This window comes from Mustela lutreola, chromosome X (assembly GCF_030435805.1).
Source record: "Mustela lutreola isolate mMusLut2 chromosome X, mMusLut2.pri, whole genome shotgun sequence".
NCBI lineage: Eukaryota > Metazoa > Chordata > Mammalia > Carnivora > Mustelidae > Mustela > Mustela lutreola.
In genome coordinates, this window is record NC_081308.1 from 114,259,113 (window position 1) to 114,331,201 (window position 72,089).

General features: G+C 43.0%; 1 protein-coding gene across 4 annotated transcripts; it reads right to left on the reverse strand.

Annotated features, from left to right (window-relative positions):
- Positions 1–18,646: 18,646 nt before the first annotated feature.
- Positions 18,647–34,347, reverse strand: RAP2C (RAP2C, member of RAS oncogene family). Of its 4 annotated transcripts, none has more exons than XM_059157321.1 (5): positions 34,232–34,347; positions 32,129–32,623; positions 31,847–32,007; positions 29,082–29,394; positions 18,647–21,138 (listed from the first exon to the last, which is right to left on the reverse strand). In XM_059157321.1, exons 3-4 carry the CDS (start codon positions 31,919–31,921, stop codon positions 29,116–29,118), a joined length of 354 nt encoding a protein of 117 aa, XP_059013304.1. In that variant the 5' UTR covers positions 31,922–32,007; positions 32,129–32,623; positions 34,232–34,347; the 3' UTR covers positions 18,647–21,138; positions 29,082–29,115. The 4 variants fall into 4 exon arrangements, with proteins under 4 accessions (XP_059013304.1, XP_059013303.1, XP_059013301.1 ...); XM_059157320.1 differs by adding an exon at positions 33,753–33,842 and having other exon boundaries at positions 31,847–32,623; positions 34,232–34,346; XM_059157318.1 differs by having other exon boundaries at positions 31,847–32,623.
- Between the last annotated feature and the right edge of the window lie 37,742 nt (positions 34,348–72,089).

A 72,089-nucleotide genomic window follows, 5' to 3' on the forward strand; every position in this document is an offset into this window, starting at 1 on the left:
CCCTACGATACTTTCATTCATTCATAAAAAGCATTTACTGAGCCCTAACCCTGGTGCCAGGCACTGTACCGGACGCTGAAAATACAGGGACAGGTGAGACTGCCCCTTCATGGAGCTTTCGTCCTGCGTAGTTAGGGAAACAAGCAAGTGAACAGGGGCTAAGCGTTGAGTGCTCTGATGACAGACTTGCAGTCAGGAGAGCATGACGGGAGGCGGGAAAGGAGGAGAAAGAGTTAGGTGAGGGCCTTTCCAGCTACTCATCCAACATACACTGATGTAGCAATTCCTATGCGCAGCCACGGTCCCAAACACTGGGACTACAGCTATAAGCTACGCAGAACTCGGCCCTCACGTAGTTTACCTTCTGGTGGGGGAGAAACTCAGTAAGCGAAATGTCTAGGACATCATTTGGTTTTAAGCACTATGGAGAAAAATAAAGCAGGGGAGGGGAGAGAGAGCCCGAGCGAGGGGCCAGGGGCATTAGCAGGTGGGGGGGGGGTGGTCACAATTTAAGTAGGGTGAGCAGAAGAGGCCTCACTGATAAGATGGCAATTTGTTTCCCTTATTGCAGTAAGTGCAGGAATAAGCCACGCCCGTGTGGGATGCCACCTTTCAACCCGGGGGAAGGGTGAGCATCAAAGCCATGAGGCAGGAGTGAGACAGAACAAGGCTACCATGCCAGAAAAGAGAAAGGAGGGGCAGCGGGGAATTAGGGCAGAAGCTCAGAGGGAGCCAGCACACTGAAGGATGTGTAGGCCCACATAAAGGCTCTATATTTTATTCTATTTTGACGAGACGAGAAAGCCATTGGAGAGTTTGGAGAAGAGTGGCAAGGTCTGCTTATGTTTGAGAAGAACCAGAAGAGCAGCTGTGTGGAAGATCGGCCGGAGACATGGAGGGCAAGTGCGGAGGCACGGAGAGTGGTTCGAAGTCCACTGCAGGAATCCAGGTGAGAGGCAATGGTAGACTTCTGCTCCGGTCAGAGTGGCTCGGAAAAAGAGCCAGGAGGAGTACTGATAGATCGTAGGGGCTTGGGAGAGGGTCAGGTGCTGGATAGGGAGTGAGAGGATTCAGGGACTTTGAATCTAAGTGACTTTGAAATTTAAACAGGAAAGTGATACGCGCTCTGCATTCTAAACCGATCACTCTAGCCATTGGGCACAGGAAGGGATCAGGGAAGGTCAACGTTGAATGCACGCAGGTAATTGCGGGCCCTTCCAGAAGTCTGTCCAAATGAGCCTGTTCTGGACTAGAAAGATAGCAGCGGACATGAAGAGAAACAGAAGGGTGTAGAACACATGACAGATGGGCAATTGATGGCATTAGTGGATGGAATGGATGTGACAGGGGAAGAAAAGAATCAAGAATGATTGCCTTCAGCAACTAGTTGGTGCCAATAACTGAGCCAGGAAAGATGAGACGAGACGCAGGTTGGGGTGGAAGCAAATGGAGACTTGTGCTCTAGCAAGGAAACATGTGGAGTTCTGTTAGCTACCCACGTGGAGACATTAAGTAGGCAACCGGACGTACCTCTTGGGAGCTCAGACGAGAGAGCTCCAGCTCTGAAATTTCTTATGGGGAGACTCCCCCCACCCCACTACCTAATCACACTCTCCCATTCCTTTACCTGTATCAGAATCAACTTGTTTTTCAATTTTATCAAGATCTCCATTTTCATCCCCCACCTTCATCCCCCAAGTCTGGCAGCCACCTGCTAACTTCCTGATTTTTTCTCTGGTGCAAACTTAATGATCTGCTTTGTCAAACAGCCCAGTCGAAATTCGCTCTACTTTGTAATTGCTGTCATATCTGTCTTGCTAATGCTCAGTCTTGGACAAACACGGTCATGTTTTCTTTTTCTGTTCCTATTCCTTTTATGGGTTCATAACCTGGGGTCCAGAGATGGACTTCAAGAATCCTTTGACCTGTATCAAAATTTTCCATATATGTATGTATGTGCATTTATTTGGGCAGACAGCCCATTGTGTTTACATTTTCAAAAGGATTCGGGACTTTAAAAAAGTTTGGGAATTACTGCATTAAATGATACTGGCAAATATTAAAAACAAACAACAGTAACTAACCTAATAATAATAATAATTCATGTTATGGGAGCTTGGTTGGCCCCTTAATGTCACTTGGTGATGCTTTTTACTCTTCACTCATGTTAGAAGTTCAGGGGTAGGATAAGTTTGAGGGTAGAAATACTCCCAAAATTATATTGGGAGTTGATTCCTTCACTTATAGACACTTCTCAAGGCATATTGGGTATTCATCGAAGCAGGGTAGAACAGAAGGACCCTGGAGTCAGGAGGCCCAAGGGCTAGGTCCCTCTCTGCCTAAAAACGAGTAGTGTGGGGGCACCTGGGTGGCTCAGTGGGCTAAGCCTCTGCCTTCAGTTTGCGTCATGGTTCCGGGGTCCTGGGATGGAGCCCTACACGGGCTCTCTGCTCAGCAGGGAGCCTGCTTCCCCCCCTCTCCCCCTGCCTGCCTCTCTGTCTACTCGTGATCTCTCTCTCTGTCAAATAAATAAAATCTTCAAAAAAAAAACCAAATAAATGAGTAGTGTGTCTTTTGGTAAATCACCTAACCATCTCTAGGCCTCAGTTTCTTCATCTATAAATAGAGTTCATAATATCTCTCCACATTTTAAGGGTTAAAATGGTAATCAACATATGTAAATGCATTTTGTACACATCTAAACTCCAAACCACATGCTGAAAATGAGAAATGGCTGAATTTTCCAAAGTATGGCATCTCCTCCTTTGAAACAAATTGAGAAGAAGGGTCACCAGGGCAATATGAAGTGGACAGAGAATTCATAATTAGCCATTGATTCAGTGTTTTGCAGTAAACATACTCCTGGAAATATTTTGAAAATCTTCAGCTGTAAATCTCCAGGCACTGAGCTGAGCCAAACAGGGAGGGGTTCTCCTTGGGTGGAATGATGAAATCCAGGATGTGTTTTTTTGGACCCCATTCCCCATCTCCACCACCGCCCCCCCCCCTCCAACACACACACCATCCCCACCCCCTGTCCCCTGCTGGCGGTCAGCGAGTACCTCACTCAGCAGAAATCTGGGAATGTGGAACAGCCCAAGGACAGAAAGGGGCTGAGAAAAGACCAGACAAGCAATCATTCCTGCCAATTTCCCCTCCCCTTGCTTCTTGCCAGAAAGAAGTCTCGTCTCCACCTGGCTCTCTCCCTCCTTGTCGACTTCCTTTCTACCAGGGAGCTTTCCAGTTACTTAAGAATTCTTGAAGAGTTTTCCCAGACCCCGGTGAAGGAATTTTTTTGTGGTGTCATTCCAGGCACCCCAACAAGCAGTGGAAGCAATCTTGTCTCGGCACATGGGAAAGCCAGCCCCAGATTTGCCTCCCCGTCTTCCTGCTCTGAAGTTCAGCCTGGGTGACAGAAAAGAGAGCTGCAAGTATTCAAAGTTCTAGTCAAATCTTTTCTCAGAAATCCTGAGTCACTGGGGTGACTGGCTTAGCTAAAGACTGAAAGTCGAAGCGTTGGCTTCTTGTTGAACCACAAGGGTGGTTAATAATTCTTCAAAAACAGGTAATCCTAAGTAGTCCATATATCAACCATCACTGAGATCGTGGTGTCAGATAGTGGTGCTCGATGCAGGGTACACGCTGGAAGCTGCTGAGGGAGTTGAGTGTTGGAATCAACTAGGACCCAACCTTAGACAGTATGATCCACGTGGTGAGAGGGTGAAGAATGGGTGAGGTGGAGGGCATTAATGTATTTTTGAAAACTCCCCAGAGAAAACAGTCTAAGCAGTTCCTTAAATGATCACCATAGGCCCCAGCAATTCCACTCTGAGACGCACACCGCAGAGAAGTGAAAACATTTACCCACACAAACGCTTGTACATAAATGGTTTAGAGCGGCATTATTCATAATAGCCAAACGGTGGAAACAACCACATGTTTATCAGTGAACACAGACATAAGCAAACTGTAGTGTAGTCATACAATGAAATATGATTTGGCCATAAAAAATGAAATGAAGGACAGACACATGCTACAGTTTGGATAAACCTTGAAAACATTAGGTTAAATGAAAAGAGCCTGTCACAAAAGGCCAAATATTATATGATTCCTTTCATAGGGAAGACTGGAATAGGAAAATCTATAGAGAGAACAGGTAGATTAGTGGTTGCCTAGGGCTGGAGGTGGAGGATGGGGGGCGATCACAGGGTGGCAGCTCATGGGTACGGGACTTCTTTAAAATTTTTTTATTATTGAAGTGTAATTGACATAGAATTTTATATTAGTTTCAGGTGTACAACTTAGGATCGACAATTCTATACACTGCTCCTCTCACCATGGTCAGGGTAGTCACTGTCAGTCACCATATTGTAACGATGTTTACAATATTATTGACAATATTCCCTTTGTTGTACTTTTCATCTCTGTGACTTATTTATTTTATAACTGGAAGTTTGTGCCTCTTAATCCCCTTCATCTATGTCACCCATCCTCCTAACCACCTCCCCTCTGGCAGCCACCAGTACGCTCTCTGTGTTCAAGAATCTGTTTGGTTTTTTGTATATTTGTACACTTGTTTTATTTTTTAGATGCCACATATAAGTGAAACCATATAGTACTGGTCTTTACCTGATTTATTTCATTTAGCATAATGCCCTCTAGGTCCATCCGTGTTGCTGCAAAAAGCAAGAGCTCCTTCTTTTTCGGTGCTGGGTAATATTCATCTGTGTGTGTGTGTGTGTGTGCGCGCCACAACTTTTTATACACTCATGTATTGATGGACACCTGGGCTGCTTCCGTATCTTGGCTCTTGTAAATAATGCTGCTTATAAACATAGGGGTGCACGTATCTTTTTAAATTAGTGTTTTTGCTTTCTTTGGGTAAATACCCAATAGCGGAATTACTGCATCATGTGGAATTTCTATTTTTAATTTTTTAAGGAACTTCCATACTGTTCTCCATAGTTGGTTGCACCAGTTCACATTCTCCGCAACAGTGCATGAAAGTTCCCTTTTCTTCACCTCCTCGCCAACCCTTGCTATTCCTTGTATGTTGGATACTAGCCAGGCTGACTGGTGTGAGGTGATACCTCATAGTTTTGATTTGATTTTCCCCAATGACGAGTGATGTTGAGCATCTTTTCACGAGTCCGTTGCCATCTGGGAAAATGTCTATTCAGGTCCTTGCCCCATTTTTTTAAAATCAATTTTTTTTTTCATGTTCTTCATATGTTTTGGATTTTAACCTTTATTACATATATCGTCTGCAAATATCTTTTCCCATTCACTTGATTGTGTTTTTGTTTTGTTAGCAGTTTCCTTTGCTGTGCATAAGCTTTTTCTTTTGATTTGATCCTAATACTTTCGTTTCCCTTTCCTTGAGGAGGCATGTCCATAAATGGGTTGCTAAGGCCAATGACCCAGGGAGATGACTGCTTATGTTTTCTTTCACGAGTTTTATGGCTTTAGGTATCACTTGAGGTCCTTCATCCATTTGAGTTTGTTGTGTGTGTGGTGTAAAACAGTGGTCCGGTTTCGTTCTTCTGCATGCTGCTGTCCAGTTTTCCCAGCACCGTTTATTGAAGAGACTGTGGTTTCTCCATTGTGTGTTCTTTCTTCCTTTGTCATAGGCTAATTGACCGCACAGGTGTGAGCTTATTTCTGGGTATGGGATTTATTTTTGAGGTGATAAAAATGTTCTAAAATTGACCGCGGTGATGGTCACAGGTATCTGTGGATAGATTAAAGTCAGTGCAATGGGTGAATTGTATGTGTGAGTCACGTCTCAGTGAAGCTGTTTATTTTTTAAAAGATATTATTGATTCATTTTAGAGAGAGGGGCAGATGGCGAGGGAGAGGGAATCCTAAGCAAATCCTATGCCCCTCTGAGCATGGAGCCTGACACGGGACTCGAACTCACGACCCTGACATCATGCCCTGAGCCGACACCAGGAGCAAGACCCTCAACCGACTGAGCCACCCAGGTGCCCCCACAGTAAAGCCGTCTAAAAGAGAGAGTGAGGGGAAAGATACTCCCCAGGTGATTTTAACGTGCTGCTGAGGTTGCGAACCACTGACGTGGTTGAAGGAACACGCACTTGAAGTTGGACAGACTGGAAAAAAACCGATCGTGTCATCAGATGACCCAGCTGTGGCTCTCTCTCAGCCTCATTTTCCTCATCTGGAGAAGGAAGAGAGTCGTTTCTGTCCCATAGGCTTGGCAAGAGGATTGAGTGTGGGAAGCAAATGAATGTATGAGTAGACCCCACCTCTAAGCAAGCCTGTGCTCCATTCAAGGAAGCGGTTGCCAGCATTGTTTTTCCCTTCTGCCTCAAGGCTCAGCAGGCCAGCGTTAGCCACAGCAGCTCTCAGGGCGCAGGCTGGGTCAGGGCGATTTGAAGAGTGGAGACCAAGCCAAATGCATTATCTGAACGTAGGCTCAATAAATGTCCCCTGTGCCGGTAATCATTTTTTTGGCCCCATCACAAAGCCCACAGTCTTCCCATGAGTAAGACGGCAGTGTCATTGTTCACTAAGATATGTTTATTTTTTTTCGCCTTTGAAGCTCATGGAAGAAAGACCAAACACAGGCACGCAGTGGGGTCTACTGGTATTCCCTTGCCTTTCATAACATATTTGCCATCAAATTGTGTCACATCTCCGGCTGGAAGCTGTCTCTCTGAGCGGTCCGCTCGCATCGGTCACCACTGACCCTTCCCTAGAGTGGGCGTCTAAGGCCTCTTGCATAATGATTGCAAACATCCTCCATAACCACCTCCACCCCTTTGACCTCTGGCTCCTCCAGCCACAGCCACAGTGATCTTTGAAACATGCCCTTCTGATGGAATCTGGTTTGTTTAAAGAACTTTCAGTGGTTAAAAACCTTTCAACAGTTTCCTATCACTCTACAGTCCAACTTCTGTCTAACCCTTCAACATTATCTCTTGATACCTGCTGCCTTAAAAAAAAAGATTTTATTTGTTTATTTAGAGAATGAGAGGGTGCACGAAGGAAAGGGCAGACAGAGAAGGGGAGAGAATCCGAAGCAGACTCTGAACTGAAGCTCGATCCCAGGACCTCGATCATGACCTAAGCCGATATCAGGAGCTGGGCGCTAAAACAACTCAGACACCCAGGCACCCCATAAATCTCCTTTACAGTTGTCCGTTTCTCACCAAATCCAGCTGCCATATTTGGTCTGGACTCTCGCACAGCCTGCTAGTGGGTTTTGGCTTCAACCATGCTCCCTTCCAATCCACCTTCCACAGGGCAGCGAGCATGACTCCTTTGCCCAAGACCCTTTCGTGCCTAAAGATAAAGATGAAGCTTCCTAGAAGTGCCACAAGACCTTCATGTCTCCTCCCTGTAGATGCCTGGACAACTGCTGTCTTCCATAAGGATCACTTTGTCCAAGTCCCAGACCTCTGCAAACATTCCCACCTTCTCTGGGAAGTTCCCGGAGTTCTCTGGCCTCGTATGTCCAAATGTCCTGGAAGCTTGAACGGTTGAAAGGATAGCTCCTTCAGGACCTCTCCCCCAGCTCACCCAAGGACAGTGCTATCTGGCTTTTTAGAAGCATCATATTCTACATCGTTTCCGTCTGTACCTGGCCAGCGTCTTCTTTAATGCACCATCATGTCTAGGAGGCATCTCTCTACCGCAGCTGTCAGACCATGGAGCTTTAACCATAAGTTGCTAACTGAGGCACAAACAAGAGTGGGGGGGGGGACCAGAGCGACCCCTGCCTGTGCTTGGATAGGATGGCTGTGCTTGGGGGACAGGGTAATGATCCCATGTGTTGAAGCTGTGTGGATTAGAGGAGCTGTCAGAGGCTCGAAAAATGGGATGGAACTTCTCGGCAAGGGACCAGCTCCAACTAGAAGTGTGTTGGAAAGGTGTGCTGGGTGTGTATGTGTGTGCGTGTGTGGGACCGCGGGCATGAATGCTTATTTTCTACAGGTAGAAGTGTGGAAGTGTGTGTGTGTGTGTGTGTGTGTGTGTGTGATTGTTTAGAACTACATGAATAGACATGCATGCACCGGGGTATGATTGTGAAGATATTAAACATGGTTATATGTGTGTGCATAGTTGGGGGACAGGGAGGGTCTTAGCTCCAGCCCAAGCTGTGTTCATACGTGCCTGGGCATGGCCGTGAAACTGGTGGGGCGAGCCTGTCAGAAATGTCTTTGTACTAAAGGACTAAGGAGCCTCTTGGGAGAGAATTAATTCTAGGGAAAGAAAGAGTTAGGTCTACAGAATTGCCCCAGTACGAGAGCTTTAGTGGCAGGTGGGAAGGAACAATTCGGAGTAGAGCGCAGTGATTGACATTGTCTCTAGGCCAACCTCCAGGGATTCGACGTCTGAGCCTTATGGGAACGCAAGAAGGTATAGTCAATAAAAATGCAAAGTGCTGTTTTACAGTAACATTTCGTTATTAAAGCACAAGTATGATTGCTTTGGGACTTAAGTAGTTCACTTACATATTCAGTCAACAAGTATCTATCTCATACCTGTTCTGTCCCAGACAGTGTGCTAAGGACTGGGGCGACAGCAGTGAATAGAGCAGACAGAACTCACATTCAAGTGTAGCCTGAAAAGGAGAGAGACGTTTTCTACCAAATCATACCAAACAGCATACACTTAGATAATTACAGGCAGAGTGGCAGCCAGTCTATAATGTATCTTTGTCTGAATTAGAAAATGGCACCTGCTCTAGGTAGCCCTAAAGCTTACCCTCTCTGAGCAGGTGAGTTCGAAAGAGGCATCCACCCCCTTTCCCTGGGACAGATTCAACAACACAGGCATACTGTATGGCAAGGGAACACAGGCTGGATTTTAGACTCCTCCTTGGTGTCTCTGTTAGGCATCTCTTGTACAGTGTGCAACATGTACAACTGTCCACGGTGGCCTTGCTGTAAGGTTCCAATGTGTCAACGGTTGCTCTGGGCTCAAGATAGTGGTACTCAGCACTAATTGTGGGGGTATCTAAGAAAAACTACTACCAGGAGAAATTATTACCCCATGAAAGTAGCAGCTGTGTGAGTTGTGGAAGCCAGTGGAGGCATCTGGTACCCAGTGGATGTGATAGAGTACTTTCCAAGCTCAGTGTTACAGAGCACAAGTGTCATCTTGGTAAAGAAAATATATGATTCTTAGTGATTCTTAGATCACACAAGACCACCCAGAGGATAGAAGCTGGAGCAGAAGAATGGGAAAAAGAAAACACGAAAGCCATGTTGATACTGACAGTACTTATTCATGAGCACATATGTGATTCACCCTGGAGACATCTCAAAAAAGTGTACGGTGGTAGGAGCCCTTCAAGGGGCTGAAACAGGCGGCAAGAGCGAGGAGAATGTGTGTATGTGTGTGTGTGTATGCATTCAGGTGCACGTGTCCACACACAGCCTGGGAGCTTGTCTCCACATCTCATAAAAAGCATAGAGTCAAGATGTGTAACCATAGCTTCCCTGCCTCTCCACGAGGCGGGGTGCTTTTCCCTTCAGTAAAAGAAAATCCATTTGTTTAGCTAGGCAGAAAGGGTTTTCTTCAATATTGGTTAGACCATTGAATTTAGGTCCACAAAACTCAAAGTGCTATTGACAGCAACATAAGGGTATCTTTATATCTAGTCTTAGGGCTTTTCTCAGATTTAATGAGTTCTTTGTATAAGAAGAGTATCAATCATTTAAAGAATTGTTGTATATTTACAGTTTATCCTAATGTGCTGCTTTGTAAAGAATTTTTATCTGATTATAAAAGATATATGCTAGCCTAAAGAATATGTAAATTTCAAAAATTCATAAAGGAAATAAAAATAAGCCACAATCCCACTTTATATATATATATATGCTAATTTATATATATTCATATATATCCATTAGTATTTTGATATACTTCCATATATATGTGTCTATGTCAACATATATTCAAACATTTATATATGTTAGGATTATGGTGTTCTATACAATTTGATGGTCTGATTTTATCACTTATTTTTATATCAAGAACATTTCCCCATATCATTATATATTCTATAAAAATGTATTTCTTAATAAATGACTGTGTAGTATTTTATTTTACGGATGTACCATAAAAGTTTTTTGCTATCATAAATAACATTTCAATAAACATCTTTTTTTAAAAGATATTATTTATTTATTTGAGAGAGAGAGTGGGGGGGGCAGGGGGCGAAGGAGAATCAGGTGCCCTCTTCAAATATACATTTTTGTGTGCCTCTTCGCTTATGTACTATAATGTATTATTGCAAGTGGAATTATTTGGTCAAGCTTATGACTATTTCAAAGATTCTAAATACATATAAATTTAAATACATATAAATTTTAAATTTATTTAAATAAACAGCCCTTTAAGATCGATCTAACGTCCATGTATAATAGTCCTGCCAGCGTGATGTGAGTGCTCTTTTCACCACATGGTGTTAACAATGAGGATTATCTTTTTATAAAGGTCTTTGTTAATTTCATTAACAAACATAATAAAATATATGTTTTTGTTTCAGATAATATGGCTGTCTAGGTATTTGGACAGATTCTGCAAGTTGAAAACAAAACTGCTGGATAAAGTAAAAAATACATATAAATACATATATATCTTCTTAAAAGCATCAAAAAGCTAATAGAATAGTAAGAATTATCAGGCCCCAATCTAAGTGAAGGGGGTAACCCAAAAAGGTAAGCCAAGCACTGAAGCAAAGTTTTCATTAAGGGCATTTGTCAAACAAGTCCAACTTGAGATTTGTTTTGTGTGTGTGCATACGATTTCTCTACACACAAGGACAGGATATAAGGCTTAGGTCTCTACCAAAAAGGGGAGTCTAATAAGGAGTCTTCGCCCTTATACATCGAGTCTCCCCAAGGGTTACATCCTCAGTGTAAAGGTGAACCACAGATACCCACCATCCTCAGGAAAATGTATGGAAAGTTGCTTTGTTGCCTATCGGGCAGAGGAGGAGGAAGTGACCATCTCTGAGGAGCTGTAACCACAGTTGGCTTCCCCTGTGGATTTAATGCCCCAGATTTACATTTCTTATGTAGTAAACAAACAAAGCAAGGTCAAGACAAGATTGTAGCCCAATGTAGTCCCAGGCAAGAAGTGCCCCAAGGCATCTGGCAGAAATGAACACACACTCTCCCTGGAGAAATACATCCTTATCCAAGGCCACAGATAATTTTCTAAGGACCAGGAGCAGCTCAGAGCTGAAAATACCTACACACACAATGAAATAAGACACCATGAGTGAGAAACAACAGGCAAGAGGAACAGATCCATAAAAACTACAGAAACTGAGATTATCAGGTACAGGTTATAAAATAATTCCGTTTAATATGTTTAATGAGATAAAATACAAATGTTAAAACGTCTTCATAGAACAAGAAGCTATTAAAAAGAGCTAGCAAATACGATAAAGAACCAAATAGAACTTTCAGAAATTCAAATAAGAATAACAACTGAACGCTTAAAAAATCACTTTATGAGTTTGACAGATTAAAAACATACTATCTTCGTAGGAGAAACAGAATGATTAGCTGACCTTTCAATAGCAAAAAGAGAGAACCCAGAAGATTCTGGAATGACATCACCAATGTGGTAAGAGAAAAGAGCTGCCAACTTATAGTTATATACTCAATGAAAATATCTTTGATGACACTGAGTACCATTTAAGAATTGTCAAATCACTATGTTGTACACCTGAAATTAATATCACATTTGTATGTTAACTACGCTTCAATTAAAAAAAAAAAAAGGACTTTTCCTCTCAGGGGAACTGATGAGTAGTCTTCCTGTTTTGTTTTTTTTTTCCCCCTATTGTTCCTGTTCAGTTTTTCATATTTCTTTTTTATATACTTCTGGATTTTATATCAGTGTGTGTTATGAGGTGAAGCCAAAATCATTAACTAATTATTTGTTGCATAATTTTCACTTCCTTACATATTTTAAAATACTTTCTTATAATATATTAAGCTATATGAACAAGGGACGTTGTGTGGGGGGGTGATGTTTGATTTCCAGAAGTACATTGATTGATTTGACCCAGAGGCCATGGGAATTAATTTTAATAGATCATCGAGAAGATAGGTTACAAGGTGATCCGTGCGCCTTCACAGAGTATAGCAGAATCAGAATAAAGAATTATATCCAATTTACCTGTTTGGGGATACCCGAAAGAACCTGAGATCTGGGGAAAAGGGAAATGTCCTTTCCTTCCGCGTTCTAACTTTCAGGATCTTGTTCGACTAGGACAGAAACAGACCTGCTGTGATGAGGAGTGTCCATGACCCTGGAAGTGGTGAGACGTGACGCTTGGGTGTGGAAGAAAGTCCTGCCGTAGCTAACGGCAGAACGGCAAGTGTCGGGAAGTCCTATTCTGTGAGTCAAAGAAGGCCTTTCAGGGGTAGTTGCTTTGTCTTGCCTATGGTATATTTCTACAATGTAAATCATTGGGTCTCCTAAGTAGACACATTTCGAGAACAATACACAGTAGGATGAATTCCCGTGCAAGACAGTACAGATGCGTTCTGTAGAATGACTGTCTTCCACAGGGTGAGTAAGGTCAACATCTGATTGGGTAACACTGCTGTGTATTATTTCCAAATAGCAAATAAACAAACATATCAGAACCCTAATTCTTTGCCAAAGGCACTGGATATATTTGTTTCTAATGCCTCCATGGAAACCTTAATAGGAAGACAAAGCCCTTCACTCGGCTTCCATCAGTGAAAGATACACCTGCATAAAAGATGGAAACATACCCATCCACTCTGCGACAGACTAAGAAGCATCTCGATCTGGAGGAGAGCGGTGGGTATTCACTCACAGAATTTGCAAGGGTCGCGGGGATACGGAAGCCTGGTATTAGCTTCACTTGACTCTGGCTGAAACCCCGCTTGAGACTGATAGAAGGAAACAGGCCCTGATCCTCCTCTTCCAATCTCCACCTTCAGGCACAGAGCCAGACGCAGAGAGGACTAGAAATTGGACTTGGCTGACTCTTCTGCATTGGGTGTGGATTTGGTATTGATGCGAGTTGGAGGCTGACGTCACCCTGCTTAAATAGAAACAGTGGTTGGATTTGCTTTGAGGGTGTCACTCCAGGAATGAGCCTGTGATAGAGGCTTGTCCTTGGAGATAATCACGGAAACAGCCCCCTGGACCTCCCCACTTCTGTGTCCTTAGGCATGTGCCATCCCATGTACCCCAGGCTGAAATCACACCCCCTCCCGCACATTCCCAGCTACCCCCACAACCTCCACCTTACCCCAACCCCACCCTCCGACAATTTTGTTAGTATCTCCATCCTGCTGATCGTCTGCTTCGTGCACTGAATTACCTAGGACATGAGCCATAATCCCTTCCTTTTCAGAGCGTCTCTCCTAGAAAAGGGAGACAAACAAGCAATTTCCACTCAGAGTAGGAGATCGACAGAGAAGAGGAAAGGAGTCTCAGATGGAAGAAAGAGTGAGCAGAAGTGCGAGAACACCCAGGACCAACTGTAAGGCCCTTAGATACAGAAGGGAAAGGTGGTGGGAAGCGAGGCAAACCAGCTATTTTAGGACTGTCCAATCAGAAACTACTTAGTCTTGATTTCCCCCTTTTCATCATAACCCATAATCATATTAAGTCCTGTCGGTTCTGCTGCCCTAACTCAATCACTTAGCATTTATTGAACCCCTGTAAGCATGGAATGCTGTGCTTGGGGATTCTTTTTATCTACTTCTCTCCTACCAGAAGCTAGAAGCTGATTGCCTTGCTGGGGAGACAGATATGTAAACAGATAATTTTGAAATAATTATCTTGATAATTGCTAAGTATTCACTGGGTGCTATCCAAGAGAGAGAGAGAAAGGGCAGTGGGGGGAGGGGGCATCTCTGCCTGAAGGGAATGAGAAACAATCAGGGATCCACAGAGATGAGGTATGAGCTGAGTCTTGAAGCATGAGGACGAATTCCCTCAAGGGGGGAGGTTGGGGGCCGGAGACTGCACGTGATGGAAGTAGGTCCCACAGAGGCCTGGAAATGTGACCGACAAGGAACCAGCAGGAGGTTTGGGGTCCCGGGGACCAGCATAGGGTCCGAAGCGAGGCACTGGAGAAGCTGAGGTTGGAGAGGTAGGCCAAATGGGAATGTAAAAGTCCTTGTTTGACGCACTGGCTCCGGGAGACAGGAGAGACTTGAAGCCACAGAAGGTGACCGGATCATCATGGTGACTTGGGTCCGTGTACTGGGTCACTTTGTCACCATCACTTCGGTCTCTCTCGGGTTTCGCCCTATGAAAGTTCTTGCCCTTTCTCATGTTTTCGGACTGCAGGGGTCTCCTGGCAGGTCTTCCCACCCCGGGCAAATGCCCTCCAATTTATCTTCCACTTGGGGATCTTTCTAAGACCCCTCTGTGCTCCTGCCACCGTCCTCTTGCTCTCAGGAAAAATCCTCCCCAGTCCGTGTGACGGGCTAGACCTCCACGTTCCAGCCCCATCCCCCTCCTCCTCCTGCCCACTCTGGGTCCAGCGACCCCTTTGGCTCTCTTTGCTGTCACAAGCTCCCTGGGGCCTGCCAGGTACTTTCGGGGCTCCGCGCCTCTGCTCATGCTCCTCCTTCAGAGTCTACCTGAAACATCCTTGCTGCAAATTTGCTCTTCGAAACTTCCAGAATCAACTCATGAAGCATGGAAACAAGTTCCTTTGACCTTCCCTTGACCCTTCTGGAGAGAACAAATCTCTTCACTTCTCTGGGCTCCCTGGCATCTGGTCCTGCTGCTCTTACAGCATATGTCACATTGTGTCGTGGTGATTGCTTGCAAGGCTGTCTCCCAGGTCAGAACGTGAGAGCACTCGAGGTCAAGGCCACAGCCCGTTCCTCATGCACACTCAGCCCGCGGGGCGGTGCCTGGTACAGACATAGAAGTTCAGTTAAATGAAGTTAAATGAGGGGACCAATCTTGTCCCTTTTTTGCCTGGAATGGTTATTTTCACCGAGCAACTATTTACTGTCAAGGGGAAATCACTGTTTGGGGCCAGATTTCCATTCCTAGGTCATTGCAAGTCTTCTTTTTAGCCAGCTGCCGTGCCAAGGGCCTGTAGCGTGGACTCCTCTTAGGTTAGAGAGCAAGGCTTCGATCTCCATGCACCGGTCATTCAGTCAGCTTACAGGGAAGCGGCGAGAAAGCCTCACACCTGCCATGTGTTTTTTAAAAATGTTTTATTTATTTAATTTGAGAGATGGTTGGGGAGAGAGGGAGCGCAAAGAGGGTGGAGGGGGCAGCCAGAGAGGGAGAAGCAGACTCCCCGCTGAGCAGGGAACCTGATGCTGGGGCTCGACCCCAGGGCCCCAGGATCATGACCTGAGCTGTAGGCAGACACGTAACCGACTGAGCCACACAGGGGCCCCCTCACATCTGCCATTTAAATGTCCACCCCTCCTATTTGCTTCTGTGTATCTTGGGCCCCAAGTGAAAGACCAAAAATACTTGTAGGGATATCTCAAGGCATGGCATAGTTATCTATAGTTCGGCTGGGATTTTTCTAAGAACAGCCGTATGGGTGTCCGAGAGACGGATGGCAGGAAACCTGGGACAGCTATGTCCACTGGGTGTCAGGGCTTCCGGGGGCGCCCCCTTTAACAGAGGAACAATGAACCTCCAAATGAGATGTATTGAAGGGTCAGAACCTTCAGGAATCCTTGTATTCTCAACTGTAGATTTAATCCCTGTGTATTTCCAAGCCCTAGGGAAAGTTCGGCGCGGGCTCAAGTCCCCCTCCCTTCCCTCGCGCACCCCCTGCCAAACTTTAAAGCTTATAGCAGCTGGTAGGAGCTTCCAACTACTAAGACCAGGGCATTCCCTGGGGCTTACAGCATGGGCCAAAAGTAGCCAGAGCCTCAGGAGCCAATTCCTGGAGGGCTTCCTGGGGCATCTGGGAGTCTCTTATTACACGGCCGACTGCACAGGTCGCTGACATTGAAGCACGCACAGGGAGCTGCTATTTTGAAGATAACTTCATGTTGGTTTAAGGCCAACCTGACAATGTCTCCGAGCTGTTGGTGTCAAAGGATTTGGAGACCGAGTGTTGGAGTAGGGGGAACAAGAGTAAAAGAAATCTTACTTCCCGGAGTTTAATAACTCACAAAACTATCAAGGTTCATAGAGGGAAAAAGGGAGAGGGAAGGGTAGGGGCTGTTTCCTGCGGTAGGAGTTGGTGCTTATGCACTCTGAGGAAACGGGTAGATGAGAGCACGGCCAGGGGGGTGCGGGTGCGGAATTACCTGAGGTTTTGCAGTGAGAATAGGAATTGCGGCCTCACTAAAGGGGAAACACTGGGGAGGTTCTTGCTTATACTCAGTATGAGCGTTTCCCTGACTTACAGATGCACTTGGCTGGGAGCAGGTCTGGATCTGCCTCAGAATCTACTCGAGAGGAAATCCAGGCATGGGCCGCAAATACTCTCTTGATTATACTCTTCTCCCTACAGCCTCGCAGGACTTAATCTTAGACTCAAGGCCCTTCCGTCCACATTTACAGCGTGACTGTATGGATGATCTCTCCATGGTATTCATTTCTCTTGGAAGGGAGTTTAGGAACGACCTCAATCGTAAACAAAACCAGAAAGCAAAACAAGCAAGCAGAAAAGCCTTTGTGCTGCAGAGGATGAAGGAAAATAGGGAGAGAGAACCCGTTTCTCATGCGATGTCACTGCTATAAACGAAGAGGGCCGGTAGGAGATGGCAAGGTCAGGGTTTGCTCAAGAGTGAACACCCATCGGCCAAACTGATTCCGAGACTGTAGTTTCTTAAAATACTTACTGAGCACCTATAATGCACTAGAGATAAGCACTGAGGACGAAGAGGTGACTTAGCAAAGCTGTATTTGGAAGGAGCTCACGGTCTGTAGGAGAAGATGCATGAGCCGTAGTAATACCATGGCAGGACCACCGAGTTTGGCCATAGAGCAACGGCTCGACGCAGGGCAGCGAGCGGGTCTCGGCTGATAAAAGACTCGTCTGGGATCAGCTGCACTTCTGGGCCTCCATTCACGTTGTAAGTTTAGATAGAGAAAGGGTGCAGCTGAGCTCTGCCGTGGATCCAGGATACAGCTGCTAAATCCAACTGCAGTTCTTTTGGCATTGCTAACTGGGCTGGATTCTGCCTGGCGGCCAAAGGCTGCCAAATCCTGATTTAAGACATTGCCTCTCCAAAGAAAAATAGCCATAATGAAAATAGCTTATGTCTTACATAAACTCTTAGCAGTGTAACAAACACATTACCTTTCAATAGGACCCGCAGTATTTTGTTACATATGGACTGTCACACTGACTTCAGTTATTTCTTGCTGTGTCTTATCTTGTGTCCGTGAGCTCTACAATTTTAATTGCACCCATTTGATTCTACCCAATGATAAATTTATTTTAAAACTTGCCCCAAAGAAACTTTCTCAACATTTTGATTATTTGACCTTGGATTTGTGAGCTTAAGGCCCAACTTTCCTGAGCCTTGATTTCAACGACAAAATAGCTCAAATGAGATAGATAGATACAGGTGAAAGCAGCAGCCTGTGTGGAAAATCGCCCCTGCTTTGAATCTGAACAGGATGTCTTAGAGCTTTGGATTTTGCCCCCAAGCTGCTATATCCCGGAGGCGTGTGAAGACAGGCAGAATCCTGGGAGTAAGAACAACACGAAGAGTGTAGGGAAGGTCAGGAGGTGAGTGACCCGGCTGTCGCTAGAAGCAACCCAGAGTAGCTTACCGATTGACATCCCGAATGGATTTGACGCATCGGGCTTGAGCCCCTTAGCTCTTCCCCTAGTCCATCCTCTCCTCAACTCTGTTATTTACTTGGTTAAAAATGTGGACCTTGCCGGATGAAGGGATACTACTTCAGTGGGGAGTTAAAGGGGAGGGACTTGACATTGAGAGTACCTGCATTGTAGAAAAGGGTTTTCGGACTTCAAGGACACCACCTAGTACAGCATACACGTGTTGTGTGAGCCCAACCCCAGACCAATAACCCATTATAACAGTAAGAGACTTCCTGTGTTATGACATAGGTATATAAACCTGCCTGTTTTTCCAAATCAAAAAAAAAAAAATCCAGTCCATATATGTTCTGAATGAAAGACCGGTCTAAAAAAACATGGCAGTTAAAAATCCACTTAGTTCAACAACTTAAAAAACATTGAGTTAGGCAGTGAATTAAAGTGACTGGCAAAGACTGGATAAAACAAAGTGATAACTCGATTGTGTTGAATGTTCTTAATTCATTTGTTAGTTCAAAATTTAATTATATTGCTTAATACTGTCTGAAATCTCCTACACATGGATAATGTCCGGCCAACAGATTTGTAGTTGGACCACTTTCTCCAAATGTGACAAGTCACATATATCATTCTTTTTCACCCATTAGTTCTAATTTCTAATTTATTTGGAAGTGACTCAATTGATTAAATATTACATTTTAGGGTATGGGTTAGTTTCCCTCCCCAACATACGCCATAACTGTGACTAAGGACATAAGCGGACGTTTAATTTGGTTCAGTATTTACTACAATACAACACAATCATTTTGATAGAAGTAAGACAGATTTACAAGTTAGCAAATCTAGACCTAGTAATATATCAAAAAATTCAAGAAACCAACCTCGGTAATACAGATGTCTATTTTATTAAAAAAGTTACAAACAGGTGGACTGCAGGGTCATCTTACAAAATGACAAGAATGAAATCTATTGGAAAAATTTTACTTTTACAAATCTTTCTAGGTCATTGTTCAATGTTTGTACTTGTTATTTGAGATTTTTACTTTTCATTGATAAAGTTACAGTACATTAGATCCATTAACAGGTGACATGATTTTATTTGCAGAGCCCTACTGCAGTGATTTGAACAACTCCTAAACAGATGCCATAGTAAAGATGAGACATATATTTCATTTAATATTAATTTATTATCCTAATAAGCAACTTGACATGCAATCTAGTGAGGAAGCTAAAATAACTTTTGGTCCCTTTTCTTAAAATGTGCTGGAGAAACCACCTTTATATCACTTTCCCCTGATTCCTGTGATCCTAAGTGAATTCAGGTTAAATTTGCTGCTGAGATCAATCCTGGGGGCAGGGGGGAACTATCCATAGGAAAGAAACACTGTATATATAAAAAAATCATCTGCAGAAAATTTTTAAATCATCATGAATTATTTGATTCCTTTAGAATTTTGCACAGCTAATAAAGATGAACCATGACCACTTAACCTACTCTGTACCAACTGTTTGGTTTTTAAGTTTGGTATTAAAGTGCAAACTTAAATTAGGTATTCATTTCAAGTGGTCTGTAAATAAGGAACAATGTTTCAACTGCCTCCACCCTTACGATCTCACTATAAAATCCAAAATCTCAGATCAAGGGTTCACCTTGAGGGAATCTGATCAGGAATCAAATGCAACACAATTTTAAAAAAGGAAATCAAAGTTTAATCAATATCTACATAATAATTAATGGTCATGCTGACCAATAAATCACATGAATGTAGATATCACTTTATTTGAACATCACACACAATATAAATTTAAATTGCCACACCCTTCCATAAACCATCACTGCATATATTAGAGCTTTCCTTGACAAAGTTTTTGAGCTATTATTATAGATCAAAAGTATAGTTTTGGTTTTTTGTTTTGTTTTATTTAGAAGCATGTTCAAATGACTAAAGCTGGGCTCCTGAAATCGAGAACTTTGGTGCAGTAGGTGAGCTGCAGTTACTAACTTCTGCAAATTAAAAGCACGCAAATAAACCAAATAAAAACCCAACGAGAAAATACTGTCAAACTTACAAAATTTTAAAGTTGTTGCTAGAAAAAGCGCTTGTTGTCAAGATGTTAAAACTGAACCCAAAGATTACAAGTTTCCTTTCTGTTTCTATACCTGTGTTATTGTTAAAATGTTCAAGTATTCAGACAAAATGTGCTGATTAGGTAAACAACATGGAAGGCAATGGCTATTAGAAGCACATTTGGAAAAAAAAAAAAAAATCCAAAAAACAAACAAACAAAAAAGCCCAGAGACTTGGCGCTATCCTCTCCTGTTACACAGATTTTTGTCTCTACTACGAACATGCTTCTTGAGAAATAACTAAAAAGCAATTGTGATAGTGCAAGAAAACTTTAACAAATATTGCTTTAAACTATTATCCAGAAAGACAAATATTAAGAACTAGAAAGCGTATATGATTTTATTTGAATTCAATTTTACATGTGCAGAAGTCTACTAGATGTCAATTACAAGCCTGACAGGCAAAGCTGAGCGATCTCTGTTTAGGTATACAATTAATTTACCATGGATACAATATCCCTTTTCAAAGGCATTGCTAAGTAGGTCATAACTAAATTTAGAACTTCACAGAAAGGAAAATGTTACTGCTGCAATTCGATGCTGTAAATGAGATTAACACATGTGAAAACCTAATGGAATCAAATGCTTAACTCTTCAGCTAAATGCTCTACCGTCAATTTCAAATATCATTTGGAACTTTCAGAACATGTTAATTACAGAAACACATCACAAACTGCACTTGAAGAAAAGGGATATTCCATCCATCAGGGTAAAAACGTGATCTTTAGTTTCTTTTTACAACACTGCCACACGTAAACAAAGTCTCAAAGTATTAACCAACCATTTAAAGGAGAAAGATTTTACAAATAGAATGAAGCACTGGTGCGAGGTAATATACAGAAGTAACCATTTGTTTAAGGCTCAATTTTTTTTCTCCATTATAACTTTCTTTTAAAAGGCATTGAGTAGGTAATACTGAGTTTGAGTATTTAATAAATACAAGTTGAGAAACTGATTAAAGAAATCAATTAAAATATTAAAAATTAATTCTTGCATATTAGCCATCAATAAGAACTTAGAAAGCTACAAAAGGACTGATTGATAAAGAACAGATTTTAAACATATGGTAAACGTGCTAAGCATTCCCGTTTAAGGTCAATGGATCTTGAAGGCCAAGGACCTTATGCACTGAATTAGATGTATGGCAACATGCTGTAATAGAGACAGGTTTACCAAGGCTCAGTTCTGCAACCCAGGTTGTAAGTTCTCCAAAGCAGCATCTGTGCAAATTTCCTCTGAGTTTTATCTGCAATTAAGATGAAAATATCATAAAAATATAGAAACAGATTACAGGTTCAAATGAGAATAATGACAACAGATCAATATATACGCAGAACTGGCACCAGCTGAACTATGTTAAGACGTAATTTTGCTGTGTTCCCCATGAGTTTAAATTAAAAAAATAATTTTATGTGGTCAAAAAGAGTCACTGAAAATTAGAAACACTAGTGATGCACTGAATATAAAAATACTGTGTGTATCTAGCTATGCTGGTTTATTTTTAAATATATTATTATACTTCATACTTGTTTTATACTTTATACAATACTAAACATGTTCTTACCAGTTTACAAGATTGTACAGTACCAAAGTGGCAGATATTAACTTCTTCTTTGAATCTGATTTCTTCATACTTTTAATGGGAAATGGCATTAGAATAAAATACATTTTCATTATGAGCAAACTGGACGGTATGCAAAACTTTTTCAAAATGTTAGGTTTGGGGGAAAACTTAAAATAAGAAAATGTAATGCAATCAGGGCCTACCTACTGAGCACCTACTACATACCCCGACTTGGGTTAGATGCTAGGTGACAGCGGTAGTTCCCGGTCCCCATTCTGGTCTGCCCTGTTTTGGACATCCTCCCAACCACAGGGACCTCTCCTCTGATCTGGGTTTCTCAGTCTCCACTCTCACAGTTGACACACTTTTCCCCTTCTAATTAATACCACGGCGGCAGTGGGGGAACCTATCATTCAGACACGACGTCCTTTAACTGTGCTGGATCACCGTGTAGCTTCTAGGGGAGTGGAATTACGTTTGTTTTTTACCGTAAAAGATAAAAGTTGTTAAATGAAGCCAGAAACAAAGAGTAGAACAGCAACTATGAAAGAATGCCAAGCAAAACCAATTTAAGATCATCTAGAGGCTCTACCAATATTTCTACATGCATAATTTTAATTTCATTTGACAGCTACACTTCTATTAGTGTCCAACCCTGAGAGAAGTCTTTATTAGCAGCTATAACATAAAAATGATTACTTTTTAAGAATGTCTCTCTGCTCATTATTGAAATTCTGCCACCTAAACACATTAGAAAAAATAGAAGAATTTGCCTTAGAAATTATTATGAAACAGTTTTTTCCAATTAAAATTAAAACTTTTTTGCACCAAAATTAACTAGGATGCTGGTTATTTAAGCTTGAGCAAGTCCAGTTTCCTCATCATTAAAATAAAGATAAAAATTCTTTCTTCAAGGATTGTGGTAAATATCACATAATCTGTGAAAGTGCCTTAGAAAGTATGCAAATGTCAGCGGTTTTTTTTTCCATTTCTCAACTAGGATATAAATTCTAGAAGACTAGAATTATGTCTCTGATATCCAGACTGAGGGCCTTTATTTTTTAAGCCTTATTTGAATTTTTATACCTAAGAAAACAGTATTTCTTTCTTTTTTTTTTTTAAGATTATTTATTCATTTATTTGACAGAGAGACACAACGAGAGAGGAACACAAGCAGGGGGACCTGCAGAGGAAGAAGCAGGCTCCCTGCTGAGCAGAGAGCATGGCTCTGTCCCAGACCCTGGGATCATGATCTGAGCCGAAGGCAGAGGCTTAAGGACTGAGCCACCCAGGCGCCCCAACAGTATTTCAGTATATATGCAATTCGGTGTGAAGACTTTTCAGTAATTCAGATTAGACTTTTCTCAATTGATCTGAATTAATAAGTTTGCTGTAAATTTTCATCCACATTAAAAAAATAAATTATAAAGAATTTGGGATTTTCAAATATGCTTCTGTCTCTTAAACAGTGAAGACTTGTAACATACGGTGTTTTAGTAATTCCGGCATTCTCTGAAATCAAATTGAGGAAGTAGTAATTATTTGTTTCTAGCCAAAATAAACACTAAGAATACAAGCCAGCTTATCAACCATAATCTACATTACATAAAAGGTGATAGATGCATTATTTCCCACTCTCTAAAATCTGCTTTAACATATGGTCCATCCACACTCCACAGGACAACACTCCAGTGAAATCAAGAGACAGATAAATCCTGGGTCAGACTCAACGACATTAATAGGAGGCATATCGTTGAACAAAATATTAATACCACGTCTCTTTCAGAAGAGTAATAAATTGTGACTCTCTGCACTTACAAATCCTGAAGCAAAAGTTTGCATTAAGCAAAAAGGACAGTCTCTCTCAAGATGAGTTATTTCACAGAATGCAAAATATAAATGTTATTGCTGCACACTCTGACAGCAACATTTTCAGTATACTAACAACTCTCGTTCATTTAAAAAACATTCCAGAAGCTTTAAAGGCAGCTGGTCAAACTCATACTTTTTAACTCCCAGAATAGCATATCCAGACAGATTGCAAAAGTATAACTTGCTGTCTGTAAGACAGAATCCAAGTGATCCTTGCCCTCGACAATCAAGTGTCCAGTAAGACACCCAACAAATCCCAACTCTGGAAGCTTCTCCTCCAACTCTTGCTTAACTGGTCTCACTCTTTAACTTTTTTCCCAATTAGATTTTGTTAAGGAAGAGCGTGTGCGCGGGCGTGCGCGTGCGCGCTCGCGCGCACACACACACACACACACACACACACTGAACAGTCCAAACCTTCTGCTCAGGAAATGATGAAATAGAGTCTCCCAAGCGGGGTAAGTTGGTACCCGAGAGTACCAAACACATAACTGAAAGAACAAAGATCATTATTTCTGGCAGCATGAAGAAAAGGGAGATCCTTGATTCCAGACCAGCACATCATTTCACGTGGCAGCAGAATGCCCGGGATGTGAACAAAGGCTCCTGAGAGACTGAGCAGTTTATGAATATCTTTTTAGCTTAGCTGCATTCGCCATTTCTACGAACAACACTATTTACTAGCATTCTTTTTAGCAAACATAAATGTGCAAACATAATCAATTTTCATTTTTTTCCAGTTGTAGACATATGATATTCTGGAGATTTAACCAAAGGAATTTTTTAAAAAACGAATTTCCCTTCCCATTTTTTTTTACTTGGCATTTTCATATCCAAGTTAAATACTCAAACTAGGGCACTGAGCCTTGGAATGAAAGTGGGACCAGGCTGTAAGGAGTTTACAGTAAACCGGGGGTAGAAAGGAAGGGATAAACTGTTTTTTTTCTGTCCTACACCTAAAATCTCCATAAATTTAAATTAATTCAATTCTGAGATCTCCGGTAGTAGGACCGTGTCCACTGCGAAGCAGGGTATGAGCCCAGTGACTGGATTCCAGCTGCCAGGTTCAGATCAGACCAGGTAGGGGACTGCTCTCGTCCACTCTAAGTTGCTTTTTTCTGAATCCCATGTTCCTAAAACTGTGGCGAATCAAAAGAATTTGGGAGTATGTTTTTTTGGTAGGGTAAGTTTTTCCAACAGCTGACAGGACTTAAGTTTTTCTTAGTGATATTATCTTCTGGATTTTCGAATTCCACTGAGAAGTAATCCCACGAGGAGAATCTTTCCTGGAGTATGGCTAGAATATTTCCTCGGTGGCAACTCTCCAACTCTATGATGCAATTTTTGTTAATTCTACTGATGGTTCATTCTAAGCCAGAGAGGTAATGGAGTAAAACTGAACGGCTCATATGCATTTCATTCTGCAATAAAAGCCTAATCTTAAGGTTAAAAGGAAGCAATTAAAGAGGGAACAGATATACAAGGAGTCATTCTAATCACAGACACCTCCACACCCAGAGCGGGTCTACCTAGGCACCTATTCACTCTGAACAGTCCCAGACCATGAACCTTTAGGCAGGGAAGTGGGGGATGGTGTCAGTAAAGGTCTGGGACAATTGGGGGGGGTTGCAGAAAGGACCCTCTTATGCCCCAGGTGCACTACAGATCTTTCTGGTACTTAGTGCTCCGAAAGCATGTCCCCTGCTCCACCCAGGGCCACCATGCCTCGGGCTGGAGTTTGGCTCACCATGGGAACTGGATGACAAACAAGCCTTTAAAATAAGCTATTTTCCCTACTCAAGGTGATATGCAAAATAGGGCAGGGGAAAAAAAAAAGTATCTACACTAACTCCTGCAACGGAATTCCAGCCCGGTATTTCACCCATAGGATTCATATTTAATTTGGATATGAAAATGCCAGCATTTTAAAGTACACGATGTGATTTAATTTTCATGATTGTCCCTTTTTCGTTTGCTAAATCCTTAGCCCGTTGTATCTAATTAAAAGCTGGGGGACAAAAGACTAGGAACAATTCTGATTCCACGTATTTATTTTAAAAAAAACCCTGAACATGCTAATCAATTCCGCAGTGTTTAGAAAGGGTAAGGCCAGCGAGACTAAAATGACATTCACAGATGATTCAGCCTCTCAGGAGCCTTTGTTAACATCCCGGGCATTCTGCTGCCACGTGAAATGATGTGCTGGTCTGGAATCAAGGATCTCGCTTTTTCTTCAGGCTGACATACATAATGAACTGAAGCTGACATAAATAATGATCTTTGTTCTTTCAGTTTGATTGCTGGTGTTTGGTACTCTTATGCACCATTTACTCTCGTTGGGAGAAGCCGTTCCGTACTGCACGGAGAAAAATAGGATCAAATCTTTCAGGAGCCCTTCAAACCATAGTAAGAACACCTTTTTTATTCTGGTTTTCTTTTCTTTTCTTTTCTTTTTTTTTTTTTAAATAACTTTCATCAATACTGGAGTGAGATACAGAAATCCTTGAGAAATAATCTCTTAAAAGAATTTTATTTGCCAAAAGGGTATTTACCAAACTGTCACACTTGAAGGATGACTTTACTGCACTTCCCAACTGCCTTTCAGGGCTCCAACAGACTACTCCTAATTCAGGGATATTATTTTGCTCCTTTTTGGCGCTCTCTCGGTTTGGAAATCACCTCTACCCCTTCCCCATCCCCTTCACATCCTACCCATTCTTCTAAGACGGGACTCAAAGGCTACCGTTCCCCCATTCCTTGAAGTCAGTGGTTCTTAGTGACCCCTAGGAGCCATCAGGCAATGTCTGGAGATATCCTTGTTTGTCACAACTAGGGGTCGGGGAGACTGCTGCTGGCATCTACCTAGTAAAAGGAGGGACCAGGGATGCTGGTCGGCACCCTCCAATGCACAGGGCAGTCCCAGCAACAAAGAGCCCAGAGTCCTGACAAGTGGGCTCTAACTGGACGTGCGCTCTCCGCTCCCTGAGTGCCCGCAGCACTGGGATTCGCTTCTTTTCAAGTATTATGAGATGCCTAACAAAACACCCATCATTCTCCACGACAGTACACCCAAAGAGCCAATTGTCAATTATTTACACCAACATACAGAGGAGCTATGATGTAGTTAGTGAAAGCAGACCAGTCTGCAGCCCCGACCCGGGCTTCAAGTATACTGTTGCTGCGCAGGAAGGCAGGCTTTCTAGGCCCTCAGCGGCAGGTTCCCCGGGTCAGTAAGGAAAGCCGTCACGAGAACAGCACGTAAAGAATCTGGGCTTCGGAACTCACACTAAGACTACAGCCAGTCAGAGGGTGAAAGGGGAGGAAACCATCCTGGGAGCCACGCAGATAAACAGGTGTTGGGCAAGAGACCGGTGACCCACATTGAAGGGTGCTAAGAAATAAATGTGAGCAATTATCAGAAGCAATTCTTAGAACATGAAAATGTCCCCTTTCAATGAAGAGCAACTGCCTTACAACAGTCCCAACAGTTCTGACTTATTTGAATCTTATCATTTCTCACTTCTAAGTATTAAGGACAAGCATGGCTGAAATCACATTGTCAAAGTTTGATCTTCACTTTGGATCTGGGACTGACAGACTTCGGAGCTCTGTGGCTCAAGCTGCGGGATTCAGAATTCATCACCTATTTTTGTGGATAAATAGTAAGCCAGCATGAGCACGAGCTTTTCCAGGCATCAGGTTATAGATTCCCATACACATCAATTCCAGCTTATGTGAGGTCAGAAAAGAACAAGCATAGTGTGCTTTGTTCTAAAAGATCTCGGTCAGGAAATTTCCTTCAATACTTTCAGACATTCAGCTGCTTATTTTATTTCAGTGCTCACACCTCCAATGTGTATTCTGCTTACAACAATGAAAACCAGACAAAAAACTACACAGGCGACTTGATCTATTATGATTATAAAGAAATGACCAATTATTAAATTTAAATAATTAAAACATAAACATAGTTGGCTTGAGATATAAAGCAATTCGATTTAATCATCCCCGCAGGTAACCAAATGGATTAAAAGTCATTTAGATCCCACAAGCTGCAAAATGAAACAAATGTAGCGAGAACTCAGATTTCAAAATCACTTTAGGAACTACCCATTTGCCAATCTGAATTTTATTTCGTTTACTTCCTGTGGCTGTCTACGTTAATGCCGGAGAGAAAACTGGGAACATTCTGCGGGAGCTGGTTAATTTTTTTTTTTTTATAAAGATGTCAACACTAAAACATGTACATTTATGTCACTTCCCCAGTTAAAGGTGTCGGACAGAGTAAGAGAGCATAATGGTAAAGATGCAAAGATCACACAGATTTGTTCCAACTTGAAGCTGGCTTCCCAGTGGGGAGAGATTTAGGGAAACACGAACACGGGGCTGGAGCACCTGCAGACGCCTGTTCCTGCTTCAAACAACTACACTGGCAGCGTGACGCTATCAGCCCAACACAAGCTGGAGCGCGGTCTCGACAGTGATGCCGGAGCAGGTGTAGCCAGGTGTTAGAACGTAAGTGTGCTCTCGTCATATTCGGACGCGCTAAAAAGGAGATGTGTGAAAGCATTTTGAATAAAGCACTGTTGTCATCCTTCATTTTCAAAGGTGACAGACACTCCCTGACGGAAGATCTTGTCTGTAAAGATAAACTGGGGACTGTTATTCTTTTCTCCAGGGAGCACATCTAAAGCCAGACCTTTGATTAGGAACCGTCTCTGCAATCGGAAATGCCTGTTGCCATTTCCAACACTGCCTCGTGGACTTGAGGTCAGTCTTGGCTCCCAACAATCAATTCCGTTCCTGAGACTGTCAGACTAGTCCGCCGTTTGCTGGGGGTTTGCAGTCGTCCAGGACACTGGGTGTTTTATCTTGTTATGTAAGGGTTACTGTCTAAGTGAGATGAAACTATCTGCCCAATCATAAACTAGATTAAAAGACCACGATGCGAATAAAAGAATCCCACTTAAAATGCTCAGTCAGTCTTACACAACTTTGCTTTTTAAAAAACTCAATCATTTGAGAAAACTCTTATGAAGTTATCATTCAACTCAACGCAAGGCGTGAAGGTTTTGTTTTTGTGCTTATTAACTCCATTATTTACTAAAGGGAAGAGAAATGTTGCCTGGGACTGGGTGTGTCTCTTCTAACCCATCACAGAGGATTTTGCCAGATTTTCATTTGGACCATATGGTCATAATGAAGTCAAGGTACGCTGTGGCACTATAATTTGTTATTATCAGAGGTCACTGAAGTCCCTGAAGTGCAAGGTACAGATGAGCTTGATTAAATAATCATCCTGTTCAATCAAGCACTTGGATGATTAGTAAACTGATGACTTCAATTACAGCAGCTCTCTAGCCCGGGCAGAAAAGTGTGGAAAACACAAAACCCGTCATCTTCTGAAATTATTGCTGGATGTGAAATCACCGGAACAGGGAAGAGGAGTATCATCCTCTAACTCACCCCACCCCGAAGGAATGTTCCCGATGAAGCAGAGAGAACACTGATTCACCTTTACAAAGATAAATCTTAGTGACAGGAATATAGGCAATCCCTTACCTTCATTTTGCTTATCTTTTTTTATTTTCTTCATTGAATGTTGACTATTTTGTGCTAAGGGAAATGTTACTTTAAAAACACACAAGGAAACTGAAGGTAGCACAACGTGTATTGGTATGAACCAGCTTTTTGTTAATACTCGATCAAAACCAAAACACACTCAGGCTCATAAGGTTCCATCAACAACTAACCTGCTCGGTATGGCCATGATTGAGGTTCTTTTTTTTACTGGACAACGCAAGTTGTACAACACTGATCTTGCTTCTCGGGCAGGGATGAATAGTTCATTTGCCTGACGATCTCAGCAAAAAGTTCATCCACCATTGATTTACTTTTTGCCGATGTTTCCATGAAAGGGCAGCCCCATTCTTGAGCCAGAGCTCTGCCTTCTGAAGACATAACCTCTCTTTCTGGTTCCAGATCCACTTTATTTCCTACTAGGATTAGTGGGACTTTTTCATATCTCTTCACTCTGACAATCTGATCTCTCATGGGCTTGATATCCTAGTCAAACAATCACAAAGAGAAAAAAAGAATTCCGTTTGCATGACCGTAACAGGAGTATTACAATATCACAAGAAGTCATCCCTCAGGGAGTACAGAAAACCGAATCCAAAATAAAACTATACACCCAAATGGACAAAATAAACATTTTCCCCACCCAAGCAGGAACTGGATCATTTCCACATATCCCACCTGCTGGGTATCTCTCAAGAAAATAAAATGCAGGCTGCCCACGAACCTCGGGACTCATACTTCTTTCCCCTGGTCTGCACCGATATAAAAAGTAAGTTCCCAATTAGGATGAATCCATTTGTACATAAGGATGTCTAGCTATCTCCTTAAACCTGCCAGCTTGTCGGCACTCCTGAAAACACCTGTTACCCTAGCACAGGCCTGCGGCATCTATGCATTCCTAGTCCTTTAGCAAGTGTGCCTGTGAGAAAGAGTTTCAGGTGGGACCGAAAACACCGTGTCATGCCTCGAAGACCAGTTCAAAACAGACTTATACACTTAGATGTTTCATTTTAAATTTAATGGCAGGCCTTCATCCCAGTGAAATGGAACACCTTAAAATACACTAGAAACGAATGTGACAATAAGCAGCTCCTAGGAAGGACAAATGGCACTGAGGAGCAGTCGGTGGGAAGACAGTCACACTTCCCTTTGCCTGGTTAGGTTTTACAACTCCAATTTTCTCCCAAGTGTCTTATTTTTTCTAATTACAATTAATGATAAAAGACAAGAGCCTTAGCAATTCTCAGGTGGCATCAACTTTGGGCGAGGGGAGGAAGTGTTGCTTTAAGGCAATCACACAGATTTAATACCAAGTTTCCGATTTTTAAACGGCTCAAAACTTAAAAGGTTTGAGTTAAATATCAAACGTGTTTAATTTGAAGAGTTGACAGTGAATGGAACATTCGCTTGCAGGATGAAGGAAAAACAGAGGACCGAAAATTTGTGAAACCATGATTATTTGGTGTTTGCACCGATTCCGTTTGATCATGTATCAATTCGGTCTTCTAGGTTAAGCTCTTTTTCCCTGTGTCCTTTTTCCCTGTTGTCCTACGGAAACACAAGTTCAAATGAGAAACCGAATTCATGACAACTGGGCTTGAAAGAGTTTAAAAGTCTCCGTTGAAATAATGGCAGTTTTCCACTCCCTACTTATGCCTGTAACAGAAGCAGATATAATGGAAATCATATGAAAAACCCTTCAACAGATTTTCAGCCTCAAGAGAGTCAGCTAATAGAATAACAAATCTCTGGGGGATCCTTTAGAAAGAAAATGCCTGTCAAATAGCACCTTTGGTACTTTCTGGGGAAAAATGCTTTTATGATACTATTATTGTTTTGGAATTCAAGCCCACATAAAACGTACTTTAATTTGGTCACTATACTTATGATATCTTTAAGAGGAAAAAAAAAATCCTGAAGTTTCTATACGTGGTTACTGGAAAACTTCACTGGAGTACTGTAATTTAAATACTAAGAAAAGCGGAATTCGCACATTGTATTCGCTAAAGCACTTATGTCTCTTAAGCAAGCAACATTAAGTGCATATCTTTAAATGCAGAAAAAACTATCCATTTCCTAAATCAATGGAGGTCAATAGAATGGGTCAATATGAGGTTATTTATTTTGGAGGAATAAATAGCAACATTTACTGCATCTCTTAAAATAATGTTAAACCTTCAGTCGGTCTCCCACTGAAGGACAGGACAGATTTTCGGAAGAAACTGGACGGACCACCGCCAGCTCGGCCACCCAGCCAGGGTTAGAAATTTGCACTTGTCTGGTGTTCCCAGATCCACCTATTTTGCATAAATACAGTTGGTGTTATCGAAAACAACTTGGATCAGCTGCAGAAGTTATTACTGCTGGTTATTAATTCTGGGCACTCGTCTTTTTAATCAGTAACTTTCTTTCACACACCCCCCAAGTAAGTAAAATGCCTAGAAGGCAGGTCCTGGGTTCTTGTAACACTAAGATTTATGAATCTGGTTGGGAAACTTGGGTGAGAGAACACAGAGGAAGAGGTAGGGATACAGAGGAGTCACAGATAATCGGCTCCAAATACTTTTCTCTGCAAAGTGCTCTATTTACCTGAGATTAGCTCTTAGATGTTGTTCGGTAAGTACATTCATCAATACTTGTTGAACTGAACAAGCAACTTCAGAAGGTTCCCTTCCAGGCTAAATATACACAGATCATTTCCTCCTCACTTTTTTCTGACTCAAAAATAACTTGAAAATATTTGTTGACGCTTGTTACTGCAGACTCTCTCTATAGAAACAACCCGATACTTTTCCGTGCCAGAAGTAACCTCAAAAATGCGCCATGTCTAACTTTCAGAAGCAAAACATAGTCATTAACGCCCGGTTCGAGCACACCAGAAGTCAATGTGGGATTACCACACCCCCTTCTAACAAATTACAAGACTCGGTTTGGTTACCTGGAAAGACTGTTGATTAACCAGGCTATAAACCAGGATGAAACCTTGGCCGTTTTTGATGTAGAGATCTCTCATGGAGGCAAACTGCTCAGTTCCTGCGGTGTCCAGAATTTCCAGCACGGAGGGGGAAGAGTCCACTTCGATCTCTTTGCGGTAGAAATCTTCAATGGTGGGGTCATATTTCTCAATGAAAGTCCCAGTGACAAACTGCACAGTAAGGGCAGATTTGCCAACCCCTCCGCTCCCTAACACCACTACCTTGTATTCCCTCATGAGTCTCACCTTCAGCAACTCCTACCAGAGGGAGGGAAAAGAACACCCCGCTAGCCGCGGCGGCTCGGGGAGGCGGAAGGTGGGCGGAAATCGGCGAACTGGGGAGGACAGTGCGGAGAGGCCGAGGGCCCAACGGGGGAAGAAGAGGAAGTTAGAGGAGGGGGAGGGGAATGAGCCAAGTGTCGGGTGGGTGGGGATGAGGTGGTGATGCCCTTCCTATAGGAACCGAAGCCCAGGCAGGGGGCGTGGGGAGGAGGGCAAGCCTGGAGAGGCGGGGTGGGGAGACGCGCCGCGCCCCCGAGGGAAGCGGTGGGGGCCGCGGAACGGGAGCCCCCCGCGGCCAGGGGCGGCCCGGCACCCCTCCCCCGCCCTGCACACACAAAGGGGCCCAGGGACCCCGCTTCCTGCTCGCGCCGCCGGGCCGGCCCGGGCCTGTGGGCTCGGCTCCAGTCACTGCCGCCCGGGCGGGTCTCTGGGCCGCGGCTCCCGCGGGCGTCGTCCGGCCTGTGGGGAGGGTGGGGGAGCAGAGGGGGCACGTTACCCGCGGGGCCCCCGGCCGCCACCCGCTCCCCGCTCCCTTCTCCTCTCCGCCAGCTCCCGCCCGGACCCGGCTGCCTGCGCCGCCGCTTACCCCGCCGTCCGCACCCGCCCGGCCGCCCGGGAGTCTCCGTCACGCCAAGGCCATGGCCAGCGGCCGGCTCCTGCGTCTCACCGCCGCCCCAGCGCCGCTGCTCGCGGAGGGGAAAGGGGCGGGGGCCGTCCGGCGGCGGCGGCGGCGGCCACTCCGGGCGAAGCCACCTCTTTTTTTTTTTTTTTTTTTTTTTCCTCTCCCACCCCCCACCCCCCCAACCCCAACACACACCCGGAAGGGTTTCCCTGACACACTGGCTGAGGTGCCCCAGTTCCCCGAGACGGGCCGGGATCACTTCCGGTGGGGAAAGTCCCACCTCTCCGGGGCGAGCCGGGTGGCGCTGGGGCCGCGCCCTGCCGAGCGAGACCTCGGCGGGGGGACGGTCTCGGGTCGCGGCCGCGGCCTTGGCAGAGGGCCTCTGGGAGAGCCTCCGACTGCCTTCCTTTCCCCGGCCGCGGCCGCTGCCGCTGACAGTCCCACGCCAAACCCGCCGAAGCCCCTGGGCGTCTCGGCGGCCCGAGGACTCGCCGGCTGGTTGGCCGGGGCGGGACGGCCGCGAATCATCTGGCCTCCGGGAGAGCGCCGGACATCCCCGGGCTGCGAGGGGCCCGGAAAATAAAGCGGCCAAGAAACTTTATTTTCCTCGCTGCTATTTCCGTCACTTAATGTTGCTCTAAGGAGCGCGTGCGAACCACCCTTAGACTTCACTGTTGCTTGCTCTGATTTCGTTTGTGATGTGTCTGCCACCGCCATGCCTGACAAATAATTAAACACACACAGTACTTTTATCATTTGGCAAATCTGCTTGACTCCACCAGCAAAGGCCAAACTCACTCCTTCCTTTCTTATCGCAAGGCTCAAAAACAACAGGAGTAGAAGCAGTCTTTATCTTACAGTAACTCGGTTTTGCCCCGATTTGATTCTAACCACTCTACACAGAAGGAAAGGTAAGCAATACTCAGGAAGAGTCGATGGGAAACTGTTCAGGCCTAGGAGACTAACTGCTTTTAATCTTTCATTATCTGTACGCGGCAGCTGGCATGGCTGGCTCTTCCACGATAAAGTTTGTTTTAACGGTCATCCTTCATAGTCCTTGAAATGCAAAAAGGAAAGACCGGCGTTAAACACTAAGTTTCTATTTTTAGATAAAATAGTTACTTCTTACATATCTTTCCTTCTGCTAACTTTCGATTTGTAAACTTTGTGTCAGATCCACAGAGCCCGAGGGCCAGAAGGCTGGGTGACTTTTTAGGCATGTCACTCCCTCTTTGATTCAAGCATGCACCCAGAGACCTGAGCAACTCGGTGGCCAGTAGAGTTCAATTGGTTCCAAATTCCCTTAGTTGCAAACCCTCACAGCCAGGCTGTATAAAAAGAGATTTATTACCAAACCCCAATGAGCAGACATTAGAAAACAGGCAGATCATGGTAGCGAGAAGTCCCACCGTGTCTTTCCCCGAGCGTTCCCCAATGTCACTTACAGTATCCAAAGGACAGTTTAGTTCAATTTCTCCTCGACTTAGGGCTGCTGCAATCCGTCCAGCGAAGTCCCCAGGTCTGCCTCCAGCTGGCCCGAGTCCCGCCTGATATCTGAGGCACTGCCCTCTGCTGGAAGAGGTTGGTCTATGAGTTACGAGTTTCCCCATAGGTCACCGCTCCTTCCACAGTGCTGTTGCCGGATTTGGAGCTCTGCGCCCATCTCCCTGTCTAGCTGTCTCCAGACTGTCTGGTGGGATCCACAGCCCTCCACCAGCCCTGCTGGAAACAGAGTCTGGAAATTCCTCTTCTGATCCAGCAATCAGTGTTGAGCAATAAGTAGCAGGTCTCTGGTCTACTACTAAACTATCACAGACAGGAAACTCTTTTTGAGGTTGTCCCACCTGTTGGCAACTCTCGTATCTTGGATTGTGTTGGCTAAAGTGTTTTGGACAGAGATCTTTGTTTCTCCATACAGGGAAACGTGCTCCTACCCTCAGTACAAAGTCCTAATGGGTCACTCTTATCAGCTACAGAGTTGACAAATGTCACACTCCATCTGAAACTCCCTCTAAGCCTTCTTGGGAACAACGGGCTTCATTGCAGCAGCAGCAGTTAGGAAAGCAAACAATTGGAAGTAGCTTAAATGTCCTTCAGTAGACAATTCAAAAAATGATTGTGAGTGTGTGTGTGTGTGTGTGTGTGTGTGTGTACACTGGCAAAATGGATACTATGCAGCTATTTATTTAAAAGAGAAAAGATTTGGGGGTGCCTGGGTGGCTCAGTGGGTTAAAGCCTCTGCCTTCAGCTCAGGTCATGATCCCAGGGTTCTGGGATCAAGCCCAGCATCTGCTCAGCAGGGAGCCTGCTTCCTTTCCTCTCTCTCTGCCTGCCTCTCTGTCAAATAAATAAAATCCTTTAAAAAGAGAGAGAGAGGGGCGCCTGGGTGGCTCAGTGGGTTAAAGCCTCTGCCTTCGGCTCAGGTCATGATCCCAGGGTCCTGGGATCGAGCCCCACATCGGGCTCTCTGCTCAGCAGGGAGCCTGCTTCCTCCTCTCTCTCTACCTGCCTCTCTGCCTGCTTGTGATCTCTCTCTGTCAAATAAATAAATAAAATCTTTAAAAAAGAGAGAGAGAGAGAGAAGATTTGTAAGTGTTGATATGAAAAGATGGTCAGGATATATGATGAGGTTGAAAGAAAGCAAGATACTGAACAAATATATAGTTGTTTCCATTGACGTAAACTATGTGGAAACGTCAGCAAAAGTAGTTACGGAGCCATTAAAACCTGCAACAAGTCATAGAGTGTCGGGGAGAGGTATTATGAAAGAGCTTTCGGTTCTCTGAAACATTTTAATTCTTCAAAATGATCAGGTGTTAAGGGGGGGAACAGGGGGATAAGTGTTTTTTTAAAGGAGAAAGAAAAGAAAGGTGTCGATCATCGCTTCCTCAAAAAGCAATATCCTGACTGTCTCGGGGCTTGGTGGGCAGGTCAGCCTGTTCAACTTCGGCTGCCTGTTCTGTCCTCCCCAAAGATCTCTATACTTAGAAAAGTATTTTCACATACATTATCTCATTAGACTCCAGTTGTTTGCCAGTTTACTTTTATTAGGCAATGAGAATATAAAAACCAGTCAGGAGAGCACAGCCAGGCGGCTGAGCACCAAGGGCTCTGATCCGAGGCAGACAGGCATTTAACCGGCAGCTCGCCCCCGGCCTTAGCTGTGGCACCTCAAGCAGAGGATTTCACCTGTCTGAGGCTCTAACCCCTCATCTGTAAAATGCGGCTAACCATTTCGTGTGAGAATACAATGCAGTGGTGTGTATTTGAGATGATTAGCTCAGTCTCTCGCTCATGATGAACCCTCAGTAAATGCTGGCTATTTGGTTTTTATGTAAAAGACTTAATAGAGTATTACTTAAAAAAAAAGATTTTATTTATTTATGACAGAGACAGCAAGAGAACACAAGCACGGGGGAGCTGGAGAAGGAGAAATAGGCTCCTCGCTGAGCAGGCAAACCAAAATGGGACTCCACCCCAGGATGCTGGGATCATGACATGACCTGAGCCAAAGCAGATGCCCAATGTCTGAGCCATCCAGGCGTCCCCTAAAGTGTTATTTAAAAAAAAAAAAATCAGCAAATATACAGAGGAAAACAAAACTTTAACAGCTCAAATATCTCCCAATGGCACAAGAATAATAACTGAGTTACTCTTCCCAAAGATATTCACTGTTAAAAGCTTCTTGTGTTTCCGGGGAAAAATGGTATTTTTATGTTAGCCTGTCTATCAATCCAACTTCTATATGTATTTTTAAAGATTATTTATAAAAGCAATCTTACTATGCACATTATTTTGCACCTTGCTTTTTTCACTTACTGTGTCTTGGTGATTGAAATCATTGAAACAAAAGGGTACTTACATTTAAAATTTTCTGGTAAATATTGCTAAATTGTCATTCAGGAAGATCATACCAGTTCACATTCCTACTTACACAGCATGACTATATGTGATATTTTTGTATCCTCACCCTAGGTATTACTAATTTTAGTATTTTATAGCTACTCTTACTCACTTTAGGGTATTTTCAGGACTAACAAATGCAAGGTAGTATGACAGAGGAATTTGGGCTTCTGAATCAGGGAGTCCTAACCTTGCCCTTTGCCGGATAGACCTTCATCCCCTCGTTTGTTAAGCTGAACGTGAGAGCCGTGACTAGCTCATAAGGCTCCTTGGGAGAATAAATGAGACAATCCATTCAAAGCATTTAGCGGTCCAAATGAACTGTTTAATAAATGTAAACTGCTCACATAACACTTTCCACTCCCAGGGTTCAAGGATGGGGGGAGGGTAACTTCTCGGGACCGTTTGCCCTTGAGATTCAGAACTTTTGTTTTCAGTGGAGGCTGTTTTGTATCTATTCTGTATCTGAGGGCATAAACTATATGCAGAATATGTAAGTTACAGGTACATAATCCTGTTTTACGCAATTAGCCTGGCACAAGTTGAAAGTGCAAAAGTTTGCTTCGGGCACCAATAGTTCACTTCCGCGATCCCTCCCTTTCCAGTTTATACCTCCTTCAGCTGCAGTCCCTGGAGCTGTGGACGGTTCTGGATCATTTTCCCTCACTTCTACCCTCCCAGGGAGCCCTCTCACCCTCCAGGGTCTGGGAAGAATCCCAAGCCCTGTACTATCCGTGTCCCAGGCACTTTTCTCTCTTTGGCTTGAACTTGCCCTTGGATTAGCAGAACCTGAGTCAGTAGTGTCCTGGGTCTTTGCCTACAGAAGTCTTCGACAAGGCATCTCTTATTTCAGTGCTTTAGGTTGGCCTCTCTGTACAGATTGTTCTGGGTTCTTCCCAGCTCCTTCTACCCTCTGAATGCCGATCTTCCTTTCCAAATCCGGCCTCCAGCTATACCAGCTGCTGGTTCTGCCTATCAGTCTCCCCAGCTCTAGCTTTCCTACAGCCCCAACAATGATGTCATCATATTCAACCTTGTCCACCTGGACTCCTTCATCCATCCAGTGGGATTTCATGGAAAGGGCTGCTTACCACAGAAGCCACTGCCCCAGCCTGGCCAGGGAAAGGCTTCTAGAGGGCACAAAACTCGTGTTTTCCAGTTGGGACAGCTGAGAAAGTTCTCTCTCTAAGAACTCAGGAGCCTACTAAAGTAAGAGTCTAACACAGCAATCTGAACCCCTTTATTATTCTCCCTAGCTCATCTTTTTTTTCAAATATAGGAAAGTATTTTGTAATCTATTAAGAGCCAAATAAGTTTGAGGGGGACACCTGGGTGGCTCGGTCAGTTAAGCATCTCCCTTCAGATGAGGTCATGATCCCAGGTCCTAGGATCGAGTCCCACATGTGGCCCCTTACTTGGTGGGGAGCCTGCTTCTTCCTCTGCCTGCCATTCCCCCCTGCTTTGCGCGCGTGCTCTCTCTCTCTCTGGCCAATAAATAAAAAAAAATCTTCCCAAAAAAGAACCAAATAAATTTAAGGAATTAGTATTAATAATAACCATAATATTTTCCTTGTTTATATATGCATGTCTATCGGCACTTTAAATCCGTTATATAAACCTACTCTAAATTTACATCCGTTTGAAGGTAACTGGGAGGTGTTGGTAACTAACAGGTGGGTGGGGCCCTATTCCTGGGGTTTTAGATGCTGGGGCAAGGGCCAATAATTTGCATTTCTAAGATCCCAGATGTTAAGTTCCTGGATGCTGCTGCTGTTGCTGGTTCAGGGACCCTACCTTAAGCATCACTGTCCTAAAAAGTGGTGGGGCTTCATATTTGGGCCTTCCCTGCTCAGTATTCACCAGTTTATCCACTCATTCATGTATTTACTCATTCAACGCCCCATTGATTAAACTCCTACTCTGTGCCAAGCACTTTGCCGCATAGTGGGAATAGGAAGACAGGTAAGACACGGTGCCTTAAGGAGTTCATGGCCTTTCGAAGAGTTCATCGAATTAAATTATTTGCATTACAGTGTGACAAGTGTCACGATAGAGATATGGCCAGGGTACTCTGGGAGACCCAGGAAGGGCATCGGGGAAGGTTTTTTTTTTTTTTTTTCTTTTTGAGGAGGCGATTGGGCTATAGGTAAGGAGGTCAGAGGGGTCAGTAGGGGCTAGAGCCAGATAAAGAAAATCCTTGTATGGTAAGTTGAGCGGCTTGACCTTTCCCCTGCAGGCTGTAGGAAGTCACAGAACGTGATTGTGTAAAGGTCGGGCGGTATGACACCGAGCAAAAGCAGTGCATCCGGCACCCAGGCCCAGATTCAAATATTGACCATACTGCTTATAGGACCTGGGGAAAGTTACTTAACCTTCTCTGAGTCTCCCTTTTGTCATGTGTAAAGGGGGAAAGAGCATCTGCCTTATTTAGGTGTTGCAAAGATTAAGAAAAAGTGCCTAAATGTCTGGTTTATGGTATGTGTTTAATAAATGGTGGTTATGGTCAGGTTTGAACTTTAGAAAGCTAAAGACGGGGAAGACACGCTTCTCAGATTATGACAATTCATTCGAACCTACCAAGCCGGTTCAAATATCAAGGCCATATTTGATGTAGTGGCAAGCAGGAGGATTTCATGGTATACTAATGATTTATAGGTGGCTGACTCTATGACAGGCATTGTGGCTTACACATACCATTTTATTGAAAAGATTTTATTTATTTGAGAGAGAGAGAGAGAGAGAGTGCATGAGCACAGGGAGGGGTAGGCAGAGGGAGAAGCAGACTCCCCACTGAGCAGGGAGCCCGATACAGGGCTCCATCCCAGAACCCCAGGACCACGACCCGAGCCCAGTTGTACAACGAAGGGAGTAAGGCTCAGAGCAGTTAGGTAATTTATACAAAGTGGCACAGATTATCAGTGGCTGAGCTTGAGTTCAGACTCAGGTCAGTCCAAGCCCGGAGCCCCGGGGATGTTTGCCACCTTGTTTCACAGCAAGCAGTTCTGTTTCTCTGGAGTATAAAGCAGTGATGGGCGATGAGACAGTGTTAAAGAATTTGGGCTTTGTTCTCCTGTTTCTCTAACCTTGAGCAAGTCTGGTTGTTCCAACTGATTTCATATCCTCTCCAAGAACAGGCCTCCATGACCCACCAGGAACCCCTTGACCTTGGATCTGTTGCACCTGCTGCTGAAGCTGAGGTTGTCACGATCACCTTCCAAAATGCCTTGGAGCATTTACGACAGGGAACCTCCTTCTCTTGCCCCTGGAACTGTATTTAACTCTATGGGAGGAGGCAAGGGGTAAGCTTAATTATCTTTAATTCTGTTATTACAAAGAGCAGTTATTATTCACTGGGAGCTTGCTAGATGTCAGGAAGTTGGTGGAACACTTCAGTAACTCATGGCGAGTACTAGTATCATCATCCCTAGTGTAGAGAGGAGGAAACTAGGCTCAGGGAAGGTAAGTAACTTTCCTAAGATCACACAGCTAGCAGATACAGATCCAAGCAGAGAACTGGAACTTTCATCTTCACAAACCTTACATTTTTAATTTCGTACTTGGCCTCTGTATCTCTGGCACTTCCAAACACAAATGTCATCCTCTTGAATGCTTCTCCTGCCCATGGGATTTATTACCACACAATAGTTCAAACCCTGTTTTTAATGATGTGTATGCAAATATGCCTGTTTTCTCCAAATTACTGCAGACCATCAGAAGTCATTCTTTGGCCATTAGCAAAACGACAAGGGATGACAAGTGGTGGTGATGATGTGGAGGAAGAGAAACCTAGTGCACTGTTGTTGGGAATGGAAACTGGCATAGCCCAGCATGGTTCCTCAAAAAATTTAAAATAGAACTACCAGTTGATTCTACAATTCAGCTTCTGGGTTTATAACCAAAGGAAATTTTTGTCACTATCTTGAAGAAGTATCTGCACCCCCCATGCTCACTGCTACATTATTTACAATAGCCGAGGCATGGAGATATATATAAGATATCATTCAGCCATTCGAAAGAGGAAATTCTGCCATTTGCGACAATATGCATGAAACTAGAGGACCTTATGCTAAGTGAAATAAGTCAGACAGAGAAAAACAAATATGGTGTGGTATCACGTATATGTGGTATCTGAAAAAAACAGGAAGAACCCAAACGGATAGAAACAGAGAACAGACTGGTGGTTGGCAGGGGCACAGGGTTGGGGGGGATGGGAGGAGGAGTTAAACTTCCGGTTAGAGGATGATTAAGTTCTGGGGATGTCACGTACAGAAGAGTGACTATAGTTCACAGTACTGTATCGTAACCTTGACAGTTGCGAAGAGAGTAGGTCTTAAAAGTTCTCACCACGCACACTCACACGCACACACACAAACAAATAAGGTAACTATGTGAGGTGAAGGGGGCATTAACTAACTTATTGTGGTAATCACTTCCCAAAATACACACGTATGAAATCATCACATTGTACACTTCACACTTACACAACGTCATATGTCAATTGCAACTCGATAAAGCTGGGGAAAAAAGTCATTCTTCCCCTCCTCCATTTACTATTTTATTCTTCTTTATAAATGGTAATTTGTGATAATCACATGCCAGGCTAAATTTTAGCTATTGCGTATGAATGCTTAATGTGAAATTGAAGATTCTTCCAAAGTTGTAAAGTATGGTTATGAGAACATTATAGACTCCAGTCCCATCTGACTCAGCTTCCAAGGGGAATTTATCCCAAGCACTTCACAGCTTACCGAAAGTGATACTCTGACCTACTTGGACCTCCATGTGTTCTCAGGAATTCCCCCAGCCGGTAACCAAAGTTGAGGCTAGAAAGGAATTGCCTTAAAATTGAATTCTCAGCCGGTTCAAAGGACTGGTGTCTGAATGCTGGTAAAGGCTGGTATTTAAATAGGAGTAATAGACCACTCGGCTGGCTCAGTCGGTGGAGCAGGGGACTCGACCTCAGGGTTGCGAGTTCAAGCCCCACATAGGGTGTAGAGATTACTCAAAAATAAAATCTTGAAAAATGTGAGAAATAATGTGAAAAATTAATCAAGATAGATATTGTTCGCTAAAATAGATCACTGTTATTGTCTCTTTTGAAACTGTAGCAGTGCATAAACCCTGTCAATTTTTTAAAATCTGGAACAGCTCGCTGAATACACTGAATTCTAGCACTAGGTGGCAGCAAAAGATTAAGCTAGAAACACCCCCTCCCCTTTTGATTCTTTTTTCTTATTTTCAAAATTTTTAAAACAATAAAAGCAAAATCCACTTCCTGGATTTAAACAAAGAAGACACCACACACTTTCTTGTTGCTTGAACAGAGTCAGTGGGTGAGAGGGTGGGTTGCTGCTGCTCAAAGTGGGCACCTTGGGGAGATCACCCAGACTCAAGGAGTAGTTTGACCTCCAGCTTTGAATGGTCTGGAGCTCTGTTTTGTGTCACGTGGAAAGCTGAGGGATTAGAAGTTTGAAGGTAAGGGTAGAGGGGTGAGCCCACTCCTGTGAACCAGTTCCCTAAAAGTCAGAATAATAAATCATTTTACAAGGGCATCTCAATCTTACTATATTTGAGATTCAGCATATCCTTGTGGGTTTTTTTTTATTTTATTTATTTGATAGAGCGTGCATAAGTCGGGGGAGGGGCAGAGGGAGAAGCAGACTCTGTAGTGAGCTATATATATAATATATATATAATCTATATATATAGATTATATATCTGAAGTATGGGTCCAATTTCATTCAGTATATATTCTCTCTCTCTATATATATATATACACACACACACATATATATATATATATATATGTACATATATATATATACTGAAAATGGGTCAAAGACCTAAATCTAAGACCTAAACATGTAAAACTCTTAGAAGAAAATAGAAGGTAAATCTCCATGACATTGGACTTGGCCAAGAACTCTTAGATATGACACCAAAAGCACAAGCAACCAAATAAGAAGTGGATACATTTAACTTAGTCAAACTTAAAAACTTCTGTGCTTCCAAAGACACTGTCAAGAAAGTGAAAGACAACCCAGAGAACGAGAGATCATATTCACCAATCACAGGTCTGTTAAGAAATTTGCATCTACAGAGAAAGGGGAACCCTCCTACACTGTTGGTGGGAATGAAAGCTGGTGCAGCCACTCTGGAAAACAGCATGGAGGTTCCTCAAAAAGTTGAAAAGAGAGCTACCCTAGGATCCAACAATTGCACTACTGGGTATTTACCCTAAAGATACAAACGTAGTGATCTGAAGGGACACATGCACCCAAGTATTTATAGCAGCAATGTCCACAATAGCCAAACTATGGAAAGAACCTAGATGTCCGTCAACAGATGAATGGATAAAGAAGATGTGGTATATATACACAATGGAATACTATGCAGCCATCAAAAGAAATGAAATCTTGCCATTTGCAACGATGTGGATGGAACTAGAGGGTATCATGCTTAGCGAAATAAGTCAACTGGAGAAAGACAACTATCATATGATCTCCCTGATATGAGGAAGTGGACATGCAACGTGGGGGGTTTGGGGGGTAGGAGAAGAATAAATGAAACAAGATGGGATCGGGAGGGAGACAAACCATAAGAGACTCTTAATCTCACAGAACAAACTGAGGGTTGCTGGGGGGAGGGGGTTTGGGAGAAGGGGGTGGGATTATGGACATTGGGGTGGGTGTGTGCTGTGGTGAGTGCTGTGAAGTGTGTAAACCTGGCAATTCACAGACCTGTACCCCTGGGGATAAAAATACATTATATGTTTATTTAAAAAATTAAAAATTAAAAAAAAAGAAATTTGCATCTAGAATATATAAAGAACACTTACAACTCAATAATAAAAAGACCAATAACCAATTTAAAATGGGAAAAGGATCTAAATAGACGTTTCTCCAATGAAGATCTACAAATGGCCAATAAGCACATGGAAAGATGTTCAGCATCATCAGTCATCAGGGAAATGCAGATCAAAATGACAAGATATCACAGCAGAGATAAGATTACAGAAGACCTTCTATTCTCTGCATATGAGTTTGCGCTTTTCTTGATAGGGAGTCACCGAAATCAGCAGAAAGATATAGTCAGAGTTGCTTTAAACAGACTTGCTTCGTGGCACTGGTGGAAGCATGAAGGAAGGGTTACAGACTTATAAACCATTTTAGAGGCTATTACAGAGTTTAGGAATGAGATGTCACACAGATGTTTCTCCAATCTCATGATACTCTAGAGAAAACATAAAATGGGACAAATATAAGAAATACTAAGGAGGTAGAATTGGCAGGATGGTAGTTGTTTGGTTATAGGGAGCTGGAATGAAGAAGGGGTTGAGGATGATACCCGAAGTTCTATTTTTCATAACTGGTGGACAGTGGTACCATTTACTGTGATAGAAAACACAAGAAGGGTAAGTGCTGGAGATTAAAAGAAAAAACAAAGAAGGGCACCTGGCTGGCTCAGTCGGTAGAGCATGTGACTTGATCTCTGGGTCATGAGTTGGAGCCCACGTTGGCTATAGACATTGCTTTAAAAACCACATACATGCAGTGCCTCGGTGGCTCAGTTGGTTAAGCATCAGCCTTCAGCTCAGGCCATAATCCCAGGGTCCTGGAATCAAGCTCCATGTCTTTTGCATGTGGCTAACTAGTTGTTCCACCACCATGTGTTAAAAAGACCAAACTACGATTCTAATGGTCTATTTTCTGGAAAGGATATAACATAGTCTAGACTCCAGTGCTTCCAGAGTTTGGTCCCCAGAGCAGAAGCATTGGTATCACCTGGGAACTTGTTAGAAATGCAGTCTCGGGTCGCATCAAAGATCTACTGAACCAGAAATTCAGTGGTTGGGCCTAGTAATCTGGGTTTTAATAAGCCCACCAGGAGGTTCTGATACAAGGGCTGGTTTAAGAACCAAGGCAAGTCAAATGAAACGATGAAGCACTTGGTCAGGCCACCAAATTCTACTGAATTCTTCCTTATGACTCTTTCCTGTATCCATTGGTCACCATTTCTTCCCATTCTCAGTCTCAATATCTTAGTTCAGGTCCAAATCACCTCACAATACAACTGCCTCCTAATTCCCCTCTCCACCCTTAACATTGGCTCTTTCAGGTCAGCCCAAGAGTTCTAGAATACTGCTCTAAAAAACTCCTTTGTAGACATCAGTCCATGCCATACTCATTGGTGCACCATTGCCTCCAAGATGAAATATGCACTTTCCAACGGGGCATTTAAGGATCTCCTTACTTTGGCTCCAAGCTGACTTTAAAACATTGTTCACTTGTGAATTCTCAACAGGAGCTCCCTCTCTGTATAAATAATTCCTCAAATATACCATGAGCATTTTTGCCTCTGTAGTGTGCCCTCTGCCAAATTCTTCCACCTAGATTTTAGCTTAAATGCCTTCGCTTTCAGGCTGCCACCCTTGCGTGCTTCAGGGAAGGTAAGGCCCCACCTCCTCTGTGCTCCCGTAGAACACTGTCCTTACACACTGGATTTTGATTGTCTGTTTGTGCCACTATTGTGTAAACTCCCTGATGACAGGAACCTTGTTCATTAAATTCAGCAAATATTTACTCACCGGTACTTCGTGCCAGGCCCTATATCTGCAGCACCTAGGAAGTATTACATAAAAAGTTTTAATGCATTAAAATGAGATTTATCCTTTGTTTATGTGTTGGGAGGATGAATTTTTGGACATGTAAGATGACATCTGAGGGCAAGTGAAGTTGTATAAAAAATACAAGAGCTATGGACCTGATGACAAAGAGGAAGGGAAGGGAGGAAACTTGTATTCATCAAAAATGGTGGGCCAGGGCGCCTGGGTGGCTCAGTGGGTTAAAGCCTCTGCCTTTGGCTCAGGTCATAATCCCAGGGTCCTGGGATCGAGCCCCGCATCGGGCTCTCTACTCACTGGGGAGCCTGCTTCCCCCTCTCTCTCTGCCTGCCTCTCTGCCTACTTGTGATCTGTCTGTCAAATAAATAAATTTTTTGAAAAATGGTGTGCCAGCTACCTAATAGGAAATAAAACCTTTTGTTTTCGCCTTCTCTATCTTTTACGTAAATTTTCAAACTAAAATTAAATATATGTAAATAAGGAGAATTTAGTTTGAAAAGTGAATTTTTAAAAGATTTTTAAAAATTCATTTGTCAGAGAGAGAGAAAGAGAGTGAGCACAAGCAGGGGGAGCAGCGGGCAGGGGGAGAAGCAGGCTCCCCGCTGAGCAAGGAGCCCGAGCGAAACTTGATTCCAGAACCCTGGAATCATGACTTGAGCAGAAGGCAGATGCTTAACCACACCGGCATCCTGAAAAGTAAATCTTTTTAGGACATTTTTGGGTGTCAGAAAAGGTGAACATTTCATATTAAGATTAGGAAAATGTCTTTTGAGTGTGAACTGAGTTCCACTATTCATAATGTACAGGGACAGTATGACTCAGTTTCCCCACCTCTTATCCTCTTCTTCCATTAATGAATGACATTGATTGGGAGTGCATCTGGCTTAGGAAAAGATAGCAGAGAGTAAAAAGGGGGATTCCAAAAAGCTTTCAGACAGCCTGGAAGTTCAGCCTCCTTCCACAGTGATCAGGAAAGACTGGACTAAGCACAGAGTTCCAGATTCATCTAAGGTTAAAGTCAAAATTTCCAAACTACGGGCTGTGGATCATTTAAGGGCTTGCAAATCAATGTAAACAGCAAGCATCCCATGCAGTAAGTAGATCTGGGACATATATATGATGTCTTAAATGTATGCTGTTGTGCGACACCTGGGCAGCTCATTTGGTTCAGTGTCTGCTTTTGGCTCAGGTCATGATCCCAGAGTCCTTGGATCGAGCCCTGCCCCAGATTCCCTGTTCAGCAGGGAGCCTGCTTCTCCCTCTCCCTCTGCCACTATCCCCTGCTTATGCTCTCTCTCAATGTGTGTCAAAAAACTAAATAAAATCTTGAAAAAAATAAATGTATGCAGACGTTATTGTGATGAATAAAAACACATTCACATACTTTTACAAATAAATTTTTTCCTTATTACTAATGCAATACACGCAAATTGTAGAAAACTATAAACTGTGAAAAGGAAGGACTTAAAGTTTACCTAAAATCCTACTACCCAGAGGTTACTACAGTTACATATTTTTCAATAAACTTTTATTTTACCTTTGATTGAGATTTACAGAAAAATTGTGAAGTTAGTACAGAGTTCCCATATGACCCACAGGCAGTTTTCCCTATGATTAACATCTTACGTTAGTATGGTACATTTGTTATAATGAATTAATCAATATTGCTTCATTAATAGTAATGGAAATCCATACTTTATTCAGATCTCCTTAGCTATTACGTAATGCCTTTTTGCTGTCCATCTGAGGTCTCATCTATTAGTTATCACATTACATTTAGTTGTCATATTTTTTTAGGCTCTGCTTAGCTGTGACATTTTCTCACACTTTCTCTGTTTTTGTTGACATCGGAAGTTTCGAGGAGTGCTGGTCAGGTATTTGTAGAATGTCCTTCAGTGGGATCTGCCTGATGTTTTTCTCATGATTAGACTGGGGTTGTGGGATTTGGGAAGACCTCAGAGATGAAGTACCATCCTTTTTTTTTTTTTTTTTTTTTAAGAATTTATTTATTTATTTTACAGAGAGCTACACAACAAAAAAGGGAACACAACCAGGGCGACAGGGAGAGGAAGAAGCGGGCTTCCCGCCGAGTAGGGAGCCCCATGTGGGGCTCAAACTGGGGACAACGATCCAAGCCAAAGGCAGATGCTTAAACACTGAGCCACACAGGCACCCCATAAAGTACCATTCTTATCACACCATATCAACTGTACCCCATGTAAGATATACTGGTTTCCCCCACTATCCAAAAGTAGAACATCCCTATGAAGCCTTTGGTAAGCAGAAATGGCAGAAAGCTTAGAAGCAATTGCCATTCATTATATGGAAAAAATTTTGAGCATTCCCAGATCCAAAAATACCACCTCTCTTAGGTTTTTCTGGTACCTTAGTAGGCGTCTTGCTAATGGATGGACAAAATAAACCAAGATAAAGCACACACAGTTGGAAGCCCTGGTGACTGGAGGCTGAGATGCTGAGGGTAGTTGCAGGACAGGGGACACGAGGTGCCTCTCTCTCTGCTCCCCAGGGTGCCAGGTGCCTCTCTAAGAGCTCACTCCAAACCCAACACTCAACCCTGTCCTTGCTTTCCTCCTTTTCCCCTAAAAGTGAAAATCTGCTGCAGATTTCTTTCAGTTAGCAAAAACAGGCATCAACTTATGCCTTCCATAAAAGTGAAGGGACGTGTTGCTACCTTTCGAAAAGCAAGTCATATCTGTATATATTATTACACTGTACACACCGCTTTGTACCCCATTTTGTTTTGTCTTTCCATTTTAATGCCTCTATCATGGGACCCTTCCAGGTCATTAATGGCCAGATCTGAATATCTCCAAGTTCATTTTTTAAAAAAGATTTTATTTATTTATTTGACAGAGATCAGAAGTAGGCAGAGAGTCAGGCAGAGAGAGAGAGAGGAAGGAAGAAGCAGGCTCCCTGCTGAGCAGAGAGTCCAATGTGGGGCTTGAACCCAGGACCCTGGGATCATGACCTGAGCTGAAGGCAGCAGCTTAACCCACTGAGCCACCCAGGCGCCCCTACAAGTTCATTTTTAATCAGTGTCTGTCTTCCCAAAATGAATTCCCAGGATCCAATTCCTCCAGCGATTTGTTTACTTTATAAAAGGGACATTTTAAGAAGGACTGAAATGTTTACATTATAAAAGGGACTTTTATTTTCATGCACTCATGGAATTTTCCTTGGGGTCAGCAAGATGAGAGCAGGTAAGAGAACAATATAGAGAAAACCAGGAGACTTAGCCTTTTAGCTCCAGGTGGGGAATCCAATTCAGAGTCACTGCTTGGAACTGATGATCTCCAAAGGCTCTTCCTTACTAAACCACAGCCTATTTCCAAGAGTTAAGAGAAAAAGGGTGTGGAAGATCTGTGGCAGTCGATAGTTTTATAATTTAGAAATGATATTTTTATGGATTGAAAGGTGATCCCAAACAACAAGCTAATTTGTACTTTAGTGCAGCAGTTTATTAAATATTAAAATTTAGTTCATCTGTTTGAACTTTTGCCTAATAGAATCATAGTATAATCACATCACATAATCGCATCATTTAAACCAACATTGAGGTTGAACACAATGTCATATTTTGGGTGTTACTGCTAACTAGACAATATTTACTTACTGTTCTATTTGAGCTGAAGGCAAACGAACTACATGATTAGTGTTCAATCTGCTTATATGGATCCAAACAAATATGTCATTAATATCTACTGATGTTATTCTTTGAAGGAAGTGAGATTAGGTTTTTGTATTCTTATAAATAATAGGTTTTTTAGTTAAGTATTAGACACTGAGTACCAGAGATTATAACAGAAATTCTGCCAACTTTTGCCCATACATCAACAAAAGTATCATGCTAGGAAATGAGTGGCAGGGTTTTAGACTGGTACCTTTATACCAAAATATAACATATTTGTGACAGCAAATCAGGGGTCAGAGGAGGTTATAGAAACAAGAGTGCCAACCTGTATGAGATGTTCCACTTCATTCAGATAATAAGCAACTAGGAGAACTTGGTTTATTCATTCAAATGAGGTGTGCTGGCTACAGCAGACTAAGTATGCAACCTGGGTTCCTCACTTCCCATCTCTGAGTTTCAATCTCTAAAGCTCTCTTTGGCTCGAGCAGCCTATGAGTCTATGATTCTACTCAGTGTGAGGCACTATGCTGGGTTCTTTGTGGGGGCCAGGTTTGTGTGGGACACTGTCCATGTTCTTAAAGCTCAAAGTAAGGAGTAGAACGGTTCCACGAACATTTAGAAAACATCTGCCTCCAGATGTTTTGCCAAGGATCCCCAAAAAAGCCTCCAGGACTTAAGAAAGCCCCAAGGACTGAGGTCAAGACAGAGCTTATTAGGGACAGTGACACCATTCCAACAACAAAACCAGGCTACGATGTTTGCCTCAGCTTCAACGCCAATTACTCTTCTCCAAATACCTGTATGCTGCTCATATGAAGCGATAACAGTGAAAAAGAAATATGCCAGAATTTACACGTGTGTAGTCTCTTTTAAATAATATCCTTGAAAGATTCTTTTGAAGACACTTGATAACTGCTTTCATAGCCTGTGGCACATGTCCACGTTTACTCAGTTAGAATAGACCCTGGTCATTGGAGAATAGATGGCAGCTTTGGGAATAGCCACGTGCCAGTTAGAGGCAAGTTACATGAATAAGACAAGTGATACAGCTTGGCCATACATTCTGAGTTGAAAATGAAGTATGGGGCACCTGAGTGGCTTAGTCAGTTGAGCGTCTGACTCTTGGTTTTGGCTCGGGTCATGATCTCATGGGTGGAGGGATTGAGCCCCCACTTCCGGCTCCGCACTTGGTGGGGAGTCTGCTGGAAGATTCTTCTCCCTCTGCTCATCCTCTAACACATGTGTGCTCTCTCAAATAAATAAATCTTAAAAAGAATGAAGTGTGACAATTAAGAAATGAGATTAATTTTCTTGAGGGCCCTATAATTGACTCAGAAGGCAGTTCTCATTCCTAGAAGTAGTTTGAGCATCACAAGAATAAGTGGATATTCTCCCAAGGGGCACACTTTGAAAGACAATAACACTTTTCTGCATACTTAATATTTCACTCTTTGTTTAGTTAGAAATATCAGCTATGTTATTCATAGATACCTACGTCTTTGTATTTTTTAAGGAGGCTCCCCAGCCGGCATGGAGGCTTGAACTCCCAACCCTAAGATCAAGACCTGAGCTGAGATCAAGAGTCAGACTCTTAACCCACTGAGCCACCCAGGTGCCCCAACAGTTATACCCAACTGCTCGTTGTCATTACATTTTGGGGACAAGTAACTCCTTTCAGTTCACTCCTAAATGGCCCGTCCTCTGTGCAATGCACGCTAGAGGCTGAGTTGGCTAACTTGCGCACGACCCTCTATAGATCTTGGCTGTCCATCAAGGCTGAGAGGAGAGGTGAGCCAAGGTGACAGCCAAGATTTCCCTTAGATGAAAAAAATGGTGGTTCAGAAAAGTCAAGTGGCATATCAGTACAAATCAGGATCTTCCTTCAAGTTTGCCAAGGATCCCCAAAAAAGCCTTTTCTGTAGTGTGTTTGAGAAGTTCCTGCATGGTGAACAAGGTATGAAACGTTAGTACAATTTACTTTCTCTTTTTTGGTGTTGCCGCACCATTTGAACCAGCACATCGCTCCTTCCATACCTGCCTGCCAGAGACTAATGTAATAAAATTGAAGTTTCATTTATGTGATACTTCTCCCTCAACCAAAGCCCTTTCTGATATGCCAGTTAGCTACAAAAGGGTCTTCCCTCTTTTGTGGTGTGGGCAGTTGGTTTGACTGGGCTTCAGGTTTTTTGACTCACAGTGCATATTTACCTTGGTTGCTGATAAAATTTCTTTTATTTAATTAATTGATTTATTTGAGAGAGCGAGGGATGAAGAGAGATCACAAGCAAGAGGGGAAGGAGCAGAAGGAGATGGGGAGAGAATCTGAAGCAGCTGGGCGTGGAGCCCATTGCGGGGCTCGATCTTGTGACCTTGAGATCGTGACCTGAGCCAAAATCAAGAGTCAGACACTTAGTCAAGATCCACCCAGATGCCCCTAAAAATTCTTGTAAATAGACTCCAGGCTTCTCAAATTTTTTCACAGCCAAGGAATTAGTAACTATCCAACCCTAGGTAATTAATCATTTGGGACTGTTTTCTTATCTTTCGCCTGGGGATAAAAATGGTTAGCTCACCTCTCCTCTCAGCCTTGATGGACAGCCAAATACTTAAATGTACTTGAATGGACACTGAAGAAATATAATGCATGGTATAAAATGCACAGTACTGCTTTTTTACATCGATTGTGTGATTGACTGACCACTAAGCCAATGTGGATTTTGATATAAGTTGATTTAGGTTCTGGGCTGACTCCAGAGAAAGATTACATTCTTTGTCCTAGGTCCAGAAAACAAAAGACAGTCAAACATTACTAAAGGCCGCCTTGAAAGATATCCTTTTGACAATTAAGCCTGGCAGCTGCTACTACTCACTGTCAAAACATTTAATGATATTTTGCAATATATACAGATATTGAATCATTATGTTGCACACCTGAAATGAATATACTGTTACATGTCAATTATATCTCATTTTAAAAGAGTAAAAAAAATGTAATGTTCAATTTCGAGTTGAGAAGTTTTCTTTTTTTTAAAAATATCTTTATTTATTTGACAGACAGAGACCACAGTAGGCAGAGAGAGGGGGAAGCAGGCTCCTGCTGAGCAGAAAACCCAATGTGGGGCCCGATCCTAGGACCTTGAGATCCTGACCTGAGCCGAAGGCAGAGGCTTTAACCCACTGAGCCACCCAGGCACCCCTGAGAAGCTTTCTTAGAATGGATATTGTAGCTGCTTCACCAAAAAGATATAGAACAGTGTGCTAGGCTTCCTTTATGTTATATTGCAAGCTAATAGAAGCTGAAGTTAGTAAAACAAAACACCTCAAATCCCCCCCAATTCCCAAACCCATTCAATTAAGTGCTTTACATCAATGAAGCCAATGAGGACAATGGTCCAAAAAGGCAACACCTGGCGTGCATGGATAGCTCGGTCCATTAAGCATCCCACTCTTGGTTTCCGCTCACGTTAGGGTCTCCAGGTTGTGAGATTGAGGCCTGTCTTGGGCTCCACGCTGAGCTTGGAGTCTGCTTTGGATTCTTTCTCCCTCTTCCCTGTTGCCCCTGCCACTTGTGAGGGCTCACGCTCTCTCTCTCTCTAAAATAAAAAAAAAAAAAAATTTTTTTTTTTTGAAAGAGGCAATACCTGCAGAGAGAAGCTTCCAAACAGGAAGAAGAAGGCAGAGCAAAAGGTCTCAGTATAAGAAGCAAGAGGCCTTTTAGCTCTGAGTCTTGCTCACTACTGGAAGGTGGATTCTGATCATCAGCTTCCTTAATTAAAACAAGTGAAGGGATGAAGAGAATAATGCTTTGCTTATCTCACTGGGTGACTGTGAAGAGCCTTGTCAACTATAAAGAGATAGGCACAAAGTAAGGAATTAACAAGTGTTTATTGCATGCCCATTGTATACAATGCACAAAAGAAACATCCACCTGCCCTCAAGAAATTGGCAGTCTATTAGAGAAAGAATACGTTTTTAAAAATGAGGAATGTGGGGAAGATATTCGTAAGCACTGAAGTAGAGGTAAACATCACTCTTACATTTCTGCAAATAAATGAGCTAGGTGATGGCTGGGATTGATCAATAAGATGATTAAAATGGGGGCACCTGGGAGGCTCAGTGGGTTAAGCCGCTGCCTTTGGCTCAGGTCATGATCTCAGGGTCCCGCATCAGGCTCTCTGCTCAGCAGGGAGCCTGCTTCCCTCTCTCTTTCTCTCTCTGCCTGCCTCTCTGCCTACTTGTGATCTCTGTCAATTAAATAAATAAACAAATAAATAAATAAATAAAAAGATGATTAAAATGGTGAAACGATTGTTTAGGCACACGGGTTTGGCATTGCTGTTGCTTTACTCCTTGTACTTAAAGCATTTTTCTGGCAAACACATATGGAGCGACTACTCTGTACTGGTTCCCAAGCTTAAGGTGACAGATACACTGGGAGTTATAAATACTCGTGCCTACTTTCAATAAGCCTACACTTTAGAGAAGAGAAACAAACAAGCAAAGACGTGATAAGAACTTTCCGGTGTAATGGTGGACATCTAGACCGGTTCCAGTAGGGGTAGCACAATGGAAACAGTGGCTAACTCCTGGGGGGATGGGGGGTGAGATCTGGGAAATTTCATTGAATAAGTGCCCCTTGGGTTCTGGAGGAAGAGGACTCCTTCAAGCAGACAGGAGGCAAGGAGGGAAGAAGGCAAAGACATTCCTGGCAGATGGGAGGTATGAACCACTCTTTAATCTGTATTCCCTCTATTTCATAAAATAGTTTTAAGTCCTACCCACATAAAGTTGGAAGCGTCCACATTTGCAAGAAAGTTTTGTTTCCGACTTTGTTTTACCAGCATTTTCCATGCAAAAAACGTGGTGCTGAGTGGCCCAACTGGATTTGGGGGGTGTGCTACTATCTACCACATAGTCATCTGGGTTGGCGAAAGGCTTTCTGGGTCAACTGATTTTTCTTCCTAGAAAAAAAAAATAGTCATCAAAAATTCAATGAGCCTTTTAGGTTTCTAGAACTCCAAAGCAGTTGTTAGCTTCCTAACTATTAGCATGATTCCGGAATATTTTCAACTCAAGTCTACACCTTCCATGTTTCCATTTCCTCCTCTTCCCGACCCACCACCGCACTCTGTGGCTACACTTGCAATGTTGGTTACCAGACTGGTGAGAATGGTTCCTTTTCATTTTGCTGTGGAATCTATTAGCTATTGTATTTGAGCTCACAGGAATGAATGCTTGGTGCTCCTAAGGAGCTGACATGTTAGTGTTCTTTTGTGATATATTTCCCTCTCAAAATTGGAGAGTCTTTATCTGCTGTTGACTACAGGCTATCTAGCACGAGCATCATTCCTGCCTTTTCAACAGGAGCTAGTCTAGTGCAATAGCCATTTGCCATAGGGGAATTCCATTACCTCTCCTTACCAGAGGATAGATCCTGTCTGGTGTTTACACTGAAGATGGGGGAAATTTAATTAAATTCTTTCAAGTGCTAGATTTACTTACACTATCAATTTACTGCTAAGCCCGCCATTCTCATTTTGGAAAAAGAGAATAGGACCATATGTCTCCAAGTTATCAACTGTCGGCACTTCCAGTAATAGTTTTCTGCTTAGAATTGAAAGAAAGATTTGGGTTTTTGAGTTCCCAAAGCCCTCTAGTGAGAACCTTATGGACTCTGTGATTTGGAACTGAATTTACTATACACTTTTGTTTGTTGGAATGAATTTTGCAGTAAATCCAGCATCTTATTTGCAAAATGTCTTAGGGCAAAGTCTGGCAGATTCTCCAAAGAGGAGTTCTCTCCTCCCCTCATTGCCTGGTGAAAAACTATGCAGGAATTAGATTAAATGGCAATAAATCATCCACATGTTTGGCCAAGTGACAAAATAATGGCCCATGGGGGAAAGCAAGAATAAGGACACACATTCATTGACATAGAACTATTTAAATATGAAGAGAAACTTTGTAAAAAATTTCTGATGCCAGAGATAAAGATTTCATAATCCTCTCTGAAAAGCGGTAGTATGGGAAATCTTCTCTCCCCGGGTTTTGATTTAGATGACCATTTAATTTAGAGATGGAACAGAGATACATGTGCATTTTCTCCTTTCTCGAATGTGTATACAAAACGTCTGATGTTTGGATAAAGGCTGAGAAGGATTCTATCCCAAATCTAATGAGACATAAGGCCTGTCCACAAGTAGCTTCTAAAACCATTGGAAAGATGCCATGGCTTCACAAAAGTCGAAGAACGGTTGTGATGAAGAGTGACATGCCCTCAACTTAGTGACATGCTGCATGTTCCAAATTCTCCTCAGGAGCTATAGGAAGTTGGGAAGAGAAACAAAGGATTAGCAGTAGCTCCTGTCTTGAGGAAAGTTTCATGAAGATTGTGCAATTTATGCCGTGTCTCAAAGGCTAGGCATGTTTGGGATGCACAGAAGGGAGAGGGAATGAGACATTCTGATAGAAAAAGAGGGGAAGAAAAAAAGAGCAAAAGCATGAGGGAGTGAATATGGTAGGCAGAAGGCAAAGCAGAGGCCAGGCTGCCTGGGATAGGGTGTGTGAGAATGCTGGCCTGGCAGGGTAGGCTCAGACTTGGCAATGCCAGCTTAAGAATTTGGTGTGGGTTCTGCAGGCCAAGAAGTGCCATCAGGATCCACTGAGCAGTGTAGTGACATGACGGAAGTAGTGTTGTGGGAAAATTAGACCGGGATTTATAGGATTGCATATGGCTGTCCAGATGGCAAATGCACCAGTTGCGAAGATTCTCCCTTGCCAGTACAGTGAGCAGCGAGATGACTGGAAGGAAAGATGGGAGCGAGGATCAGCCAGGATGAATTCGGAGGGGGAGAAGAGTGAGTTTCAGCTGGCAATATGGAAGACTTGAAATGAAACATTCAGTTCATTCTGATACAGTGTTTCTGAAAGACTCAGGGGGGCAAAGACCCGGAGGAGAACAGGAGAGTTGGAATTGTGAAGCGCCATGATTATTTGGCTTCTGCCTCTCCCTCCAACCTAATTTTGATGCAAGTGCCGGTCTATATTGAACTGCCTGTGGCTTCCTGAAATCAGTTGTTTTCTCACCTCTCGGGGCCTCTGCCCGGAGCACTCTTTCCCTCATTTTTTCCTGAATAAAATTACTGTGGGCAGAATGGCTCCCCCCAAGATATCCGAGTCCTCATCCCGGGGACCTGTGACTATGAGGTAAAAGGAACTATGCAGATGTCATTAAGGTTACACTCCAGAAAACATGGAAGATGATCCTGGATTATCTGAGTGGGCCCAATCCAATCACCCAAGCCCTTGAAAGCTGAGAACTTTCTCCAGCTGGAGTCAGAGAGATGTGGCAAAAGAAGTCAGAGAGATTTGGAATGAGGAGACAAACTCAACTCAGTTTTGCCAGAGGGAGGCCTCACGGAAACCATGACAAGGAATGAGGGTGGCTTCTAGAAGCAAAAACTGGCCTTTGGCTGATAGTCAGCAAGGAAATGAAGACCTAGGTTCCACAATTACAGGAAGCTAAATTTGACTGGCAACCTGCATGAGCTTGGAAGTGGATTCACTTCCAGAGCCCCAGAAAGGAATACAGTTGCTGACACCTTGGTGTTGACCTTATGAGACTCAAAGCCTAGGAAGCAGCCAAGCCACACCGTACCCAGACTTCTAACTTACAAAGCTGGGTGATAATAAGTGGTTGTTGTGTTAAGCCAATACATGTGTTGTGACTTGTTACAGCCTTCATAGAACACTAAGACAGTACCCTTTAATGTTCAGCTCAAACACCCTGCTTTTGGGAAGGCTTTCCTGAGCCCCTCTTCTGGGCTCACATACCACCCTATATATTTCTTTATAATGGCAGGGAAGACAACATATTGATGTCATCTGAATGCACAGTGGCCTCCTTCCCCTAGATCACGACGGCCTTGAAAGAAGGGACCTTGTCTTATTCATTTTTGTATCCGTAGCGCCATGCACTTAGCACAGTACCTGACAGCAGGTGTTCAGTAAACTCTGAGGTGGAAAGAGAAGGAAAATGTGGCCGAAGGGGCCGAGAGATGGAAAGGGTAAAAGAAATTGGAATGGCAGTTATGGAATGAATACAGCATGGGAAAAAAGGCACAGCTTGGGGAATATAGTCAAAGATATTATAATTGTATCGCAGGGTGACAGATGGCAGTTGCCCTTGTGATGAATAGAACGTCGCATATAGAGAAGTTGAATCACTATCTGTACACCAGAAACTAATGTAACATTCTGTGTTAAGTATACTCAGAAAATGGTCATAAACGTATTTATTCATTTATTTATATTTTCATTTACTGTAAAGATTTATTTATTTATTTATTTATTTTTAGAGAGAAAGAATCTCAAGCAGACTCCCCGCTGATCACAGAGCCTGAATGGGGCTCAATCCTATGATCCAGAGATCATGACCTGAGCAAAAATCAAGAATGAGAGGCTCAGGGGCACCTGGGTGGCTCAGTGAGTTAAAGCCTCTGCCTTAGGCTCAGGTCATGATCCGGGGGTCCTGGGATCAAGCCCCGAATCAGGCTCTCTGCTCAGTGGAGAGCCTGCTTTCCCCTCTCTCTCTCTGCCTGCCTCTCTGCCTATTTGTGATCTCTGTCAAATGAATAAATAAAATCTTTAAAAAAAAAAAATGAGAGGCTCAGCCGACTGAGCCACCTAGGTGCCCCAGCCATAAGTATTTTTTATTTAAAGGAAAACGGAATGGCAGCCAATAATGATGTACTCAGAAGAGCTTAGGAACAGTGTGGCGGCAACATCGGCTGGAGATACAAATAAATGCTAAAAGAAGACTTAAGGGTTTGGAAGGAATATCAACAAACTTAGAGGACTCTAGAAACACTTCGAAATTGCAGGCCTGAAGTTCTTCCCACACACTACTAAGCCCCACTTGGTCAGCACAGATTCTAATGTGTTTTTTTTAAGTCTTCACTCTTAAACAGGAATGGCTAGGCAAAGGTCACCAGTCACTGGGAAGAAAGCTTTACCTTGAAAGAGAGAGACCAATACAAAGAAAAAAGGGATTGAGACATTTTAGAGAGTGGAAGAAAATGTCCACAAAACAATAATGTATATCCTCAAAGAAATAAGAGATATTTTATCACTAAAACAGGAACATGATTATGTAAGAGAAAGACTAATCAAAGAATGAGCATTTGAAAATTAAAAACATGGTATAAAAAAGTTAGCGAACAGGTTTGAAGATGACGTTTAGACAATCACACAGAACGTTCAACAAAAAGATTTATTTTCATTTACTGAAATTGCTCGAGTGTTTACAATGTGTCAGTTACTCTTCTAGGCTCTTGGAATGTATCATTACATCATCATCATCCACAACAGCAACAAACTGACAAAAATCCCATATTTATATAGCTTACATTTTGGTGGACAATATAAAATGAAAGAAAAGTAGAACAATCCAACCTATCCATCATCAAACTAATAAGAATTTCCAGAAAGAGGGGCGCTTTGGGAGGGTTCAGGCCATTGAGTGTCTGACTCTTGATTTCTGCTCAAGTCATGATCTCAAAGAGTGCACGCCCCGACTCGGGCTCCTTGTTGAGTGTGAGCTTGCTTAGGATTCTCTCTCCCTTTCCCTCTGCCCCTCCCCCGCTTGTGCATGCACGAACTCCATGTGCCCATGCTCGCTCTCTCTCTCTCTCAAAAATAACTAAAAGTTTTTTTTTTTTTTTTTTTTTTTTATAAAAGAAAACTTTAAAAACATTTCCAGAAAGAAAACTGAAAATGGCGGGAGAAAATGATCAATGAACTAATGCAAAATTCTTTTCCCGGCTCCCAAAGATACACGTTTTCAGATTTAAAGGACCTACCTAGAACTTGGCACAAGAATATTGTGAGATTCCAGAACATGAGGAGTAAATTGAAGAACCTGAACCCTTCCTGAGAGCAAATTAGATAAGTCACATACAAAGTAGTGGGCTTCTTAACAGCAACATTGTACACAATGGAGTAATGCCTTCAATATTCTGAGCAAATGACTTTCAACTAAGCCTTCTCCCCTCGGCAAAGTCTCAAAAATGTGACCTCTAAGGCACCCTTACTCAGGAAGTGATACTCAACCAAAACAAGGACATAAACCAAGAAAGAGGTTCACAAAACAGGGATTCCATCCAGGGGAGAGGTGACAGGAATTGACAGGATGCCAACTGTTCAGCATGCCCAGAACATGGGAGCACACCTGAAGGCTCTAGGAGGGTCCTTTGTACCAAGACAAGGCCTCAAAACCCAACCCAAACCAAACAACAGTCACAAGCCTGAGAGAGAATGCAAAAGCTTTGCTCACATCGCCGCGTGGACCATGGACTGCGAGGCATTTTACAAGACTGTTGGAAGGTGTGGAAAGACTTGGCTACAGGTCCAGATAAACTATGCAAAGCGGGACTGTAATCATTAACTACATCTCGGCTCATCAGTGAATGCTAGTCATGTAACCCTAACAAAGGCTTAGATTTTAGATTAATTAATTAAACTTTAGATTATGATACAGCTACTGGGAGAATGGGGGTGAGGGGATCTGTAATGAAACTGAATCCTCCTATACCGTAGTGAGACTCCAACAGATTAATAATAATGAATCCAAAGACAACAACGCATGCATGTTATTGAGCAGCATGGAAGTAAATATCAGGAAAAAAGTGAAAAAACTGAAAGTAAGATAGGCCAGGTGGTGGGGACGGAGGACCAAGAGAAGGAGGTCTTGCTTTTTTTTCCTTTTTGGTAGCACAAGCCGGGTTTAGACACAGTGATGTACCACTGTAAATCAGCATACAATACTTAGATAAAAGTAATGATTTATTTGAAAAAGAATCAGTGGGGGTTAACCATAAGGACAGCAGGTTATTTGCACCTCCCTTTTCTGAACACTCTGCCCGCAGATCTCCTGTGGTTTCGTCCTGGCTATAATCAGAGAGGAAAGATCCCAAAACCTCTTTCACACTGAGATCCGAGGCACTTAAGGGGCCATCCTTGAGGAGGAGTGTCCTGGAGTTTGGGGTGTGCATTTTAAAAGAGGAGATTAGAGCAGTGCAAAGCAAGGAATAATTTCACAAAAAGGTAAACAGGCGTTAGCACAAGTCCTGACCAGGGTGGGGTCTGGTTACATGGACTGGTGAGTCGGTGACAACCTTGTAGTGTGGAGCTTTCACTATGTTCTCCAGTAGAGTCATGCAATAAAACCAAACATTTGTGCTGCTTTTATAAAGTACTTTCAGCCAGGTCATTCTATCTGAGTCCCATGAGGTCAAGGTCATCCAGCTAATATATGAATAAAGATGGAGCAACTCAAAGATCCAGAACTGGCTGCCAGTGATCCCGGCCTCTGTATGTATTCGGCCACCGTGGGGCTTCCACGTGAATTTTCTGTGGCCCCCTCACCACTGCCCTCAAAAGACTCACTTGGCCACTGACCTAGCGCTGCGCCTGCCCCAGCCCCTCCAGGATTTCTACGCCAACCTGTGCTGCCCCCTGATTCTTTTCTTTCCAACCCCTCTGTGCTCTCAAGGCTATGTCCTCAGATTCCCAGAGCCGAGCACCTCCCACGGCCTAACCCTCAAGGCAGAAGACAGGCATTTGGGATCATGTGTACTGACAGAAACACGTGAAGAAAGGCACCCTCGCTGCCCTTTGATCCCCAAGCAACCCGACATGCCAATGCAGCAGTCTTCACCGAAAGTTCATCAGCCTTCCCGGCAAGGAACCCCAAACCACAGGCAGGGTCTGCCCTGTCAGGGCCTCTCTGATCGCCTCCAACCAGATACCTGGTAAGTTGGATGCAGTCCCGAGCACTGTCCCAATCAGCACCTCAAGAGAAGCCGCCCGGCCTAGCCTAGAGCCTGGGAAGTCTCCCCGCTCTGGGAACATCAAGAGGGGCCGCGCTTGGGAGGCGAACTCGATGAGAGACGAGGACTTAAGCTCCAAAGTTCTTCAAGCAGTGGTTGCTGGGAATGCCCAGGCCCCCACTGTTTGGCCCAGTTTGGGGAATCCGGGTGGGTTAGTCTTCACCCCAGTAGCGGCTGCATTTCTTCAGGCAGGCCTCTCTGTGAAGCTTGTGTGAAGACGGAGTGTGCCTGGGCCCTGAGGGCGCCTCCTCCACAGTTCTTCCTGCTCCTGATGGCTCCCCCTTTGCTCTGCTCTACTTTGTGACCAGTCTAGGCTTCAGGTCCCAAATGATTGCTTCAGTCAATCCACGAAAAATAAAGGGATCAACAGAAATACATTCGCGGCTGAGGTATTTGAGGTTTCATGGGACTTTCCCTGCATGCTTTGCGCTGCAGCAGAGGAGACATGAGAGAGTGGATCTTTACAAAGAAGTTCAGGCACTGACACACAGCCTATGGCCGCATTCCAAGACAGAAAGGAGTTTAGAGCTAGCGGAATCCCTGAAACCACCCTCACTTCAGAGAAGAGGGAGCTGAGGCCTGGGCAGAGGAAGGGACTCGCTCACCGTGCTTAAGGAGTTCATAGCAGAGAACCCAAATCTTGTGGTTCCATCATCCCCTAGAATATTTTCCTTCTCTGCATCACCAAAATTGGTTCATCACCACTATGACTGTGTTTTAGCTCTTAGGAAAGGGGAAGAAAAAGCACAAGGTAAGTCATATTGCTTTTTTAAATTCAAGTATAATTAACATACATACAGTATCAAATGAGTTGCAGCAATTCTATCCCTTATTCAGTGCTCCTCATGATAACTGTTCTCTTCACCTCTTCACCCTATTTCATCCATCCCCTTAAGTGTGCTCTCTATCTTGAAGAGTCTGTTTTTTTTTGTTGTTGTTGTTTTCACTTTTTTTCTTTGTTTCACTTCTTAAGTTCTACATATGAGTGAAATTATAGGGTATTTGTCTTTCACTGACTGACTTATTTCACTTAGCATAATACCGTCTAGTTCCATCCTCATCATTGCAAATGGCAAGATTTCATTTTTTTTAAAAAATATTTTTATTTATTCATTTGACAGACAGAGATCACAAGTAGGCAAGAGGCAGGCAGAGAGAGAGGAGGAAGCAGGCTCCCCGCTGAGCAGAGAGCCCGATGCGGGGCTCAATCCCAGGACCCTGAGATCATGACCTGAGCCGAAGGCAGAGGCTTTAACCCACTGAGCCACCCAGGCGCCCCAAGATTTCATTCTTTTTAATGGCTGAGTAATATTCCATTGTGTATATGCATGTATGTGTGTGTGTATATGTGTGTGTGTGTGTGTGTATATATATATATATATATATATATATACTCCATATATATATATGTATGATATATAACTCATCCTCTTTATTCCTTCATCTGTGGATAAACACTTGGGTTGCTGATAACCCATTTCCTTTTTTAAAAATTTTTATTTTATTTTTTCAGTGTTCCAAGATACATTGTTTTTGCACCACACCCAGTGCTCATGGCAATCCGTGCCCTCTATAATACCAACCACCTGGTACCCCAACCTCCCACCCCCCCGCCACTTCAAACCCCTCAGATTGTTTTTCAGAGTCCATAGTCTCTTATGGTTCACCTCCTCTTCCAATTTCCCCCAACTCCCTTCTCCTCTCCATCTCCCCATGTCCTCCATGCTATTTGTTATGCTCCACAAATAAGTGAAACCATATGATACTTGACTTATTTCACTCAGCATAATCTCTTCCAGTCCCGTCCATGTTGCTACAAAAGTTGGGTATTCATCCTTTCTGATGGAGGCATAATACTCCATAGTGTATATGGACCACATCTTCCTTATCCATTTGTCTGTTGAAGGGCATCTTGGTTCTTTCCACAGTTTGGCGACCGTGGCCATTGCTGCTATAAACATTGGGGTACAGATGGCCCTTCTTTTCACTCCATCTGTGTCTTTGGGGTAAATACCCAGTAGTGCAATTTCGGAGTCATAGGGAACTTCTATTTTTAATTTCTTAAGGAATCTCCACACTGTTTTCCAAAGTGGCTGCACCAACTTGCATTCCCACCAACAGTGTAAGAGGGTTCCCCTTTCTCCACATCCCCTCCAACACATGTTGTTTACTATCTTGTTCATTTTGGCCATTCTAACTGGTGTGAGGTGATATCTCAATGTGGTTTTGATTTGAATCTCCCTGATGGCTAATGATGATGAACATTTTTTCATGTGTCTGTTAGTCATTTGTATGTCTTCATTGGAGAAGTGTCTGTTCGTGTCTTCTGCCCATTTTTTGACATGATTATTTGTTTTGTGTGTGTTGATTTGAGGAGTTCTTTATAGAACTTGGATATCAGCCCTTTGTCTGTACTGTCATTTGCGATATCTTCTTCCATTCTGTGGGTTGCCCCTTTGTTTTGTTCACTGTTTCCTTTGCTGTGCAGAAGCTTTTGGTCTTGATGAAGTCCCAAAAGTTCATTTTTGCTTTGGTTTCCTTTGCCTTTGGAGACATATCTTGAAAGAAGTTGCTGTAAGCCATTTCCTTTTAAGAAAAGGTTCAAAGGTTGCAGGCATTATTTCAAAATGCATATTTAGTTATATGGCCACACAGCTGCAATGGAGGTTGAGTTTTTATTTTGAGGATCCAGGTTTACTGCTAGATCTCAGGGATCCAAAGGGGTGCCTGGCTGGCTTAGTCGGTGGAGCATGTGACTCTTGATTTTAGGGTTGTGAGTTCAAAGTCCATGTTGGGTGTAAAGATTTCTTAAAAATAAAATCTTAAAAAATGTTTTCAGGGAGACGACTGGGTGGCTCAGTTGGTTAAGCGTCTGCCTTGGGCTCAGATCATGATCCCAGGGTCCTGGGATCAAGCTTCACATGTGGTCCCTACTCAGCGGGGAGTCTGCTTCTCCCTCTCCCTCTGCCTGCCGCTCTGCTTACTTATGCTCTCTCTCAAACTCTGGGTCAAATTAACATAAAATCTTTAAAAACATGTTTTCAGGGATGTATGTTACTAAAAGAAATAAAGCAAGAGAACAGGCAGTGGTGGGAAAGTGGCAGTTTCTAACACATGCTGATTTGGTTTCCCATGTAGGGGAAAGGTGTTTTGAGTTGCGAAGTGGTTTGATGCTAGACTAGGGAGGGTCTTTAGCTGACAAAACCAGCTAAAGAGTGATAGTGTAGGAAGGTGGCCGGCTTGGGTAATGGGCAAGCCACAAGTATGTTTATGACCTCTAGATTAGCTACCAAAAAAATGTAGCAGGACAGGATAAAGAAATGCAGTCCTGGTCAGAATGCTCCCAGTAGAGTCCCTGCTCTCTTTAAGCTGTGTCACTCCGGCCTCATTACTCAGTTGCTCTTTGCCTGACCTGAGATGTTAGCTTAGTCTCCCTGTCTCACGTTCTTTAAGAAGGGCATCTTCTCCACATGGACAGAGGAGCCTGAGAAGGGGGACCTGAGCATTTCTGGACTAGTTCAGGTCACTGCTATCATTCTCTGAGGTTGGCATGCCAACCACTGCAAGTCAATAACAAGGTTTGGCAATATTCTCACAACTGGACGGTGGCAGATGGCAGAGCTGGATCCGTCCATCGAGATGAGGTGTAATGCAAACACAGGCATATGTTCAGGCAAGTGATCAGCACCAAGAGGTCTCCCACGAGGGATCCTTGGAATAGAGGAGAACAAGGAGCAGACTGGTGCCATGAAATAAAGAAGTGACAACCAACTGGTCATGGAGAGAAGAGCCTAGGCTACTACGAACTGAGGCTAGCTCTCTAGCCCCCTCACAGTGGCACAGGTCTGAGCATTCCAGGATTGCAGGCGATGAGGAGTCAGGATGGGGACCAGAACAGACCCAGAGTATTATGAGCTATGGTGTTCAGATATGGACAGAGGGGAGCTCACTCAAGGAGCAGTGTCCCAGGCTTTAAGCTTTATCACAGAATGCAGGAGGGAAATGAGGTTATGCCTGCATCTCAGAGGACAACTCTTCCTGATCTGTGTTATGTCTATATTCTCTACTCCATACCTGAATTAGAAAAGTGAAATAAGTCAAGCAGAGAAAGATGATTATCACATGCTTTCACTCATATGTGGAAGATAAGGAATAGCGTAGAGGACCACAGGGAAAGGGAGGGAAATCTGAAGGGGGAGAAATCAGAGAGGGAGACAAACCATGAGAGACTCTGGGCTCCAGGAAACAAACCAAGAGTTACAGAAGGGAAGGGTGTGGGGTCTGTGGTGACCAGGTGATGGGTATTAACGAGGGTGTGTGTTGGGATGAGCACTGAGTGTTAGACACATCTAGTGGGTCATTAAACACTATAATGTATAGTATGATATACTATATGCTGGCTAACTAAACATAATAAAAAAATTGGGTACCATCCCTCACTCTTCCCTCCATATCTTAACATATCCTATTCTTTTTTTTTTTTTTTAAAGATTTTATTTATTTATTTGTCATAGAGAGAGAAGCGAGAGCAAGCACAGGCAGACAGAGTGGCAGGCAGAGGCAGAGGGAGAAGCAGGCTCCCTGCCAAGCAAGGAGCCCGATGTGGGACTCGATCCCAGGATGCTGGGATCATGACCTGAGCCGAAGGCAGCCGCTTAACCAACTGAGCCACCCAGGCGTCCCAACATATCCTATTCTTAATGACCAGATCCTATCTAGTCCATCTTCTGACTCTCTCCTAAAGCTCCAGTTCCTCTGCCATTACTTGGTCTAGAGTAACAAAATCTCTCTCTCTCTCTCTCTCTCTCTCTCTCTCCTGGATTATTGGAATAGCTTTCTCACCGGCCTCCCTGGTTCCTCTTTTGCTGCCCTACAAGCCATCTGCTATTCACTGAATTGTATCCCCTCACCAAAGAAAATTTGTAGGTTGAAGTCCTAAACCCCAGTAACTCAGAATGTGACTGTTATTTGGATATAGGTTCTTTAAAGAAGTAATTCAGTTAAAATAAGGTCATTAGGGTGAACCCTAATCTAATTTGTAACTGGTGTCCTCATAAGAAGAGGAAATTTGGACACAGGTAATACAGAGGGAAGACAACTTGAAGACAAAAGGAGAAGATGGTCATCTACAAACCAAGGAGAGAGGCTTCGGAAGAAAGCACGTTTTGATTTTGGACTTCTATCCTCCTTCACTGTGAGAAAATTAATTTTTGTTGTTTCAGCCACCCAGTCAGACTGATACTTTGTTATGGCAGTCCTACCAAACTAGTCCACCATCCTCCACACTGCGCCCAGAGCGACCTTTATGAAGTGCAAGGTTGGTCATGTTAGTTCTCCATTTAAATCTCTCAGCGAGCTCCTGCTTTCAGTCTTGCCAAGAACAGCTAAAAAATCTGGGTATGTATGTGTGTAAAAACAGTGGAAGCTGCTAAAGCAATCATCATCGGAGGGGCCAAGATTTCAAAGAGGGTTGAGCCACTGAAAGAAGAGTCCCCCACCCCCAGGGGATATTTGCAAATTCTGGGCACAGAGCAAGAGATTGAGAATCTGGGCTTTGGCTTGGCAGAGGGTCACTGCTGGAGGACATAGGAAAAACAGCTTTTGTGGTGTTAGGGGAAGATTTGAGGGGCCAAGACCTAGTAAAAAGAGAAAAGGAAAGAAATGAACCTGACACATATCCAGTGTTTTCCTCTAGAAATTTGATTAATTTTGAAACAGTACCTCTCATTTAGCATGAGGTCCTCTAGGTTTATCTATTTAGTATCACACATCAGGATTTCCTTCTTCGTTTAAGGTGGAATAATATTCCATTATATGTGTATACCATATCTTCATTATCCATTCATCTATCAATGGATATTTAGGTTGGTTTCCAAATCACGGCCATTGTGAATAATACTGCAATAAACATGGGGATGCAGATATCACTTTGAGATCTTGATTTTGATTCTTTTTAATAAATGCCCAAAAGTGGGATTGCTGGGTCATATGGTAGTTCTATTTTTAGCTTTTTGAGGAACCTATATATAGTCTCCCATAGCATCTGCACCGATTTACATTCCCACCAACAGTGTACAAGTGTTCTGATTTTTCTACACCCTCACCAACATTGTTCTCATCTTTTTTTATAATAACCATTTTAACAGTTGTGAGGTGATATCTCATTGATGCTTTGATTAGTATTTTTCTAATTATTAGTGATGAGCATTTTTCATGTAACTGTTGGCCATTTGCATGTCTTCTTCAGAGAAACGTCTATTCAGGTCCTTTGCCCATTTTTAATCAGGTTATTTGTTTTGGTTTTGTTTTCTTTTGGTAATTAGCTGTAGGAGTTCCTTATATATTTGGGATGTTAACTTCTTATCAGATATATGGCTTGCAAATATTTTCTCCTATTCTGTAGGTTGCCTTTCACTTTGTTGTTTCCTTTGTTGTCCAGAAGCTTTTTGGCTGAATGTAGTCCCATTTGTCTATTTTGGCTTTTGCTGCTTATGCTTTCGATATCATAGTCAAGAAATCATTGCCAAGACCAATGTCAAGAAGCTTTTCCTTGGTTATCTTCTAGTTTTACAATTTCAGGTCTTACATTTAAATATCGAATCCATTTTGAGTTGATTGTTACGTATAAGGGTCCAATTTTATTTTTTTTGCATGTGAATATCCCATTTTCCCAGCACCATTTATTGAAGACACTCTCCTTCCCATTGTCTATTCTTGGCACCTTTGTTGAAGATCAATTTACTGCATACATGGGGGTAATATGTTTTGAAATTAGGTAATGTGATGTCTCTAGCTTTATTCTTCTTGCTCAAGATTGCTTTGGCTATTGATGGTGTTTTGTGTTTCCATATGAATTTTAGGATTGCTCTTTCTATTTCTGTAAAAAAATGTCATTAGGATTTTGATAGGAATTGCACTGAATCTGTAAATAACGTCAGGCAATATGAACATTTTAATAATATTAAATCATGTGATCCTTGAACATGGAATGTCTTTCCATTTATTTGTGTCTTCTTTAATTTCTTCCATAAATGTTTTGTAGTTTTCAGTGTACATGTTTTTCACTCCCTTGGTTAAGCTTATTCCTAAGTATTTTATTCCTTTTTATGCTATCTTATGTGGGATTTTTTTTTTAAGTGGGATTGCTTCCTTAATTTCCTTTTTGGATAGTTCCTTGTTAGTGTATAGAAATTCAACTTATTTTCATGTATGGACTTTGTACTTTACTGAAATAGTTTATTAGTTCTAAGTGGTTTTTTAAAATTTTTTTTAATTTCTTTTCAGCATAACAGTATTCATTGTTTTTGCACCACACCCAGTGTTTCATGCAAATGGTTTTTTTTTTTTTTTGGTGGTGACTTTAAAGTTTTATATGTAAAAGAACATGTCATCTAAAAACAGAGATATTTTCCTTTCTTCTTTTCTGATTTAGATGACTTCTGTTTCTTTTTCTTGTCTAATTGTTCTGGTCAAGACTTCCAGTACCATGTTGAATAGAAGTGACAAGAGTGGACATCCTTTCCTTGTTCTGATCTTAGAGGAAAGTCTTCAGTTTTTCACCATTGAGTATGATGTTTTTTGTGGGTTTGTCATATATTGTATTTATTACATTAAGGTAAATTTCTTCTTTGCCTAGTTTGTTCAGAGTTTTTTTTTTTTCATCAAAGTGTGTTGAGTTTTGCAACTATTGAGATAATCATACAATGTGTATCTTTCATTCTACTAATGTGATGTATCACATTTATTGATTTGCATGTGTTGATTGCATCTAGAGATTAAGAAGCTAAATAGAAAGCCTCAAAAAGTGAAGTAGTGTTTTGGGCAGTCTCTCTGTTCTGAGTAGATAAGAATTACTGTTTAAGATCTACCAATGGTAAGGGTTTCATTAAACACAAAAGATTATCAGCTGAAAGTTCTGGACAGTAATTTCTTGGAAGTAGGGGCAAAAGAAAAGTAGAAGGGCTTTACCAGCATTGAAACTGGATTGATTCAGCTTAGTCACTGATTCAGTAAAAGTGATCTGCCATTACTTGATCTACTTAACAGAGAAAAGAGTGGATTCTTTCTGAGAGAAGATAACATAATCTGGAACCTATATAATTATTTTTACACAATTGGTTGACATTCATTCAAAACTTTTTAGGAATTATAAGAGAGAAGGCCTTATGATGGAAAACCTAAAAAAGAACAAAACCCCCAAGCAGACAATAGATACAAACCCACAGGTGATCCAGATATATAAGTTAGCAGACAAGGAATTTCTAATAACTGTATGTTCGAAAAATAAAGGAAAAGGTGGAAAAGTATATAAACAGAAAAATTCAATCCAATCATTAGAATCTATAAAGAATCAAATGGACACTTGGCACATGATTAACAATATCAATAGAATCCAGCAGAAATGAAGTTTTGCCTATTCCAAGCATATTTTTAAGAGCACTGGGAGTTTTTACTCTCTCTCTGTTAGAACACTCATTTGGAGGGAGCCCTATAAGAAGTTTGGCTCCCCTGCTGGACAGAGTATGTGGAGTGGAGAGGCCCTGAGATTTTAGGTACAGGAAGAAAGGGCCAATCATCTCAGAGACTCAGCTGAGCCTCTGGATGATTCCAGTAGCTATCTGACTACAGCTGCATGAACAGACTCCGAATAAGACCAGCAAAAGAGCTGCCCAGTGGAGCCAGCCAATCCACAGAACAGTGAGAGAAAATAGCTTGATGTCATCGTGTTTCCCGGTAAGTTTGTTAGGTGAAGATAGATAATAGAAACACCGTTTTTCATAACTGCTTCATAGCCCACACAAGGAGGTAGGGTGATAGAGATCTGATTATCTGACGATCCCTGGGCACACAAGGTTAGATTTTTTTGTTGGAAACCTGTTCAAATCTTCATGAAAAAGGCTTTGTTCCTGTATCCTTGCACTTCTGTGTGAGCCAAGCCTTAGTAGGATGTCGTCCCTGAAGGGAATATTCCAAGTCTCCACTTGAGTTGGGCAAGAAAGACTTTAGTCCCAGATCTTGGCATTTCTACTTCAATGGGCAGGTGGGGGAAACTCTCAGGCTGACTCATAATCAGTCATTTAGGGACGTGTTCTCTTTCCTCCTGTTTGGAGGCTAATAACTGCTCCATGACATTGCTTTTCCACCCGTCCACCACCGCATACCTTTACAAGTCCTGGTTTCACTCAAATATTCTCCCATACGAGTGCCTGATGTCATCCCAAGGTCTGCATCAGATGGAGTTCAGAGGGCATTCCCCGCCACCCAAGGCAACATTCCAGTGCTGACTGAGAAGACATATTGTCGCGGGCTTTATTTCCTTATTTTCATCTTGTTGAGAGTTCCACTTCAACAGGTCCTGTGAGAACATTCATTTGCTGCCATAATAATGTCAAAGTACATTTTGGATGTAGCTGATTGGCGTATCATCCCAGACCACCACTTGTATAAGGCAACCTACCTTGCGTTGTCTTTTTTTAGAATGCACATCTTTATGTCATACATCTAATTGAGCCAACTCAATTATCCAGGCTCCTGAAAGGGCCAAGTGGTGTAAGTAATCAAACACGTAGGAGAAAAGGTCATTTTTTATTTGTTTAGGGAATGTATTATAGATTTTTCCCAGCCACAGCAGGTGTTCCTAATTATGATTTTGCTTAGGCTAATACTAGAATTAGTGTGCACGCTCTGAGCTTACACATTGCCAGAATGTGTCGGGTAGCTGAGCAGGGAGAGCTGACCCAAGACTGTTAAGAAGCGGTCTGCTGCACAATTTGCCTGCCAAGTGTTGAATCCTCTTTTCGTAACTTATCTGTGAGACTTCCCAGATGAAACAAGAGCTGTTCCTCACTTTGACGGGCTGCATACCAACTGCGCGGATGCCATCATTTCTGACACTCTCAAAAATCTCTCTTTGTGACTCACCTCCCCGAACTCTGCTCTCCTTTTCTGCAGTCATGGAAGCATCTAGACTGCTGTATTAACCCATCCATTGCAGTGTCCATCCCTGATGGATTTGGGGGCCAGGTGGGAGGCTTGCTTCAGCCACTATCTTTATCCTGATTACTCCTAAATTTTCATCCCTCTCAAAATCTTGTACCGTGCAGAGCTGCCTATTTATTTCTCCCTGAATGTCCCACAGGAACTTCACCTGAACTTCTCTTCCTCATTCCCTTCCAAATCAACTGCTCCTGCGTTCCTTACATCAGTGGCAGGTACCACTCTCCACTCTCTACTCTTCTTTGTCTTTCCTCACCTTCTCCAGTTCTTGCTTTTACCTCAGTTGTCACTTCTGCCCACTTACCTCTCTCCATCCAGACCACGTCTCCACCCCCTCTCGTCTGATCTGCTGAAACATTCCCGTAACTGGCTTCCTTGCATGGAATCTTGCTCCTCACCCCCATCCATCCTCCACAGAGCGAGGACACAGAAGAGTTGTTCTAATAGACATATCTCATTAAATCCCTCCTGTGCTTAATGGTTTCCCACCGCCTTTAGGGCCAAGTTTAAACTCCTTGCCTCCTCTACGAAGGCCCTGCCCCAAGGTTCTCTCTTTTCCTCAATCTCATGACATACCAGGTTCTCTAGTCTCGGGGCCTTTGTCAGGGTCCAAGCTCTCCTCTCCTAACCCCTGTGCTTCTCTGTAGATCTCCTCCTACTGTGGGTGCCACAAGGGAGTAGGATGCATGTGCACCTGTTCCCTGCTCGAGCGGTTAGCACAGCGGTTGGAACAGAAGAGCCACTCAAGAAACACTTTCTGGATGGTGAACGAAATAACAGCCCCCACCTGCTCTCCCTTCTTCCAGGGTCTCTGCCCTCCCAAACTGTCCTTTCTGCCACTACCAGAGTGATTTCTCAAGACTGGGACCTAAGGCACAGCTTTGTTCAAGTCACATTTGAGCTTAAAAAAAAAAAAAAAATCAGTTTCCCCCTTGCTTACAGAATGAAGCCCCGATGCTTTTGTATGATATGACATCCAGATCTTCTGCAACGTGGTCCTAAACTCCGTGGCCAACCTTATTTGTCTGCTTTCCTTTCTGCTTCGCAAAGTCTATCTTGCAGTGCAATGAAGTCGCATGCTCTTTCTTGCCCGCACCTTTTGCTCTCTGGCCTCCGTGTCTTTGATTTTGGAGATCCATCCATCGGACAGGCGCTTACTACATGTCTGCCTGAGTCATAGCTCTCCTTCGTGCCGTGTGTCCTCTCCGAAGCTTATGCTGTATCCGCCGCCCCCCCCCCCA

Bases quoted from the DNA above. Each gene is read 5' to 3' on its own strand.
- RAP2C (XM_059157318.1), bottom strand. From the start codon at position 32,119: ATGAGGGAATACAAGGTAGTGGTGTTAGGGAGCGGAGGGGTTGGCAAA. The intron at 29,395-31,846 runs GTAACCAAACCG...TTGTTTGACTAG, and splicing joins TTAATCAACAGTCTTTCCAG to GATATCAAGCCCATGAGAGA.